General features: G+C 38.0%; 1 protein-coding gene across 1 annotated transcript; it reads left to right on the forward strand.

Annotated features, from left to right (window-relative positions):
* Window positions 1-3,294: 3,294 nt before the first annotated feature.
* Window positions 3,295-46,504, forward strand: LOC139716249 (uncharacterized). Its single transcript, XM_071627815.1, has 14 exons — window positions 3,295-4,018; window positions 6,648-6,859; window positions 8,692-8,863; window positions 13,701-13,810; window positions 29,209-29,325; window positions 31,013-31,194; window positions 36,399-36,495; window positions 37,456-37,642; window positions 38,393-38,532; window positions 39,207-39,356; window positions 40,071-40,883; window positions 42,669-42,741; window positions 43,683-43,748; window positions 46,251-46,504. The coding sequence occupies exons 1-14, from the start codon at window positions 3,295-3,297 to the stop codon at window positions 46,502-46,504; spliced, it is 3,297 nt and encodes a 1,098-aa protein (XP_071483916.1).
* The last annotated feature ends 25,585 nt before the right edge of the window (window positions 46,505-72,089 follow it).

The following is a 72,089-nucleotide window of genomic DNA, read 5'->3' on the forward strand; positions in this document are numbered from 1 at the left end:
AAGAAAAAAAAATCATATTCCTATTATATGGAGCCCTCGAGATTCCCCATTCTAAGTGCACGTTTGTTTGATGTTCAGTTTTGTATCGAATAAAATGCCAAACCGCTCAAGGACATTGCGCATCAAAGATATTACATGTATTATTTCATGCTGCTTGCTTGCAAGCATGGTTGAGGTCTGTGTTATCAATGACCCTAGTATACAAATTAACATTATGTTACCACTGGGATTGCAAATGAAACATGAAACCTAAAATGCATGCGCAGTAATGAACATAGCCTTAGACAATGATATAGGCCTATATCAACATCCTTATTTCATCAGCACAATCGCCTACGATGTTATCATCATGTATGCCGTGTACACAGAGTGTTTATCTTCTTTCTTTACAATGCAGTAATATAATATAAGATTGTTCATCGTATATAAGCGACAGTCTTGCCCTAACACAAAACAGCACCGAATTGAAACTCTTCTAAACTGTTACTGATTTTTTTTTTGTCAACCACACATGATACTGAATGGAGTTGACATTTGATTTGACAAACTGTGAATATTTGCGAAAATAATGTAATACACATGTGGCGTGAAGTGATTGCATTGGTGCTTTCAAACATGGTAAACATGACCTAATGTGATGAGTATGTAATAATACTAAAAAAAAAATAAAGTAACCACACGAGTCCCAATTATTCCACTTTGTTTGCTAAGTGACTGCAATAATGATGATGATGATGATAATGATAATAATGATAATAATGATAAGAATAATGATAATAATAATAATAATAATAATTACAATGATAACAACAATAATAATAATAATAATAATAATAATAATAATAATAATATTGATAACAATGATAAAAAAGCACATTTATAATGCGCCATATCTATCACAGTACTGATACTCTCGGCGCATGAGAGCCTGTAAAATTCAACACATAAAAGCAGAAAATTTAATTTGAGGCGCCATCCAAAGATTCGTTGAAGCCATGAGGTTAATACTCGTAGGCAGTACACAAACGTAGGGCAAATGGCGCCACCTTGAATTCCGTCCGTACGAGTAATTTTACTCTTAACAGGTGTTTTCACTCTATCTCCGAAAGGGTACCCTGTGTGTATCATATCTGTGTGTGTCTGTGTGTGTGTACGTAATGCATGGAGTGTACATGAGGCACAGTGACTTTTTATACTCCTAGAAGAGCTTTTTCTGATTGGCTGCGGTGCATACGGAGTGAATAGGGATGGATGGATGCCTCGTAAGAATAACGTGCCTCTCCGTGCGTGGCTTTGTTCACTGAGAGATTAGGATAGTAGATCGCTAGAGCTTATCAAAACGGATGCATGCGATGTAAGTAAGTCTGTGCACGCGATTAGCAAGTGTTTATGGCACCTAAAGTGAGCACCAAACAGCTTGATTTTAGCCCATTTTGGCAAATTGTGGACCAACACGAATCACATAGTGGATGCTAATACGCATCACCCTACACAGGTTGGCGAACCTTTCTACGCTGGGAATTAGTTGAGTGAAGACACGCAAGTCCTCCGGGATCTACGGATTGCAGCTTGGTGAGTACAACGAACGAGATTCCAAGGATCAGCTCTGCATATCGAGAGGTTTTGTGTTCTTATATCACCGGATCTTTTCCGCAGATAAATCTGACATTACCTTTTGTTCAAAACATGCGGCAGCCAAACGTTAATGCTTCAAGGGATCGCCCAATATAGAATAGATATGCCTACGTCTGAGTATTCTAGGTTTACTCCAATAATGTGCACTTTATACGCGGTCTCCGATTATTCAGAAGTGATGCCCGAGTATCGGCATCCACAATGTAGAAATGAATCTAACGGTTAAGTGATAGCCACTTCGCAGGGACATGCATGTCTGTTTCTAGTGTTTGTGTTACCGGTATATTCCTTGTGTTGTTGCAACAGGCATATGCCTACTAGTGGGTTTCTATACTATTTTACAAAATGTTGATGATATCTCAGCATCTATTCAAAGCAAATTAAATTCATATTGTTGCTGGTGCAGTTAGGTTAAAGTTCACATGCCTTATTATAAATTAAATGGGGTTTGATAAACAGCGATATATATTTTATGCCAAGTGTGAAAGTGTGAAGCCCAGAACTTTTTATTACTCTGGTTCTACTTTCAACTCCCTCACAGGCAAACATTTGCAGGAAATGTCTTTTTTTTTAATCAAAAAGAGATTTATTATCATAAGTTTGTTTTCCTTTCATGATACTTACAAATGAAAGGCTATGTGTATAATGCTTCAAAGTTTTGGTCATGTCAACAACTTAAAAAAAAAAATCTTGTAGCGCAAAAGAAAAATTCATATGTCTGAAATACTACTTAATCTAAATTTGCATATAAGTGCTGCCCCATAACAATTATAGAAAAATATAAAAGAGTTGCCAGATAATGGATTTTGAATTGATCACCCTTGAACTTTCTTGATGTGATCAATGGAATTTATTATTTTTTTTTAGCAAATAAACAAAAGTGTATGCTGAGTTGATTTTCTTTTGAATGACTTGCAGACAGTAATGATAAGACATTGATTTTGCGTTTACAACAGCCTTAAAAATTAAAGGAATGTGGGGTGTATAGATTTTATTACAAAGATATTTGTCCAAATCCCATTTTTTCATCACTTCCCGTCAGGAAAGCACCCATGAATAACTGTTTAACGATGGGAAGTTCAGAGTGGAACAAATGCAAGAAAGAATTATTTGTCAGGGCGAGTGTAACATTGTGTCATTGACTTTTTTCCTATCTACTCTGAAATTCATTCTCAGGAATTTTTAGTCATATGAATACATTTTTATATTTTGTCATATGAATGAAAAGGGCCTACATGTTACACTTGTCCATCTGGTCTCTAAAAGTAACCATCGAGATACAAAATTTCTGCTTTCATGTTAGCAACAAATAACTTATCTGTGTTGTCATAGATACTTTACACTGAAAAAAAATGCTAAATAGTATATCATTTGTGTAGGAGTTGACGTAATTATTAACATTGATTTGGAAAGAAAGCAAAAATAGCAATATTGAAGTCTAAGTTTATAACTTCTCTGCATGAGCTATTGATCTTGATTATCAAAATAAGGCTGATTGAAGACATTGTGCAAACAACCAGCTTTTCACTTCCATAACTAAATACGTACCATCACATTAATAACTCTCTTTCCAGATTTTAAGCACGGAAGATTTTGGAGCACCGGGTCAGAATTCACCTGCCCAAAATGACAAAGTGACAAGCCAGCAACTGACATATTATGACATCACCTATGACTGCAGTGAGCATGGGGAACCAACGATACTTTGACGTCTACCTTGACGATCCCAGCTCAACGGATGAGGATGAGTACATTGAGAATGCCCTGAGCAGACCGTTGATGTCGCCCAGGAGATATGGTCGCAGACATCTGCATCTGCCCACCCCCATGAGCACAGCCACACCCGACACAAAACTTCCAAAGCGGAGATCAGTGTGGTACTACAAACGGAAGAAGGACTGCCTGCAAGCTTTCTACATCATTATGGTGATAATGGTGATCATCATTTTTGGCTTGGTCCTGGTGCGCATCCTCAAAGACGCTGCACAGCATCGTCAGGAGAACAATGACAGCAGTGACGATTCTAGCCAACTTAGTACTTTCTCTTTTGGAGGTCTAGTCTTAGGCCAGACTTTCCCTGTGGTCAAACTATATCCGACAACAGTTCCACCTTTATATCCTGTGCCCACAGAAAGCAGACCCAGACCCCCGGTGCACGAGTCCGCCAATAAACCCGACTCTTTTGGGGAAGCGGATGGTGCAGTGCCCAATCAACAGCCTGTCGACATTGGGGACTCCCAAAGAACAGTACTACCATGCTCCAGGTACACCGTCCAGGAGGTGTGGGTGGAGAACCTGCCCCAGCTGATGACGGAGGCCGGTCTTCGTCTCTTGGATGTTAATGGAGATGACATCCAGGATGTAATCATTGGCTTTGCCACAGGTGTGCCACCTTTTTAATCAATGATTGTGATTAATGTCACCCTTACATGATTAATTACCCAACTTGATGAAGACTACACAACAGAACAAAACAATTCCAACAACACAAAATCAAATTGTTCATTAAATTATCATCCAAATGCATATCACTTTTCTTTAATATTGAAGATTTTATACAACTATTTCACAGACATAAAAAGGGAAGGGACATTTCTAGCATTGCAATATCATTCTATGTGTTTAAAAAAAAATCATAATTAAAGCAATTATTCATGACTGATTTAAGAATAAAAGTCCTGAGTTACAAAGCTGGTTCAAACAGTATCCTCACTGTAGGTGATGTGTGTAATGCATAAAATCAGTTGCTATAATCATAACACTTGAAGGTATATTGGTCAAACTTTCATGCCAATATTTTTTTTGCTTGAGGATAAATGCAGACAAGTAATGTTTTTGTTGACAGAAGTTGTGATCGTCTCAGTCAAATGAATAACTGTGTTGCAGTTTTTGTCGGAAGTCCAAAGTAGTTTTATGGTCAGTGTTTGTAAGTTCAAAAATGTAGGGGTTCCATCTCTTTTTTGTTAAAAACTCTTTATGTGCCATGGTGCAAACCCCATGTGTGTGCCACATTAACCCACTGAGGACAAGACCCGAGTATACTCGGGCAAGTGTCTATGGGAAATGCATGTTGTAGCGAAATCAGTCTGTCCTCAATGGGTTACTCTGAGACACCAATGTAGGCATGCTTTAGGAATTTTTTTTTTTTCAAATCTATATTCATAAGATGTTAACATTTGTAGAGTTGGGTTATCCTGGACGCGTAATGAGCAAAATTGTAAAGAAATGCCATGCTTTGCTTTGATGTGAATTGTAAGACAAATCTGTGATTTGTTTCTTTCCGTTAACCAAGTAGCTACATTATCGTATAGGCATGACTTTTGCACACAAAACAGCGACAGAGATTTAGAATTTACTCACAAATCAAGTAGGAATTGCACTGCTTGAAAATCAATTTCTACCTAAAATGCAAGCTACAAGTGTACATGTGACAGGAATAGAATCACGAGAAAACACTTTCATTGCAGTGTGGCATTTGGGGATTCATTGATAGATTTTCGGTGGGTTTGTGCATTTGAGCAGAATATGCGAACTTGGCACGCTGTCGACTGAGTAGGGCATGTGAATGTGGCACATAAAAAGTTAATAATGGATGTGATTTGGGTGAGTTTGACTCTAATTACTGCAGTCCTCAGGATAATTATAGAAGAGGAGGCCTTTAAGAACACTTCTCTTGCAGTTCAAGTTAAGTTTGTTTTCTCCATCTCAAACACAGTCAATAGCACATACATACCATTATATTGATGCTAATAAAATTACGATTTATATTGCACTATTTCCATTAATGAAATGCTCATGGGGCATAATTTATGTAAGACCACAAAGATGTAGATAAAGAAATGAGAAAATGCAAATACTGTGAAAAAATAAGTCTTCAACTTTTATAGCCTCAAATATAAACAGGGTAATGAAGAGAAAGAGATGTTCAAAATAAGTAATCAAAAAGCAAGGGACACTACATTTTTGATTAGAATTAAAGAAGTAGAACATTTAAGTTTAAAATCATTCAGGCATGGAAGTGAAGAAGTCTACACAAGAGAAGTTGTTTATTTTAAAATCAATCTAATTTTTATGCAGTGTACATTATGCTAATTTTTCGACTCTGTTTGTAGATGAATAATTACATGTATGGTGTTGGCTAGTTGTTGGTAGTGGTATCTCAGTGTGTTGTAAATAATCAGAGTATCTAAGAACTTGCAGAACGAAGAGTTGTATGAAATAATCATATGAGACCATTTATCTCAGCATTTAGTTCTTGTTTGAAAATATTGCTGCAAATGATAAAGTATATTATTTAATATTTAAGGGACAGAGATTTGTAGAAATTATTGGTTGATAATCAGCTTGGCAATATTCTAATTAGTAAATGTCCATCTCATCAAATTCAGTTCTCACTTATAAATGTCGTGATTTCACTCATGTATTCTAAGAGGATTGCAGCACTCTGCATTATGTGTTTTCATGTTACTGTAGTGAGTCCTTGGTAACTGACTGGAGTTGGTGGATTGATGCTAGAAGCTTGGATATGTAGGAAGCGTATGGAGGAGGAGGGGAGGGGTAAGAATTGCACCTGTGATGGGCTGGTATCACCCTCCAATGGGACAGGTGTCCTCCCCCTGTCCCACACTGATGTAGAATCTCTGGCCTGATGGGATGGCGTGGGACTCGTGTGGAATGAATCTTCTACCACTGATGATAATCTCTTGATCACCATTATCAACAGGGCCGGATCCAGGAATTCCGTAAAGGGGAGGTGCCTTTACAAAATTAAAGGGGGGGGGGGGGGTGCACGTCCCCCATTTCTTTCTTTTTATTTCTTTTGTTTTAACAAAAAATAAAGAGGGGGCGCGCACCCGGTGCGCCCCCCTCTAGATCTGCCACTGATCAATGTCTATCTTTTAACATGATTGATCTCTATCTCTTTAACTGATTGAACTAGATTTCGATGCTGAGATGTCTTTGCTTGTGTAGAACTAATGACGTCTTTCTCCTTTCTTACATTGTACCTGAAGATGTCAATGCTTACTTTGCTGATGAGTACCTCCTCTGCGCCATCTACTTTGGGGATCAGAGGCCGTGCTTTGGGGGCGCCCTTGCCCTGGATGGCATCACTGGGCAGGAGCTCTGGAGGCACTACACTAGCTCCGAGGTCTTCGCTCTCAACTGCAATGCCGACGTTACGGGAGATAAAGTCAACGACTGTGCCATATCCGGCAGAGCTGGGGTGGGTAATGAAGCTGCATGCATGAATTTGCAAGTACAGTTAACCTTGTTTAACCCATCAAAGACTAGTCCCGAGTATACTCGGGCAGGTGTCTATTGGAAATGCGTGTTTTAACATTATCAGCCTCATCCTCAACAGGTTAATTAAAGTCGACATTGGATAAATCGAATGTATTTGCAAGTCCTGTTCTCTCAATGTTCTAATTTTTATCCCTCATAAAGTGAATTTTATCTAAGTCAAAGCTACTTCCTACAGTCTAAATAGATTTGACTTAGGCAAGGCTGACTGTAGAAACAAATCAAATGACACATCTTCACTCTTTGAGGGTTTATGGTGTGGATGAGATTTTGCATTTACTTTGTTAGGTGTTAAAAACGTTTTTTTTTTCATTTCTAAAGCATTGCTAAATATTATTGGGATGATTCGATATCATGATTAATCCATTAGTTATAGTGTGTTTGCAGCAATAAGTTTCAAGAAATTTAAATCAACTGGATAGACTGAATGTTTATTTAATACCAGTGATGATATGTGCTAAGAATGAAAACTTTTTAAAGGAAGTTCCTTGTCTGCAGATCGCAGAATGCAAGTTAAAAGAAAAATTGAAAAGAGTAGCTTTGATCACCAAACACGGCCACCTTTGAAAGAAATGGGCTCTCAGTCTGCAAACATACAACAAAGAATTATAATCTTGGTGTACATTGTGTGAACTGTAATGCTTATTCTTTGTGCATGCACATGTTTAGATTCGTGCCTTTGGGTACATCACTGCACAGAACTGTTCAGTGTAGTCACTAAAAGCCATGGTAGTCATACACTTGTATACTCTCCCACTGCTAGAGCTGTTACACATCAGATTCAGTAGGTTTAGTCCTCCTCAGACCAGTTATGTCTGCTTTTCTTTCCTTTTTATCTCTCTTTTTTGTTAACCCAGCAAGCGTGCAATCTTATTACACACAGAGAAAAGACTCTCTTTATATATACTGCACGAACAAATTAAAAAGATAAGATTTTTACAACAACAGTGACCAAAAAAAAGATATGTATACCTCCCCCTTTAATACGATACAAGCTCCTGAAGAGGTGAAAAAGATTATATATGTCTTGGGGTCATTGGAGTGCAGAACAAAGAAGTGAAGCTGTGAAAAGCTCTTTTCATTCGCAGGGCGTGCATGGATGCCTTCACCTAATGGCATTATGTCCATGAAGCAGAGTTTTGAATAGAAAAGAACTGAATTGCCTCAGGTATTATGCCTGTATAAATGTGTGCACAAGTCATCAGCTCAGCACTACACAAATGAGTTACAATAATTTGTGTGTCATAACAGGCGTAATGGATCACAGCTCCATCACACTCTGATATTGAGTGAAAAATTACATAGAAACCACAATTTGTGTAGTTTTGTGCTGTATCTTTTTAATGCAAGTTTCCATCATTTATTGTTTCTTTTGTTGATTATACATTTCGTTGCAGAATTTAAAAAAAGCTTTTTAATTGCTAAAAGAGATGTACTGTAAGGTTATGCTGGAAATCCTTATGATATGCTTCGACAAAATCTGACACATGATCTTGAAACATGGTTGTCATTTCCATCTTCAGTTTCAGTTTCTGTATTTGATTTTGAAGGTTTTGGAAATGATCAATGGGACAAACAAATGAGGGTTGTTGAAGTACACACCAAATGGACTGGAGACAAGAAAGACTCCAAGAAAAAAAAAAGAGACAAAAGCTTATGCCAGAAGCAAATATGATACCATAAACTTGACATTTTATCTTGAAATATGGTTGTCATTTCCAGCCTCGATTTGATTTTCTATGTTTGATCTTGCAGGTTATGGAAATGATCAATGGGGCAACTGGAGAGGGTTTGTGGAAATACACGCCATCGGGCCCTAACGAGGCGGTGAGCAATTTCTACACAGCCCAGGTCATCCATGACATCGATGGCGATGGTGTAAGGGATCTTCTCAACATGCAGGGAGGGGATCCAGTCAGAAAACCAGGTGTGTGTTCATCTCCCCATCATTATCAACTTATCAACACCATCATTACCACCACCACCATAATCACTTATTGTCATCAGTCACCACCACCACCACCATCATCATCATCATCATCATCATCACTGTCTTCATCTTCATCATCATCATCAACAACAACCATAGTAGTGGGGTGGCTTAGTGACAAATATACTGATAATCGTGACACACCGGACAAAAGTGTAATTTTTTCCTCATACATTTGTATATATATGAGGATCAAAATTAGGGGGTGCTCCAAGAAATCCGCTAACAGAAAAAATGAGAAAATGCCCTTAATTTGTACATAACAATAATGTCTGAATTCAAAGACTATACACAGGGCATTCGCCAGGTTTCTGTACAATGCAATGCAATGTACATGGTTGCTAGTCTTAAAATTCAGACCCATAATACGACATATTATGTGCATGTTTACAGTAATACACCATTTTTACTGGTTTTCCTATGGTAACAGGTGGTTAGTCTGTGTTGAAGACCTGAGGGAGGTGTGTTGGAATAGTCCAGTTTTCTTAAGCACCTTTTCATTAAATAATTTGATATAATTTCTAGTAAAGGATTTTTTTAGTACTGTCTACCTCCTGTAGAGAAATGGCAAAGAGTGACATGTGACTCTGGCTCAGATACTTTAAATCTTGGGCAATGACTTAGCCAGGTGTAGGACTATGTCACAGCTCATTTTTTCTCCCAGAACTACTAGTTTACCAGTAGAAGAGCTGCATATTCCATTGAGAACTTAAGGTTTTGGGTATTGCCCTACATATTTCCTAACAAATTTAACCCGTTTCCTCCAAGATTGTGTGAATTCCATAGGTTTAGCGCAGGGATTACCTGGTTCCCGTAAGCAACTTTTATAGTCCGCACTTCCCCTCTTTATATGTTTCTTATTTCTTATGGGGGTTATTCAAATGTTTAAAAAGGTTAAAAGTTTGTTTTCATAGATGAAGTTGAATTTAGACAATTTGAATATTTTTGAAAATATATTGATATTTGTAATTTCACTCATAAAGACTTAAAGCGGTTTGAATATTTTTGGTCTGATAGCTATGTATAGACATGTTATTAAAAAGTAAAAGCAATGTTTGATTGGTTCACATTATCCAAAGAGGGTGGGATGTAGTTGGCTGGTGAACAAAGTCTATGGGGAGTTTAAAAAGTTGATAGAAATAAAACAAAATTGGCATAGAGCAGAATCTAAATCACAATATGATATGACAAAATTCCCGACCCCAAAGGCGGTTGATTCTATATATGATGCTTTATGTGAAAATACATTCCGCCCAAAATACATGTGATTGATAGGAGGGATAAGTATAGGACATTAAAAACAATATAGTTCAACTATTAACCCCATTAGTCCAGCAGCATAATGAAATGATTGTTAAGTTTTATCGCCTTGTCAATTGAAGATGATGTTACATAATGACAATTATCAAAGTCAGCTAGATCTACTAGTATATCAAGAAACCAAAAAGAAGGGGTGGGATGGGGTGGGGAGAGAAGAATGAAGTAAGTTATTAGTATAATCTGTAGTTTCGGTTTTCAGTATATTCATTTTAATTTCCTTAATTTCTGTTAGGTCATCATGGATTGGAGCATTTGTGTACTAGTAATCTGCCAGGAACAAACACAAGAAAAACTCAAAGGTCCTATATATACACTTTTGGGAGAGTGACTTGAAAAAAATGTTCAGGATATCACATTTTATGCATAATATGTGTAGGTCTGGGGGCATTTCATGAAGCATTTTGTCCGACAAGTTGTCGGACAAATTTGCTCTCTGCCAATCAGATGCAAGGATTTCTGTAGTTTGTAACAGTTTGTCAGAAAAATATCTGACGTGTCAGAAAAATATCTGACCAAACTGCTTCATGAAATGCCCCCCCCCCCCTGTTGTATCACAAGACATCCTACCATATACAGTTTTTGCAATCAAAGCAAACATATAAAGAGATATCAGTATTTTTCTCATTAAAGCATAAATGCGGACGGTTTAGTCTGGAAACATGTTATCATAGAAATATTGTTCACATTTTGTGTTATTAACAATACTTAACATTGATTATACAGATTCAATTTTACAGAGGTTCTTTCTATCCGTAACTCACACTTAAGAATAATTTTCAAGCACTAATTTTGGGTTTTTGCCTTTAACTTCACAAAAAGGAGGACTCAATGCATAAAAGGTGTATGCTTTATTTTTGGAAAATGTTGAGGAGATCAGGAAAATTATATATATTGATGTAGATTTTGGACCTGTAGGAGCAGTTGAAGCATTTTTAAGAAACAATGCCTTGTGGCATCGTTCTTATCATCAAAAATTAATAATGACAAACTCAAATGAAAATTGGAGGGGGGAAGAAAAGACGAACATATTAACATGAGACAGCTTGGTAAAGATTAAACGCTAAAATAGACAATGCAGCCTCTTTTCTCAGTTCATACTTATCCAGAGTGTGTGCTTTCTTTCCAGTACCGGTATTATCATTTAGATAGGTTAGGGGAATCCCTTTGAATTGTGTGATACATTATTTTAAAGCTTACAGTCTGCTCTTTCAGAATCTGTCCTTAAAGGACAAGTCCACCTTCATGCACACATGGATTCAGTGAATACAACAATATTAGTAGGACACATCACAGAAAGCTTGGAAAAAATCGTACAATCCGTTCAAAAGTTATGATTTTTTAAGGTATCTGCACAGTCGCGGCTGGATGAAAAGACTACCACAGTGTATGATGTCACATGCGCACATTCTAAGGAAAATAAAATGAGAATTTCACAAAACCATACTTTTTGAATAAAGTTCACATAGTTTCTTTGACTTGCTACGGACGTATGTCAAGGGTAATATTATTCCCCCTGCCTTCTGAAAGAGAAGTCGAGTGTCCTTTTGTAAGCGAAAATAATTTATGTTGAATTTTCTTTATTCATTCTTTATATCGTTGTACACATGTGACATTACAAGGTATAGTAGTCTTCTCATCCAGCCTCGACTGCATGAGCAGAAAGTTCAAAAATTCATAACTTTAGAACGGATTGTCCAATTTTCCTCAAACTCTCACTGATGTGTTCTACTATTGTTGCTGCATTCACTCAACCCACATGCTATAAAGGTGACAAATCTTTGTCTGGCGACTTTTTTGTTGATCAATTATACCAACCCTGATGGAAATCTCTTCAAATTCATAAGTTCTGAAGTCTCCTTTAAGTTTAACCAAAATCTATATATGTAGTTGCCATGGCAACATACCACTTAACACTAATGAAAAGTATTTCAAACCTCTATACATCCCGTCGATCAGTTGTACCTATTCAAATGGAATCTCTTCCAAACTGGAAAATAGCCTCCTGTAACTTACTTCAATTAAAAGCCCTAGTTTTGGGTTGCCATGGCAACGCACAAATTAACAATTATATTTGACCCCTGGTTTATACTCTTGGTACCTCCTATACAACGTTCATATCAAATTTTGTGAAAATTGAATCTTCCTACCTGGAGAAATAAACAAAAACATGATTTTTAGAAAAAGTTAATTGACCTTTGACCTTTGACCTTTGGAAAATTCACTCCAAATTCAATCAAAATATCAAAATATATCTTCAATCAAAATATATTTTCAATATTCTTCCTGCCAAGTTTCATCCAGATTGGATATTCCTGACCTGAGAAATAGCCAAAAAAACCTATTTCACAAATAAAGGTCATTGACCTTTGACCTCTGACCTCCTTCCCAGCATCAATTTTCTTGGAGCACCCTATTTTTTGAGAAGGTACATCATGAAGTACCTTTGGTGAAAAAATCATGCTTTTGTCCGCCGTGTCACGATAATTTCACTAAGCCACCCCACTATAGTTATTATCAAACTACAGTATCTAGCTTTCATCTTAATTCAAAATCTTTTTTTTTTTCTTGATCTTTATTTCAGGATTTTTTTCTTGATCTTTATTTCAGGATTTTTTCTTTCATAACCTTTCTCCAAGTTGTCTATTATTTATTTTGTGAAAGCTACCCTGGATGGGTTGACCAGTTATTCTAAGGTCCCCTGAGAATGTCTTGTTCCAGATCTAGTTGCGAGGTTTTCCCAGTAGTCTTTGACCAGACACTGATAACTTACGAGATTAGAAAGAATAAATCATGTTCATATTTTCTCTCTTTTTGATAAGGGTCAAAATATATATGCATTTTGACTGAAATCACATGGCTGCCAACATAGGAAAATAAAAATACATGTATGCCATGACGTCACTATTGTAACTAGCTTCAACAAAAAGAAGTTATGTGATTTAAGTGTAAAAAATGAAGCTGCCATCAAACTTGAATAATGTGATATTTGTTCACTTACGTACATTTGAAAAGCACAGTCAAAGGTCTATCTAACTCTAATACACTGATTTACCAATAGGCCTATAGTCAAATTGTCACATGTTAATTCATTCCTGGGGTCTTAGTAATAAACTTTTCTATTAATCTGTTCCTGATGAACAAACTCCAATACTTAATTGGAATCTGCCCTGCATGCATTAGTTGTTGCTATGTCAGGCAAGCCTTAGGTATAGCTTTCTGGTTGTGTAAACCAACCTTTATGTCAAAAATATATAAAATTTGAATGTGTTTTTAAAAATGGTCTATTGTCACAGTCTATTATTTCAGGTCATGTAGTGAAATGTGTGTCACGTAATGTCAAGGCACAAACACTAATTAATTGAAGTAGTTAAGTGGAACTTTAGCTTTATAAGAATTTCCAAGATTGAAGAGTTTGGTGAAGAAACTCAATAAATCATAATATTTTGTTCGACAGGAGGAAAAGTCAGGTACAGCGGCAAGCTGATGTTACTCAGCGGAGTGGATGGTCATGTGATCACATTGTCTCCTGTTCCAGACGGGATGGAGTCCTACTACTCACCCCAGGTATGAACTTTGACCCTGACTTCATGTTGCCATGACAACATTTGCCAGCAACCATCCAGTGTACTAATACAGCAGACATGGTTGGAACAACATTTTGGTTGTTACAGCGAAGTTCAAATTGACGTCCCAAACCTGTATCACATAAGTCTATGGTGCAAATTCCTGTTAGTTATAACAACATCCAGAGGTCTTGGGTTCAAATCCAGATGGAATCCCATTTTCTTTGCTCAATTTTCCGCTAATAAACATTTTGATATGATGCAACACTGAACACTGGCACTGGTCTGATGGTCCATGCAGGAGCAGTAAAATCACTGTCGGACCAGTAACTTCTTCACGAATTTACCTGTAAAACATTCAAAAACTGGGTGCCTACTGGTCCAACTGACAGGTTGGACCAGTGGAAAAAATGGGTTAGTATGCAGCCCTGTATAACAGAAAAAATTGCAGGTTCTGAGGATGTCTTTATATTGGGAGTATAGCATAATGTATGCACATTCATATAACCATATGGATATTTCGCTGAATACCTCACAACAAGATATTCTAAACATTTATATGCCTTCTGAGTTCATTTTGATATTGGATTCCAGTTTGCCGTTATGCCAGGCAAGCCTTGGTCAAGCTTTCTCTTCATCAACAAAAGCACTTGTTGAATTAAATGAGTGCACAAAGTAAAATATGTTACCAAACATATTCTATCCACTCAATTTGGTTTAGATCATCTGATATTTAAGCTTGGGTAGATAGTTTTAAGTTGAATTAGTAAGGGTTACCACGTCTGCCAGTGCACCAACTGCATGCCTACATCAATTAAACCCTCGGGTTCTGGACAACCACCCCTATCACAAGAACCTTCAAGCAACACAATACAATCATCATCATTCAACAACAAGTATAACAGTGAGTGCAGTTTTGATACCTAAGGCCCTGTTTTCCTCTAATTCAGCGTTTGATTGCTAGATCAGAATCAAGTGTGTCACATATTGGGTGTGAATGACTGCATCATAGTAGTATAAAAGTTATATTTATACAATCATAACATTGTTCTGGTATGCCTCGAAAATGAGAGATAACATTTTGATATGATGCAAGTTACTGTATTTGTATTTAATGATACTATTCTACTAGTATATGCCTCTAAAATGAGAGACATTATTTGATATGCATGTTCTGTGTCTCTAATTGCAAAATTTTACAGGTGTACCTTTAAAACAAGAGATATCATTTGATATTGTATGCAAGTTATATATGCTTTAATTATACCATTCTATAGGTATGCCTCTAAAGTGAGAGATATTATTTATTATATCCCTCATGTAAAGCTTCTTGCCATAGGATTGTACAGAGCACGAACATGGTGTAGTTTTACTAGCTAGCTACGAGCAGCTGGATGCGGTGCAATTGGTTACTAGCCAGCGGGATATAGTACTTTTGAGAATCCACGATCTGCACCCAATCGTGATCGTGTGATCGATATCTACATTTCTCACTTAAGAATGTACGCAGTGCGCGTAGTAGCGATACTTTTGAGCGACAGTCCTGTGCGTGGCTTGTAGCTAGCGCTAGCAGCGCTTATTACAGAAATCTGTGGTGCGATGGCGGCGTGTGTGTGTGTGTATTCGTTAGTGTGATCAATGCAGTTCAGCTCATTATTGACAAAGTGACTGCGCTTCAAGTAACGGAGGAATGATTGCAGCATAAGGACACCATATCAGATCAGGAACGAATTAGGAATAAACTAAAAGCAATTTTGAAGCTGATGTGGGTAACCAAGCCGCTTTAGACCTACTTCTAACGTAGTCCTGGACCTCCTCGATCTTTCGGAGTTCTGCACGCTGTAGTGTAGCTCGTGTGTAGAACCAACCGTGTCGTTCGCTACGTGCTGCACGCACTGCTGCTGCTGTACTGCTACGGCCTTACGTTAGATTTAACGTCAGGAAACCTGCACATTTTTCCAAAAGGGAACCATCATCACTCTAGTAAAATGCTCGAGAGGGATATAAAACAAATATCGACTGCTTTCTTTCGGGCCATGGTAAAACTATTTGACCTCGGTGATTTCTCAACAGTGCCATGTCCCTCGACTTCGTCTCGGGACATAGCACTGTTGAGAAATCACCTCGGTGCAAATAGTTTTACCATCTCCCTCTGCAGCAGTCGCTATTTGTATAATATGCATTTCTCATGGTCCAGAAAACTATTTTTAGATTTACGAACCAAATCTAATGATTAAGATTCCTATAATCTCTCATAGACATAACCATGACATTGGCATATAGACACATATTAACCCATTGAGGATGAGTCCCGAGTATACTCGGGCAAGTGTCTATAGGAAATGCTGTATACGCCATATATTTTGCGAGTCTAAATTTTCGCGAATTGAGACTTCCCGACGATTTCGCAAGTGGTCAAATTCGCGATCGTGGAGTCCTGTACTGAACGAAGAAATGTGTACGCGTAGGTCACATTCATATGGGGATCAGAGTCAATATTTTTGTTTTAAATTTTGCGAATAGCAGCTGACTCGCGAAATTCGTGAAAATAAAAACCTTGCGAAATATTCGGCGTATACAGTACGTGTTGTAGCAAATCAGTCCGTCCTAAACAGGTTAACTGAGTCATGAGGTTTTAGGGCCTATCTCTCCGCAATGACAGTGTGGTCAATACACCTGTAAACACAGTGGGCCTATAATACTGCCCTACTTTGGCAGAAGGAGGCAAGTGATGTTTTTACGGATATTGACTTTTTTTTATTGATTTGGCATATTTGAAGCATGCTCTATTTAACTGAAAAATCCAAAAGTCACTTGCTTCCTTTTGCCAAAGTGTAGGGCAGTAATACTGCATTGGGATTATGCCAACGAACCATAGGCCATCACACTTTTGTGTCCAATATGCAGAGGGTATCAGATCATTTCAAAATTCTTGCATTTTTTTAATTTTTTTTTTCTGAGATTGTGGGAAAAATCAGCTAGCCTATATATATGATAGGTGTTTCACATGATTGATTATGGGTAGAGGGGATTTGACCAAGTGTATGAAGTATTCAGCTGAAAAGAATTGTATGAAGAAATCTGTGTGTAGGCGATACAAAAGCCCTGACCTATACAATCTACAGATTATATTACTCAGCAAAGCCTCTTGCCACGCTCACTGTACCACAGACAGATCACAGAATTCAACTCTGCAACCCTTTTGTGACAAGCTATGGAAGAAAAGGGGCTGCTGAATCCATCCCCAGTGTGTGCATATTGTATGCCTGAACCTAGCTCCAAGCTCCAATAGAGCTTGGCTTCTCTGAAATCTCGGCCCAATAATACACCATGGGTGAACTTTGTATTATACTCATTCAAATACACGACAAAAGACCCACAGTAAGGGGCCTAAAGGAGGCATTAAAGTCACTCGCTTGTTGGAAATATAAAGGGAAAGAAAAAAAGAAATCACTCATGTAAATCAGGGGGCCACTATGGCAGTATTTGCAGTATATATAGTATGTGACCGTTCATCACAAAACCAACAAAAAGTTGTGCCACTTGATTTTAGGTGAGGACTCAAAAAAGGTGAAATGGGTCAGCCTAGTCAATCTTGAATTTTTCATATTTTCTGAGAGATCTATTCTTCTTCTATGTACATTATTTGTAAGTTTGAGGTTATAAAACAAACAGGAAAAGTGTGTTTTTTAGCAGTTTTTTCTAGATTTTTTTTTTTTCTGGAGCACTTTCCGTACAATAGTGTGATTATGTATGTCTTGGAGGCCCCTTTTCATTTCTAAAAATCCTTTATACACTCTTCACTTTGAACTCTAATAACTTTTGAAAGGATGGTGCTATTGCTTTGAAAGTTAGTATTAATTATCAAAAGTATGTGTTAATAGAGTGCAATAAATTTCAGATTAATATGATAATCCCTTCACCGTTGTTGCTATGGTGGTTAACATCCTGTTTTCTTTCTCAATCATTGCACAGCTAGCATGGCTTGGTAAGGATAAAAGCGCTTGAAATGAAATGGCCTGTACAGTGTACATACTTCCAAGCCTCTTTTCTCAGTTCACACTTTGCCGGAGTGTGTGCTTTCTTTCCAATATTTAGATAGGCTAGGAGAGTCCATTTGAACTGAGTTACACATTTAAAAGCTGACAGTCTTCTCTTTCAGAATCTGCCCTTAACTAAAAATCCATGTTTGGCGACTTTTTCTTGGTTTTGAGATGCAGGGTCACATATTGACTCAGCGTGACTTTAAGTGTCTTTTCCCTGACAGAATCAAATTCTCCTACTGGTCAGCTCTCATCGGTGTTCTGGGGATAGTATTACAAAAATGAATCTTTTTGGAAGTATCTGATAGCCTGCTGCTAACAAAGTCCCTTTTCCCTCAGAATAGAAAAGAAAAATAGACAAATGAAAACCAAACCTCGTGATCACATCGATAGAAGAATGTGACGCATAGCGGGAGAAGTAGCTCATCAACAGCTTAACCCACTGAGAACGGACTGATTTTGCTACTGATTTTACACGCATTTCCCATAGACACCTGCCCGAGTATACTCGGGACTCGTCTTCAACGGATTAAGATGTAGCCAAGTCTTGCTTTAGACCATTTAGTACAAGGCAACCGTGATCCCTGACAACTCCATGCATCATATTATATTGAATGATTAATAAGTCTGTGGAGGACACTTTTCCTATCAGTTTTGGATCTTAATTTTGACCTCTAGAGTTATTGAGTGGAAATCAGCAGGTAATGAGAATAGCAATCAGAGTAGAATTTTGCACATATCACATGCAAAAAATGATGATAATACAATCAGGGGCAAAGTTAATTCAGGTATGTGCATACTAAGGAAAGGATTGGCTACAGAAATTCTGTTCTTGAATTGCCAGAAGGACTGTGGTTCATTCACTGTGGTCAAATGTTCAGAAAAAGAGCTTGCAAACCATCCAAAAGAACATACAATATGTCCCCCCCCAAAAAAAAAAAGAAGAACTACAATCAGATTTTCGCATTGATAACTTCTGATATGAATGAACTGTCTATAAAATGCTACTTCAGAGTCTTAAAACATAACATCTGAGCTCGATTTTTCAGAAGACCCCATTAAATTTGGTTGAGTGGTCATAGAGAAATATGGATTGTTGTAAAGCATGTCATGGGTCTGATTCTTTCAAGTTTAGTACTTGGATGTTCTTGGAACTGCATATTGATGTGTGAACCCAATGGACAGAACTTGGAGGGAAGGGATTTCTGCCATACGCACTACAAAACTCTTCATTTCTCTTTGACCACTGAAGCAAATCGAATGGGGTTTTCTGCAAGATATAGGTAATAAGTTATAGTTGTGTACCCTGGAATTGTGTTTGGATTGATTCACTATTTTTAAAGTTATAAGATGGCAGAGGGTCCTGTTGTATTTTTTTTTGACATACAGTACATATTAATAGCCCATGATGTGGTCCTTGCCCACAGACAGTCATGCACAGTATCAAGATTTTTTTTTCACTCCATGCAGTTTGCTATTAAAAAGTCTCAAGTTCTGTACAAGAGTGGTCCAACACGTTTTGCGAGCTGAAGGCTACTATCGTTAGGCACACAATGACCAGTGGGAGAAGTTGACCATTGGGAAGACAACAAACTGTTACTCTGCAATTTAATACTTTGGACTGCGACTACGTGACTCAAAGGCTTTACAGGGGATATCTCGTGGTTCTCTTTTCTGCTTGATGGATTCTTTGATTCTAATGCCACCTGTGACCTCGATGATACTGCTCTTTAAGTGGAACAATTGTTGCACCAAAACAAGCTTACTGCTAGCTGTCTGCAGAGTTCTTTTGATCTGGTATTTTTGAAATCCTCTGACCACACCACTCTGCTGTTCGTTGAGCCTTCAGACTGTATTCCTTGCGACAAGCAAGTAAAGTGATTGTGATCTTTTTACACACATGTGTAGCAAGGGTTGCACCCGTTTTTTATGTTAACCTTGCATAAAACTCACTTTTTTACAGGTGGAGATAATTTCCTTTCTGGAAGAATAATAGAAACTTGCTGTTGTGCATATCAAGGGCAAACTACAGAACAGAGTGATTAAATCAGCATAGGGATATGAGCCATTGATGTCAGTTGATATTCATTGCTTTGAAGTTTGGTGATGTTCTTTACCACCACTTGACACCCTCTCTCCCTCCCTTTCTCTCCCCCTGTAGTATCGCAAGTGTTATTTGTTTAATTTGTTTTGTTGTTTTTAACGATACCATACCATGTATGCACACGACCCAGTCATGTATGCACACGACTCCGTAATGTATCGCTATGTTCAGTAGAAGCTAACAACATGGAGACCGTGTTTGGTCAGTCACAGTAAACGTGAACCACAAATTCAGCTGATGTGTGATCAGTGTTGTTTATTGTGAACATTCAAACATTATATTGGCGACGAGCAGAGTGAGGATGAATCTTCCACAGTTTGAGCGATTTTCTGTGCACGATGAGCCGGCAACTGTTGGAAAACGATGGGCAAAGTACGTCAAAAGACTGGATAATTTGTTCACGGCATTTGCTGTTACAGATGCCAAGCAGCAACGAGCGCTTCTCCTCCACTACGCTGGGCCGGAGGTTTCAGATATTTTTGACACGTTACCTAATACAGGTGAGAACTATGAATCAGCCAAAGCAGCACTTGGAAAGCATTTCTGTCCATCAGTAAACGTTGAATACGAACGTTTTGTGTTCAGGCAGTGTAGACAAACTGAAGATGAGACTGTTGATCAGTATTGCCACAGATTACAAAAACTCGCAGTTTCATGTGAATTTGCCGACAACAATGCTGAAATTAAGTCGCAGATTATTCTTGGATGTCGGTCACAAAAGCTACGCCGACATGCATTGCGTGATACAATCTCGCTGGACAAACTCCTTAGTACAGCACGGGCATATGAGCAAGCAGATCGCCATGCTGCAGTAATGGAAGGTGCAGAAGCTACCGCTACAACCGTCCAAGCAGTCGGGACTCGTAGTCGTACTCGCCCAGTGCACCACCAGAGACAGTCACAACAACAACATGCAGCAAAGACTGAACACTGTACATGCCGCAACTGTGGAGGTGTGTTTCCACACCGGAACAAACCTTGTCCAGCCAAGGGCCAGACATGTCATGCGTGTGGTAAGCAAAATCATTTTGCTAAGTACTGTTTGACTAGTAAGAAGAACAAAGGTAACGTTGCTAAGCATGTCCAAGCTACTACCACCATCAGCAGTGATACAAACCCCCCATCCATGACTACAGACCCAGAACCTCCCAGTCATGCCAGTACAGGCCAGTATGAACACTACCAGTTTCATATCGAGGCAAAGCCACTGCCTAAACCGATTGTAACTGTACACGTCAACGACACCCCCATCAGTGCTGTCATCGATACAGGGGCATCGGTCATGATGATGTCTCAGCGGACATTCACACAGCTCAGGCCGCAGCCACCTTTGGTTGCGCATTCTATTCCTGTGTATGGATATGGCAATTCAACTCCCCTTCATGTTAAAGGTACCTTCACAGCAACGATCAGCTACAAGTCGTCATCTGCTACCACTGAAGTTTATGTTACCTCCCACGATGGTGACACGCTATTGAACTTTGCAACGGCCACTGCACTCGGTCTTGTAGAACTCGCATATGCCACATCATCTGCTTCGCCTAAGTCGGTCTATCCAGATCGTTTTACTGGCATAGGCAAACTGAACAACTATCGCTATCACATACAGGCGGACACATCAGTAACTCCTACAGCCATTCCTCATCGTCGAATCCCGTTCCACATGCGCGATAAAGTGGTACAGGAGCTTGATCGATTGTTGGAGAACGATATCATCGAGAAGGTCGAGAACTCGCCAACGCCGTGGGTCTCGCCCATCACAGTCGTACCCAAGCGTAATAGCGAGGCCATTCGCATCTGCGTTGATATGAGAAATGTCAACACCGCCATCAAACGCGAACGTCACATCATTCCAACTGTTGATGATCTTATCGCAGCCCTCAATGGAGCAACAACATTCAGCACGTTAGACTTAAATTCAGGTTATCACCAAATAGAGCTTGATGAAGAGTCGCGTCAGTACACAGTCTTTTCTACACATGTTGGGCTGTTCCGGTACAAACGTCTCAATTTCGGTCTTTGTTCGGCGGCCGAGGTTTTTCAGCACGCAATACAGTCTACTTTTCAGGACCTACCAGGTGTGCTGAATATCAGTGATGATCTCCTTGTTTTCGGTCGCAGTCAAGCAGAACATGACGCCCGACTTGATGCTGTCATGCAACGTCTTCGCAAGGTGAACTTGACTCTCAACCCCGCAAAGTGTGTCTTTAGCACAGATCGCGTAGTGTACTTTGGGCATGTCTTCACGGCCAATGGTATCAGCCCTGATCCGCGAAAGGTTGACGCAATCAACGCTGTCACAGAGCCACAGAACGTCTCAGAGGTGCGCAGTTTTCTAGGCATGGTGACATACTGTGCTCGTTTCATTCCAGACCTTGCGTCCATCTCTGCTCCTCTACGACAACTAACAAAGGCTGACGTGCCATGGTCTTGGGGACCATCTCAAACATCAGCCTTCAATCGCATCAAGGAACTTGTCTCCAAACATTGTACTATGGGCTATTTCAACCCAGCAAATCCCACAGAGGTTATCGTGGATGCAGGCCCCCTTGGCCTTGGGGCCATTCTTGTCCAGCATGACTCGCGAACACAGTCGGTCATCCCTATCGCACTGGCTAGTCGGTCATTGACGCCAACAGAGCAACGCTATTCGCAAACAGAAAGGGAGGCACTTGCCATAACATGGGCTGTCAGACACTTCCACATTTATCTGTACGGTGGATCATTTGTTGTTACCACAGATCACAAGCCACTGTTGGCAATGTTCAACAACGCCAATTCACAGCCACCCATACGCATAGAACGCTGGTTATTGCGGCTCCAAGCGTACAACTTCCAGGTCCAATACCATCCTGGAAAACTGAACCCAGCTGACTATATGTCGCGTCACCCACGTATCGCCCAGAGCACAGGATCATCAGCAGAAGAAGAAATCGCTGAACAACAAGTCTCGTTCATTGCAGCACACGCGATTCCCAAGACGGTCACGTATGAGGACTTAGTATCTGCAACAAGCACAGATGATGTCCTTCAAAACTGTATTCGTGCCATCCAGAAGGACAGCTGGAGTGACCTAGCGTCTGCGGATGCGTCATTACAGTCTGAATATAGAAGCCTGCATGAAGTACGAGATCAACTCACAGTATCGGATGGCGGTAGCATGCTTCTTCGTGATCATCGTATCGTCATCCCACGCTCTCTTCGACAGCGTATCATTGACATAGCACACGAGGGCCATCAAGGCATAACCAAGACAAAGGCTCTGTTGCGTGAGAAGGTGTGGTTCCCTTCCATAGATCGTATGACTGAACACACAGTTCGCGATTGTTTGTCTTGTCAGATGAATACAGTTGAGCATGCCAAGGAACCCCTTAGAATGACTGAGCTTCCGCAACAACCTTGGACAGAAGTCAGCGTAGACTTCGCCGACCTTCCTAGCGGTGACCACATGTTAGTCGTCATTGATGATTACTCGCGTTTCGTTGAGGTAGAGATTGTTTCCTCTACTGCAGCAAGTCTGGTCATTCCGAAACTTGACCGGATCTTCTCAAGCTTTGGAGTTCCCACTGTGGTCCGTACTGATAACGGCCCACCGTTCAACGGAGCGGAATTCAGCCAGTTTGCCCACTATTTGGGGTTCAGACACAGGAAAGTTACACCGCGTTGGCCTCAAGCAAATGGTGAGGTCGAACGATTCATGAAGACACTCAAGAAAGTCTATCGCTGTGCTATCGCGGAACACAAATGTTGGAAGCAAGAAATATACAAGTTCTTGCGTAACTATCGTGCAACACCACACTCTACTACAGGGGTCCCCCCAGCGACCCTTCTCTTCGGACGACCGCTACGCACGCGTCTTCCAGAAGCACCATCCCAACAGCATCGCATTGACCTCGATGCTTCTGTTCGCGATCGCGATGGAGACAAGAAACAACGCATGAAGAACTATGCAGACAGCCGCGGCAAGACTCAAACATCTCAAATCGCAGTTGGCGATACGGTGCTTGTTCGTAGAGATGGAATAGTTCCAAAGCACCAGTCGCCATATCTTCCGCAGCCATACAAAGTTGTGAGAAAGCGTGGATCTCGCATTACAGTTCGTTGTGCCAATCATTACATCACACGCAACTGTTCGCGTTTCAAGCTGTATAGCGGTTCAGTCCCTTCCAATCGTCATGATGATGATGATGACATCGAAACTGATATTGCTCCAAACGCACGTGATGTTCCATTGCCAGCAGGTCATTCACCACCTGCTGTACCACGGCGCAATCCCCGTCGCGAGCGCCGTCCTCCATTACGCTTTCGTGATTTTGTGTATTGACTTTTTGTCAAAAAGTGAAATAACGCTTACCTGATGATACAAAATTGACACTAAGAAGACAAAAGTGTATTCTACTGCTTATTCAAATTGTTTTTTTTTTTTCGATGATTTTGAAAGTGTCTAAGAGTGGCAGACACATAACGAGATGATTTTTAACTTTGTTTGATTTTTATGTTACTCCACAATCATATTTTGTATAAATTGTGTATATGTCACGAAAATCACAATTCGGATGACATTGTGTGACCAACCATTTTTATTTTTTTGAAGTATGTTTACCAGAACATATAGTCACATTTTTTTTATTGACAGACCACATTATTGCAAAAGTTATCATTGACAGTATAATATTGAAAAAGAGTAATGTGTTTCACTGAATGGATATTAAGATGTGCATAAAGCAACTATGCAAGTTTATTTTTCTTCACACAGTTATAAAGCAACTCGGTGTTAGTCCACTCATAGTGATGATAATAACCTAACCACCTTTCACATTGCGTTTTGTTATTTTTTCAGAAGGTGTACCCATACTGTGATTTTTTTTTGCGTACTGTTATACATGTAGATGAAAAGTTTATTGGCAGTACAGCCATATATTATTTCTGTCAGTCACTCATATCAGAGACCAGATGTATTGTACATGCATGGATTTTCATATCTTGTGGGTTTCCATCATTATACTAGTGAATGATATATGGATTGTTATGTGCCAAACGGTTTTAAATAGTTTTCCAGTGTTCATGGTTCTTACGTTACATTTGTCAACTTGACAAAGAAATTTCATCTGTGTTTTGTAAGGTCAGTAGATTAGATGACAAATACCTGTTTTGTATGATTAAAAAAAAAAAAAAAAAAAAAGGAAGGAGAAGTAGCAGAGAACTATACTATGAGTGAAAGGATAAAGGTCCCACTGTAAAATTAGCTGGTGATATGTTTTATTAGAAAACATAAGCGAAAGTTAGCTGGTGATATGTTTTATTTGGAGTTTTGAAAGAAACCTGTTCATGCAGCCTTGAGTTTGCATGAGGTTGACTTTTGTATTGTGCATTGTTACTAAGATTTAAAGGAAGAAAACACAGTTCAGTGAGACTCAAGTTAAAAAAAAAATTATTTATGGTGTATGTGTATTCAAAATACATATTTGGTAATGAACACATATAAAAAGAAAAATAATGACAGGTTGGATGTTTTGATCAGCAGTTTTGGTTTATTTTTGAAAGTGTGTTGCCATTAATTACAAAGAAAAAATTATTTGGGTTTTGGTAACTAAATCTGTTGAGTACACTCTGGCAATTAAGGAGTCACAAATAATAGTCAGTTGCTCCTTAGCTAAATTCCTTTTTATAATAAGGTTTAACATTTTATCCAAGGTGAGGAGGAATGTAGTATCGCAAGTGTTATTTGTTTAATTTGTTTTGTTGTTTTTAACGATACCATACCATGTATGCACACGACCCAGTCATGTATGCACACGACTCCGTAATGTATCGCTATGTTCAGTAGAAGCTAACAACATGGAGACCGTGTTTGGTCAGTCACAGTAAACGTGAACCACAAATTCAGCTGATGTGTGATCAGTGTTGTTTATTGTGAACATTCAAACATTATACCCCCCCTCTCTCTCTCTCTCTCTCTCTGTATCTACCTACCTATCTATCTATCTATCTATCTATCTATCTATCTATCTATCTATCTGTCTGTTGCTAGTCTATATCTGTCTTTCTTTTCTGTTAGTTTATCTCTATCTATCTATCTATCTATCTATCTATCTATCTATCTGTCTGTCTGTCTGTCTGTCTGTCTGTCTGTCTGTCACTAGTCTATATCTTTCTTTTCTGTTAGTTTATCTATCTATCTATCTATCTATCTATCTATCTATGTCTGTCTGTTGCTAGTCTATACATATCTTTCTTTTCTGTTAGTTTATCTATCTACTGTAAAATGAGAAATGTTCGCGTGCATTTTAATTTCGCGAATTTAGCGAGCGTGAAGATTTGTGAAATTAAAATGCATGCGAAAGTTCTTTTGTACACTATATGCACTGAATGTCAGTGGCAGTTCGCGAAAATTTCATGCCGTGAATATATCATGTTTTACAGTATATATCTGTCTATCTATCTAGCTATCTATCTATCTATCTATCTATCTATCTATCTGTCTGTTGCTAGTCTATATCTGTCTTTCTTTTCTGTTAGTTTATCTATCTCTATCTATCTATCTATCTATCTATCTGTCTGTCTGTCTGTCTGTCTGTCACTAGTCTATATCTTTCTTTTCTGTTAGTTTATCTATCTAGATCTATCTATCTATCTATCTATCTATCTATCTATCTATCTATCTATCTATCTATCAATCTGTGTATCTATCAATATCTATCTATCTATCTATATGAGTATTTATCAAGATCTCTCTGTCTATCTATCAGTCTATCTATATCCATCCATTTTCTATCTATCTATATCTACTCATCCATCTTTCTATCCATCTATCAGCATTAAGATATCTATCTTTCCATTGAAATTGATCTGTAATATATCTATCTGTCTATTCATCTACAGAATCTACAAACTATAACTGCATGTGTATATATGCTTATAGTTCACAGGACCAGACTTCAGTTATTAGTATAATATCATTCATGGTAGAGTGAGATGAAAAGAATAGAGTATGATTAATAACCACTATGCATGTGACATGAATATACAGTGGTTGTAAAGAGTTTGTTGCACTGTTAACATGACTCAGATTGTTTTCAGAAGCTACAGAACAAAATAGGAATGACATATTTAATATTTATGCCAATACAGAAAGAAAGAATGAGAGAAGGGTATGAAGAAATACATCACATATAATGCCAGTACTAAAACAATGACATCAACAACAACAATATTACAATCATTTTTTATGTTGACTAAAAGCATTTTCGGCTTTTGTTGTGCAGGATAGCTATTTAGGTTGTTAGAAGCCTGTATGCGTCAACTTTTATCATGCTTATTAGTTGCATGGTGTGCAATGAGCTTTTTCACAGTATTCACAATGGCGTAAACACCAGGGGAAATTGTATTGTAGGGCAGTGACGTGCAACGGTACTGTTGAGCTGAAATGGTGATGTATGGTGCGTGAAAAATGACAATACCCATTAAATTTTTGCTATAATGAACAATTACACTTCTCCATTGATGCATTATGGCACTCTTTAATAGCCAGTGGGGGCCCACAGGGGACTGTATCAATGGCATACAAAGTTTCTCCTGAGAAAAGTGATCTTAAAAAGAACAAATTTGTTCTTTGATTCTTTTGCCATATTAAGGACAAGAGTTTTTCATCCACAGATGCACGTCAAGGGTGACATTAATTGTTCTCTGTCATGCATACTGCTGCTGTATGCTTTTCACATTTTAGAAACTCAATTTTATTACTTGACTGACTTGCTGCAGATGTAATCTTGGAGATATATCAAATAGTACTGTACAAACATACTGTCGTCCATAAAATTGCAGGCATGTATAGTTCTATTCTTTTGGCCCAAAGAGAAAAATTAATGGCGTGAAATTTTATATGTGAAGAGTTTTATTGCAAAACGAGGTAATTCCATTCTTGTTAAGTGGAGATATTTGTGATTAAAACTGCTGAAAAACAAAGGATAAGAAAATACATGATATTTTTCACCATAACTTATAGAATATTCCTTGCTATGTCGCAAGTGAGGTATTACTGGAAAGGTTAAATTTTGCTCTATCTGATGATGGACTTACTTTGAAATGTTTGAAGATAGTGCTTAGCCCATTTTGCAATAAAACTCTTCATGTGTGAAATACCTTGCAAAGAGGGGAGGGGTTAGCCACCTTAAAAAAAATCACTTAAAGCACTGAACAAGGTGAGGATTTTTGTTTTAAATATTGATAGTGTTTGCTCTTTAAAGTGAAGGTGTTTCCTTCTTTTGCAATATAATACAAAAAACTGGATATTGTAACAAAATCTTCAGAGATTTAAACCATGCGAGTTACGTCTTCATTTTATTCATATTGCAAGCCTACAACTGGAAAAGTGCGTTTATATATGTATGCAGGGCTTGATGACATAAGCGGTATAGTCTGATGGACCAGGGCCACCAAAATTTGATGTCTGCAGAGCTATCAAGTCTCACGCATTGTGAGTGAGACTCAAGCATTTAGGGTCTGTCTCACGATCTCACGCATGGCACCCATTTTTCTCACGCATTGGGAGCATAGCTAAAAGGATTAAAGTGAGAGTTGCAATTGAAGGCCTATTTTCCTTTTGTCTTTTAAAATAAGTAAAAACAGTCTCTTAGGTATGCACCAGCTTGCACCATTAAGAGCTAAAAATGGAAAAAGCTCCCTACCGTGGGAGGGCGGACTCCTCCCTGCCACACCCTCCCCGCCCTCGCTCAGTCGCTTTGCTCCCTCGCTCACGCACATAATATATGCGCGCGCGCAGAGACGCTGAGTCATGAAAATCTCACTCATAAAAATTTTTTGAACTTGGCATCTATGTGTCTGGCCACCAAATTCCAATGAGGGTATCTCTATGTGACCCATTTGCGCACTCAACCCATTGAGGATGGACTGGTTTTGCGACAACACGCATTTCCCGTAGACACTTGCCCGAGTATACTTGTGACTCGTCCTCAACGGGCTAGGATTCAAAATGGGTTGTTACTTTTCCATTCTTTCAGTCACTACATTTTTGGTTTCAAGCTGCCAATTGTCAAATTAAAAAATGTAAGTGGCCCGAATGGGCTACCAGAGTAAAAAAAATGGTGTCAAGAACTGAAAATGATATGTACATGTATGTAGCAATATGTATTAAATCATAGAATGGTGATGCATTGAAATTCTGTCCAGTTGTTTGGATTGTATTGGTCACTGTTCAAACATTGCTGTTACATTTTGCGTATTACTCTCTAGATTTACTACCAGCAAGGAGGTAACGGTATGGTTCTCTTCGGGACTGGTGGTGAAACGATAGGGGGCGCCCTCTGGGTTCTTCCTCTAGAAGATCTGATCGACAACAACATGGAGAAGGTAGGAATATCCCTAATGTGCTTTCTTAGAGAGTAACGGCTAGAGGATTGAATCTTAGTGCCCTTTCATCTGAATAGTAGACAAATTGAACATGTCACTCTATACCAGAGCTGCCAGCTAGTACTGATTTTCATTAATTACTACTGAAATTGGAGAAGAATACTGAGGGTTACAAGCAAATGACTGATTGTAGAAATCATTGCCTGAGCTGTGATATCATCTTTTTACACTGCTAAGGATTACCTGATTTGCACTCAAAAAAGGTGCAAATTAATTACTGATTTTCAGCCGTCAAAGTACTGAAAGGAGTTTACAAAAGTTGGCAATTCTGCTATACTGGTTATTAGTGATCATGATGCACTGTCAAACTGGCAACCAACCTGTCCACAGAGGCCACCTACCTAGGAAGGCCACATTATTTCCCCTTCAGTGATCACTGGAGAGAAAGGTTTGACTGCATATACTTTCATTTGTCCGCTCTGTAACAATGGGTGAATACAAAGTGTGTGACCTCTTATCATATGACATCAATTAATTGTTAATTCCTTCTGAAGGACAAAAGTATGTCGATGTGGAGTTCACATGATTGAGTTTAAGACTTTACTGGGTCACAGACTGCATAGTCACTCATGTCCTGTTTCACTATTTAGTTAATGAATATAATCATTGCACAACTGTAAACCAAGATATTTCTCTCTCTGGCATGATTTTTTTTTTTTTTTTGCGAATTGGACCTCACGGCCTTTTTCATGGCATGAAATTTTCACGAAAATTGCCACTGGCATGCAATGCATGTGTGGCTAGACAAAAATATCTGTTCTTTTCAATTTTATATATGAATCTTGGCTCTTGCAATATCAAAATGCACACAAACATTTCTGGTTTTGTGGTAGACACTTGACATCTTACTAATGAGTATATTGATATGTCTGTCCAACTGAACAAATATCTTTACATTAGCTGCCACAGACAGCAACTTTTTTTTTGTGATTGGCAAGCAGGCATAACTATTTGCTGCATGTGGTAATTTGCATTGTATGGTGTCCTTGAAAACAAAATAGATGTGCCACCTTGACTTCTTTACCTTGTTATGATCCTTCACAGCTATTGTTTGGATTCATCCTTTAATGAACCACCTACTAACCAAGCCCTCTGTTGAACTCTGTGTGTCACAGTGTAAACCCCTTTTGTGCTATCTTGTCGAGACAGCAATTAATGCATGATCACTTTTGGAAAATGCATAGTGTTAAACATCAAAGCCAAAAGCCACTGAATGATGAATTTCATTTTAAACTTAGTTTGCAGATAGATGTATGATACTCTAGCTGTGAGAAATGAGTTTTATACAGAGAAATTTACTCCAAGGTTAATTACATCTTGGAATCACAAAATACATGCTTTCTAATTTTAGTTTGATGCTGCCTGGAGATTCATACAATATTGTAAAAGTGGATATTTTCGTGCAAGAAATTTTTTGTGCTCGGCTGGGTTAGACAGACTGGCATTACAGGAATGTATTGCATGCAAAAATATGTGCGTATTTCTTATTTTCCTCCCCCCTTTACAGAATTCCCGGATCTGCCCCTGCTGTAGATCGTTTGTTCTTATGATGTTCAGGATTTAAAAAAAAGGATGTAAGTCATTTCTAAATTAAAGTCCTCCTTTTATTCCATCTGATAATGGACAGGCGCAGGTCATCTACAGTGACCCAATGAAGGGAGTCATGTTGCCTCCCATTCTCATTGACCTCACGGGAGACGGGGTCATGGACATCGTCATGGCAATGTTCAATTCGGTCATCGTGGCCATCAATGGTCAAACCTTTGACCAGCTGTGGAATCACACCATTCCCTCGTCAGAATCTTACAGGTCAGTCATTTGATGGGTCCTTGTCCCCCCCCCCCCCCTCCCAAAAAAAGGGGAAAATTTACAAATCAGAAGTGGCATCAGTAATTCAATCATCTGTTTGTGCTTTGTTAGTTCATCACTTAACCTGTTGAGGACAGATTGATTTTGCTACAACATGCAATTCCCATACACACCTGCCGGAGTATACTCAGGACTGGCATCCTCAATGGGTAAAGTGTTGTTTTGTTTTTATGACATGTGTATTCTTACAGGCATACCTATAAGTTGAAAAGTGTAGAATTAGTACTTGAGGAGTTTTCCATTATTCTAAAAGGATAATGAAACCGAATATGTATCCATGAATTGAGAGACAAAAAAAACAAGAAGTTTAGCATATCAAAATATTTATAAGTTTTGTCATTTTGTATGGATGTTATGTAAATATCAAACCTTCCATATTTGAACAAGTGTTGAATTGGGTATTCATTCAGGCAAATCGCCTTATTCTGAAGCTGTATCAGCTTATTGCATGTGGGTTTTTCAGCTTTGTAAAGTGTCAGTCGCGACTATGTCTGACTTTGCTATAAACCCATTCCCTGCCAGGTTATGCAATTCCACATGACTTCTTGGATGTCCCACCAAGTTCCTATGGGGTACCAGTTAAATACTGACAATGTTCCTTTGTTCATTCCTCACTGGTACAACTATATAGCATTGTGGTTTTTTATTTGTCTTCAGTGGTATAATGAACAATGTACGCTTCGTGAAAATATTTTTTCTTTTATTTTTCAGTGGCACCCAAACCGTTTAATCAGCAATAAAAATATGAACTTTTGTCTTTAGTTTCTCAGGCATACACTTGGTGTTTTATGCATGGTGGGAATACTGGAATACAGAAATATGAATCTTCTGCGTCCATTGTTATTTGATTTACATTCTGTTGATGGTTGAATTCACTTCTTTTGAGGAGAAAAATTAACAGTGTGTGACACTGTGGGATGACTATAGTTGACGGAAATATCAAGAGGTAATAAAACTGTTTTTCTGTTGAATTCTGGTTTTGTGGTTATTCTAGATTGTTTATTTTAATGGACATGTTTGTGCCATGATGCTTGTATTACTCCCCTACTTATCAAAAAATTACATCTAAGTTGAACAGAATGTGGGCACATTAATCATCAAATATTTGTTGTAGAGGGTGATCAATAAGCACTGTTATTTGAGAGTAAATTGAATATGATTATGCAGTACCCATTGTTATAAAGGGTAAGAACCAGCACTGGCAAAAATTTGTTACAAAATCGTAGTTTAACAAGTCAATATGATGCCGGTCTAGTATTCACAAGATTAAGTAACCTGTTGAGGACGAGTCCTGAGAATACTTGGCTAGGTGTCTATGGAAAATGTGTACCAGTATTATAACAGAATCAGTCCGTCCTCATTGGGTTAATGATTTGAGTCAGACTCGAGTATGCATGCCCAAGATTTTTCTTTTTATCATCGCTGGTACTGAAGCACTTGATAATTTATGTTCATGAAGGGCAAATTGTCAATCAGTTTGAACAGAAAAAAATCTTGAAGCAAGGATCATCAATTTGCCTAAACGTGCAGGGCCAGTTGCTATGAGGAATAAGAACAGTCCGTGGTAGTCAAACAGAAGCTTGGTATATAGTCTAGTGGATATGATGCCTGTCTAGGAATCACAAGCTCATAAGTTTGAGTCCTATAGCACTCAAGTATGTGTGTCTGTGATTTTTATGCCTCCGCCACGAAGTGGTGCCGGAGGCATTATGTTTTCGGGTTGTCCGTACGTCCGTACGTCCGTACGTCCGCTTTCGTTTGCGCGATAACTTGAGTAATATTTTCTGGAATTTTACCAAACTTGGTCCAAGTATGAGGTATGATGAGGCAATTATTTGATTAGATTTTGGGTGAAATCGGCTAAAGGTCAAAGGTCAAAGGTCAAGGTCAAATCATGAAATTGTATCCGTTTACGCGATAACTCAAGACTGGATTGAGCAAATTTCACCAAACTTTGTTGGAGGATGATGTATGATAGGACAATTACTTGATTAGTTTTTCAGTGAAATCGGACAGAGGTCAAAGGTCAAAGATCAAGGTCAAATCCTAAAATTTATCTGTTTATGTGATAACTCAAAACTGGATGAAGCAGCTTTCACCAAACTTGGTCCAAGGATGATGTATGATGGGACAATTGGTTGAGTAGATTTTAGTGACATTGGCAAGAGGTCAAAGGTCAAAAGGTCAAGGTCAAATGCTAAAAATGTTGCTATTTCCCCCATATCTATGCAATGCCCAAAGGTATTTTCTTGAAACTTAGTGTAGACATGTACTACTGCGTAAAGATTCTCCAGAGAGAGTTTCATGTCATAAGGTCAAAGGTCAAAAGGTCAAAGGTTAGGTGAAAATGTTGCAATATCACTTTTCTCGCAAATGGTTCAATGTATCTTCTTGGAACTTGGTACATATGCATGTACTGACTGGCAGGGATTATCTAGGGAATTTAGGGGTCGTGGGTCAATAGTCAGGGGGTCAAAGGTCAAGGTCAACCCCTCAAAATTTTACTATTTCCCTCATATACTTGTATATGCAATGCTTGCATTATTAGTTTTAAAACTTGATATGTATATATTTGTACATGCATTACCTAATGGAGATTTTCTGGGAAATTTCCAGCCAGAAGGTCAAAGGTCAAAGGTTAAGGGTCAAAGGCCAGGTTTCAATGCCCCCCCCCCAAAAAAAAAACAAAAAAAAAACATCAAATCTTTTTTGTACTGTAATTACACTCTTTCTTCATACCTTGGAAATGACTCAATGCATAAACTTATAAAAGGGTCCGTCAGAAGTCAAGTAAAAATTCTCAATTCCCTAAATATGTGTACCTGCACTCTTGGACAATTATAGCAAACCCAGTTCAAGGAAAGTGAACATTCAAGATATTTCTGACAAACCTGTCATTTCAATATTTTGCCAGTTATGTGAAACTGTCATCACACATTGTGAAGACATTGTACTATACACCTATTGGGAGAATCATGCATTATGACGGAGGCATCAGTTGCCATAGCGACATTTCTAGTTTTTTAATTATTTTTTTAGCATGGTTACTTCTCAGACACTAAATAATCCATGTCTATTAACATCAATGAAGGGCAATTTGTCAGATGTATTCCAAAATAAACATTTTGACACAATAATCATGTATTTGCAATTAAATGTATGCATACAGCTTTAATATCATGAACATCATGTGAGTCAGAAAAAAACAACACCCCTCAAACTTTTGTTTTTAGATACTCAGTCAAACTTTGTTACACTTGATGGTGGGAAAATGCCTCGCAGAATTATGACTCTAATTCTATAACCATTGTTATTTTGATATACATTTCAGCATTATTGATACAGTTGATTGCTCTTCATGTGAGGTGAAACGTTCACCATTGCATGCCACTGTGGGATAATTTTAGTTCAAGGAAATAACAAGAGTCTATAGAGCTGTTCTTCTGTCAATGCCTGGTTTTATGGTTGTTCTACATTGTTTATTTTCAGTGATTTTGTTTTACTGTTAAGAGGCTTGTGTAAGTTCCCAGCCTGATTATGAGATATATTCAAGCTTCACTACATATAAACACATGAATCATCAAACACTTTTTTTTCTTTCTATAGATGATTTGATAAGCATTGCTATGTATAAAGAAGTTATTTGATTTACCAGTAAATGACAAAATATTAAGTGACTGTAAAATGTTAGATGAGAACATAATCCCGTGTAAAAGATTAATATTTGTAATAGGACATGTAGTCATCACATACTGACTGGAAAACATTCAATATAATGTTAGCTTTCTTTTCTGAAATTTCCACTCTCTCTCTTTTGGTTTTCTAAATGATGAAAAAAAAATAATATGTTCAAAATTGCATATGAATACAAAAAATGCTTTAATTTTGGACATTTTTGATTTGTCTGTTCTTTCCATTCGATAGTGATGTTTTTAGTGCCACCAAGACTGTAAATCAGCACAAAAGAAAAAGAAAAAGAAAAAAAAAACTGTTATAGATTCTCAGGCATACTTAAAAAGTACAGAATGAATGGAGGGAGTACTGCTATACAGAATTTTGAATATTCTGAAGCCATTTATAGACATTGTATGTTTTATTTTGTATCTTGGGCAATGGTGTTATTTTCAATGCTATAAGTATAAGGCCTACTGCTTATTACAAAACCTCATTGTTGCTAAAATAAACTTGACATTTTACCATTCTGTAAGGATGTGATTGGATTGTGTAAAGATTAAATGCCATTTTCAAAAACTTCCAATTTCCTCTGTTTGATTAACTGTTCACTTAAATATTGAATTATGATGATTTTGGTATTTGACTGATATTTAGTGAATTTTAATGTAAGACAAATGCATTTTAGAAAGTCAGGTTCATGTCATAGACCTTGAGCAGTTCCAATGAAGTTTGTTAGGGCACTCTGTATCTGTCTGTGTACATATTGTTCCATATTTGATCTCTTTCTTTGCATAAATATATATTTCTGTTTATTGGTCTCTCTGACCAAGTAATGTAGCTTTCTATGATTTTTTTAATCTCTTTCTTTCTATAAGGTTATCTTTCTGTTTATTGGTCTGCTTATATATATATATATATATATATATATATATTTGTGTATATGTATAGATTAGGTTGTCCACGTGTTGACAGGAAAAGATAAGAAACAAAATTGGAACAAAGTTCATGCTGTATTCACCAACGGTTTATTTCTGCTCTTAAGTTTTCGAGCGTCTTGCCGCCCTTTCTCAAGACATTGAGAAAAGGCGGCGAGACGCTCGAAAATTTGTGAGCAGAAAAAAAATGTTGGTGAATACAGCATGAACTTTGTTCCAGTTTTGTTTCTAATATATATATATATATATACATATATATATATGTGTATATATATATATATATATATATGTATATATATATATATATATATATATATATATATATATATATATATATATGTATTAGCAGTGTTAATCCATCTATTGATATTCGAGTATTTTTTTTTCTCTCTCTCTCTGTCCATATATCAATACTGCTTGTCCTCTCACCTAACCTAAATGTATGTACATGTAAATGTCTATTTTTTGTGAATGAAGATGTAAGATATTTCCTCATTTTGTATCTTTTCATTGTTTTATTTCTGTATCATGCAGCACTCCTGCACCAGCCTACTACAATGATGATGACGTACCAGATTTCATGGTAGTCTACAACTATGGCCCAGGCTACCCACTGTATTACTATGCTCAGGTAAGAACATATTCTTCAAACTCGAGCCACATCATAATATGCTAGCTTTGTTTATACAGGATATGGCTAATTGGGAGCAGTGCTGTGCTTGGGACAATCATCGCTGCAAAATTTTCCAGGGCAAGTATGCATGTGGTCGATCTGTTGTTGTTAAGTTGTTGCCCAACTAACTCTCTTAACCACAATTCAAAATGATATTTATTTTGTGCACAAACAGTTTGTTAGTGCAATGATGGAGTAAAAATTCTGAAGAAGTTGGTCTACACAAAAGAGAAAGAAAGTATATTTGTGTGTAGAATGCTTTATAAAATAACGAAGGAAATTCTCATAAAAGGGTTGGATATAAGAGCATGCATGCAACCAGATTTTGCTGCTGACCTGTCATAGATAAAATATAATGACCAGTCATTAATAGTCATGTCATGATGGTGACCAGAGAGATTTCATCATCTCATTTACTTGATAAAATGTCTGCTGCAGAATTTGAAATGCCTAAATTTGAAATTCTAGTAAGAATAAAAGTAATTTTGCTGTCATGGCTGTTTAAGATTCAATGATAGATCTAAGTTAGATGTTGATGTAGTAATATATGGTTTTGGAGATGGATGATTTAAGAAACATCAAGGATTTATTCAATCATTTTATAAAACAACAACAAAAAAACTTTATAAAACAAATAACTTCACTTTGTGTATTAGTAAAGCACACACTCTCAATACTGTTGAAACAATCCAAACGCCCTTGGCTATCACCTCGAGCATGTTAAGATTCTTCTAAAAGTACCTTGCAAGAGGAACTCGTTCTAATGCCCTGATCATTGTGCATGATTGTGTAACACACAAGAAGATAATAAATGTACTGGTACAGCAGTATATGTTTTATCAAATTATTACTTTTCCTAGCATATTTATCCTCCAATGAAATGGATAAGTGTGATTGATACCATCAAACTGTTTGCAGGTCACCATTTTGGATGGCAGGAATGGGCAACCTCTTCTCCAGAAGTCCATTATTAGCTCGGGGTCTGTGACGACGTCGCCGATCACGCTGAGCATGGAAGGTCACGGTAACGATGCCTTCCTATACTGGAGGCTGGACTGCCGTGGACATGAGGGCGAAACGGCTGCCTTCCAGTTCGCTGACGATGGTGAGATTTGAAGCGTCAAAAAAATCCTCTAAAAGAAAGAACAGAACAGAGTAGGGGGTATCCTACCCCATAACTTGTAACATGCTAATAGGTTCACACCAAATTCCCTTTGTGTGCAAATTACAGATTTCTAGTGTATTTACCTCTAAAAACCACAGCCATGCTTCTATGGTGTATACCACACCTGATATCACCTAAGTCCCAATGCTTAATGCTACTAGGTTAACATTACATTTCTTGTGGTCACTGCAGCCCTGTTTTCCTGAAATGTAGAGCACTGTGGGATTTGGATTTAATGTGTAAATGAGTGTACTGGAGTTATTTAGACATATATGATATTATAAGTACGTATTATGCTTGTATGTGTGTAATTGTCCATGAAGTTCTGTTTTCATCTATTAGTACATTTTTTCATAATTTCAAGTGGACTTTGAGATCTATGACAGATCTGAAAACATTGGCAGTATTTGAATATTTGTGTTAAGTGAATTTACTATGAATATTTGATATTGTCAATTTCACACACTGTCTCTCTCATAAACACTCCAACATAAGATTATATTGACTCCTGTCTCTCTAATGAACAGTCCAACATAAAATCATATTGACTCCTGTCTCATTCCTGATTGTGTTGTGCTGCACAATCATCTCAGGCCCAGAGGGCAATATGATTTTTTTACTCATGATAAAATTGACAAAGACATAGGGTTGAATTGTGTAACATGAATTTGTGATCCTTTTGGTCTTCAGATGATGGTATTGGTGCACTTAGCAGGACTGACTTTTGCAGGCAGAGGTTCAACGCCGAGACGTTTTCAGTTGCAAATGTCCTCAACCAACACATGGATGTACCTGGACAGGAGATATATAACTCAAGTGAGAATTTTGAAGCAAAGTCAGTCATGACTGTGAAATCTACAATCCTTTCTATAGTCACAGTAGGCCCCTTTGGGGTTATAGTTAGTCATAAATTCTTCAGCAGTGTGTGATGATAACATTGTTCCAGGTCTGAATGTACGCCGATAGTCTTATTATTAGGCCTATTTACACAATTGTAACATACCGTGTATGATGAAAGTATTGATTGCTGGAACTCTTTGATATGAACCACCACTGAATCATGATATATTTCACGCAGTCATTTTGTAAACTTTCTTGTACCTTTATGCATCATATAAACATAATAATGGAGGTACATTCGAAGTCTTTGTATCATGATATATTTCACACAATTATTCTCCAAACTTTTTTGTACCTTCATGCATTATACAAACATAATGAAAGTACATTAGATGCCTTTGTTGTACACAAAGAAATCACAAATGTTGCATTTCTGCAGGAATGCAAAACATTTTCCTCTCATGTACAGAATGAGATCTTGATTCTTGACATTTCCACAGAAGATTCTTCCACCATTATATTGTGCAAAGAAATAACCACTATTATTTGTGTGTCTGTTTGTTTAACATGTATGTATGTTTTTCTTTAAGTCACTGTCAGAATGTGATGAGAAGAAATAAATCTAAAGCTTAAAATGTTTCCTTCAACAGTTGCCCACTTCAAGGACTCCCATCGCTACACCGTCAATGCCACTGCACTGGCCATGAAGTACCTGGCCAAGTATCCCAGCGTTGTAGACTTGGTTCTCCAAGCCCAGAGTGCAGGGGAAGATAGCAGCCCAGAGCAGAGGTTGGAGGAGGCAGAGGATGACTTGGTAGGCATTATATCTCCCTGATCTCTTACTCCTTTTCAGAGCTGTAGTCTGGAGAATATGTAAAGCAATGAAGCATGGTGTGGTGTAGAGTGGTGTGTAGTGTAATGTATAGTGTAGTGTAGTATAGTGTAGTGTAGTGTAATGAAGTGTTGTGTAGTGTACATATGTAGTTTAGTGTAGTGTTTTGTAGTCTAGTGTAGTGTAGTGTAGTTTAGTGTTGTGAAGTGTAGTGTAGTGTAGTGTGGTGTGTGGTGTGGTGTGGTGTAATGTAATGTACAGTGTACTGTAATGTAGTCAAGTGTAGTGTAGTGATGTATGATGTTATGTAAAGTGGTGTAGAGCAGTAGGTTAGTGTGATGTAATGCAATAATATAAAAAGTAAAATGTAGTTCTAGTGTCATAAAGTTTATAGAGAAGTTTAATGTTGTACAATGTATAGTGAAGTGTAGTGTATTTTAGCATAGTGTTGTGTAGTGTAATGTAATGAATTGTTTGATGAAAATAAAAGAAGTTGTATATACAATTGATAGAAATCAATTCAATTCAATTTAATTGGGTTGAACTGAATTGAATTTTAACTTTTTTTAACAGAACTGAACTGAATTTGAATTGAAGATAACAAACAGCAGCAATTGTAAATTAACTGACTGATGGCCTTTGCTTTTAATGTGCTTGAATGATAAATGTGATGTTCACCATGTATTCCTACTGCAGGATTCATCCCCCACCATGGCCGCCCCCAGGACCATCCCAACTACGAGGAGCTATCCAACGGAGTACGACAAAGTGATGCACAAGTTATCCCAGTTGATCAGCGACTTCAATGATGAGTCAAATGTCGATGGAACGGATGCTGAAGACGTCCCGACAGATAAGAACACCAAGTGGTCTTCCAGCCAAAAACCTGATCTTCCAGGGGATACTCCCACCATCTCGTCTCCTGGTGGATCAGGGACTGATGCCAGTAAAGGTGGTAACCATGGTAACGATGAGGTCGTCCCCACCACCCATCCCCTCACCATGACAGGAGATAAGTCTAAAGTCGTCACATCCGCGTCTGAAGTGGATCCCATCCTAAACGGAGACCTGACGGACCGACTGAAGAACCTGGGCTTCCCGGATTCCTGGCTGTACCCGGCAGAAGAAGAAGACACTGAGGATGATGGGGTGAAAGGTCAGCACGGTCGGCGTCAAAATAATGAAAATTTTGACAAACTATCGGATGAAGACATCAATGCCCTCTTGGGTTTATTGCTGACTGGCAAGCAGGCAGAAAAAGGCAGTGATACTAAGCGCCACACCAAGCGTAGTGTAGCCACACTCAGGGAGGCGATGTCAAAGGTCAGACTGACAGGTCAAAGGTCACGGCGCCACGCTGGCCTGCATGATGCAGGAGGTATCCAGAGGGTCATCTCGACTGGAACTCTGGCTCCTACGCTTCCTGAAATCTTGGACGGTCTTCCAAGCACCCCAAACAGCATTGATGTCATCTTTGCAACCTACTGGTTCTATCCGAAGCCACACAAGGTAAGAAGCAATACTCACATTATGCCATTTATTTGATAAGTTTGAATTTCCTTAAAGAAGAAATCCACACCCTAAAATGAATGGACTTCAAAAGAATGAGAAAAATATTCAATATAGCATGATACAAGAATGACAAAAAATGGATAAGAATTAAGGAAGATATGACATTTTGAAATTTCACAATCTTTTGGAAAACATTTTTTGATATGTCCTTTGATGGATATACAAATGAGCAAGTTAATAATGTCATATGCCCACAATTTTTCATGCATGTTATATATGAAAGTCAGAAAAAATGTTATTTTTAGCTAATACAAGTAAAAGTATATTGTTCACATCAAAAGATATATCAGAGTTAACACTTGTTCTTTTCTCTTTTTTGGTGGTTTTAAAGACAAGTTTTATATTTATACAGATGAAATAAAAGATTTTTGTCATTTCTGCATATGGAATGAATAAGAAATTGTGAGAGCATGACATCATCAACTTGCTGATTTGAATATTCATAAGGACTGGTCAAGAAATGTTTTCTGAAAAAATGTGAAATTTCAAAAAGTCATATCTTCCTTATTTCTTATCTGATTTTTGTCATTTTTGTATTGTTCTGTAGGGAATATTTTTCTCTTTGTGTTGATGTTATATTATTTTGGGGATGGATTTCCTCTTTAAGAACGTCTAATGTTGAAATTCTAGCTTTAAAAGAATTAATGGCAGTGAACTAAGTTTTTATTTTTTTGTTCCTGGCAACTCTCATAGCTTTGTTTTGTATTTGATGTGTGGTTTTCAGTCTTTTGTCAGTGAAACCATATATTTACATTTATGTTTACAAGTTGTTTCTAGTTATAGATGGTGCTGTTTGCTGAAACAAAGTAAATAATTGCATACCAAAGGGATTTGCATATAATTATAGTTCAAAAGCAGTCTTTGACTGATCTTGATTTAGTATGAAGAAAATGTTGGCTTAGATTTTCTACATGATCTTAAATTCAATATGTGACCCTGCACCTCAAAACAAACAAAAAGTCGCCAGACATGAATTTTTAGTTAAGACCATATTCTGAAAAAGCAGACTTTAAGCTTTAAAATGATGTATAACTCAAATCAAATGGACTCTCCTAACCTATCTAAATATTGGAAAGAAAGCACAAACTCAGGAAAAGCGTGAACTGAGAAAAGAGGCTCTGAAGTACAGTGTCTATTCAAGCGCTTAATCTTTACCAAACCGTGCTGGCTGTGGCATGAATAGGACAAAAAACAGGAAGTGAACCACCAGAGTAACAACAATGAAGGGATTATCAAATTAAACTGAAATTAAGCATGCCTCATTAACACATTCTGTCCTTAATTAATGCCAACTTTCAAAGCAGTAGCACCACCCTGTCAAAAGTTATTAGAGTTGAAAGTGAAGAGTGTGGACAAGGTTTTTCAGAAATGAAAAAGGGATTCTAAAGACACACCTAATCACACTTTTCTACCAAAAAAATGTTCGAGATAAACTGCTAAAAAAACACACTTTCCTGCCCGTTTTATGATACCAAATTTGAGCATAATGCAAAAGAAGACCCGCTCTTTCAGAAAATATAAAAAAGTCAAGTTCGGCTAGGTTGACCCATTTCACTTATTTTTAGACCTCACGCAAAATCAGTGTGTGCGACTTTATGTTCGTTTTGAGGTGCACGGTCACATATAAATTTCTTTGATAGGGAAACAAAGTCAGCATGCTTTGACTATGTTAAACCTTTGGATATATGATTTTATTATCTGTTTTATACATTTTTTTTTCAGCTTATCACAGAAGAAGAACAAAAATGCCTGGATTCCTGGATGGAAAATGAAGAACAGAGAATGGATCCAAGCAGTAAGTAATGAAAAACAAGATTGTGTACAGACCTGATACTGCAACTGAATCATTTGGAGAATCTAGTGTACTAAGAACACGAACAACCAATTTCTGCACAATCACTGCTCCAACAAAAAACTTTCATTATGTAATCAAAGATAGTGTGAGAGAGAATGATGAAAAAGGCTATTTTTTATAATAATAATAATAATAATAATAATAGTGGCTACTTGTATAGCGCACAGGTCCACTTTTCAGTGCTCATGGCGCTTCAAAAAATGAAAAGATATCATGTATTTACATGCATATACATATTCAAACATTTCATCAAAGAAGAAAATGGTAAACAAAAACAAATATAGACCAAATAAAGAATACAACATATATATATATATATATATATATATATATATACCAATTAAAAATACAATATTGATCCAATATTAATGGCATACTGATTTTATGAATGAAGAAACTACATTATGTATGCCGCAAACTATATTTTTGTTGTAGTTTTTCTTTGTCAAGAAGCACAATATTTCCTTGATATCCTTTGTTTTATAATATACATATCACAAAAATATATGTTGATGATGCTTAGAGTATGAAATGCTTTCTTCATTTTGTGTACCTACTATGTATCTTTGAAAGGCAAATGCAAGAGAAATAGATTTATATAATGAATATATTCTTTGTGGAATGATAAGAAGTAAAAGGAAGATATGACTTTGATATATATTAATCCTTCAAACCGCTTAAATTATGATTTTCATTCTAGCTTCGTTTTGCCCACTCTGTACGTTGCAACTTTGAAGCTGATGCACTTTCCCAAACTTGGCCTAAATGCAGTATTTTGGTTTTATTTTTTTCTTCAAATGAGGAAAGTGTAAAAGAAAACACGCAAAGGAGGTTGGGGAATTCCCGATTACAATGGCATCTATTTCACTTTCACTTTCCAGATGAGTTCTATGGTCTGGACCACGACGCCTATGAAAATGTTGCATCCCAGTACTGCAGCAAACAAGGTATTAATTGTCTTAGATCTCTTTCTATAGTGCCGCGGTCTTCTTTTAACCCGTTGAGGACGGACTGATTTTGCTACAGCACACATTTCCCATAGACACTTGCCCGAGTATGTTCGGGACTCGATCATCGTCGACAGGCTAACCCTTCTCATGCTCAGTTTGCAGATGAACAACTATAACATGAGAAGAACTGAAGATTATGATTATAGCATGGCTGATATACAGTGTCCCCCATACCCCCCCTCAAAAAAAAAAGGCCACCCCATAACAACAACAATACTAAAACTAGAGAAGCACTCTGAGAGCGCAGACCTCCGCCAAGCATGCAGCTCATTTTCACCATGTACTGATCTTGTTCTACCACAGAGATATCAGTGATTTCCACCCATACGTACTTAGGCACTATAGCATGCTGAAAGTGTTTATAGTGTGTTGAAAGTCGCCCGATTTTGCAATATAGAAGCCTTTGTTACGTCATAAACCCTCAGCTGCACGGCGCGCCTCGCCCTAGCAGAAACTAGAGTACGCACTCTAGTGCGCGCATGCAAACCTCAAATACGCGCAGCCTGATCTCCCAAGTTCATTGACCCTACCTGGCAAAATACTGAAAATCCTTCATAAATTCCCCCAAAATTCTTGGATCACTACCAAAAGTTAATCGTTTGTTACTTGTGTCATTCTCAACCTTTCCTGCAAGTTTCCTCCCAATCTGTTAACTGCTTTTTGAGTTATTTTGCACATGGACAAACTAACTAACAAACTAACAAACAAACCAACGGTAACAAAAACATAACCTACCCCCTTGGCAGAGGTAACAAAACAGAAACCCCAAACACAGGTTTATAGTTTAGAAGAAATGGGGCGTATGATTGAAAACAAATGTTTAGGATAACTTTTGATTTATGCTCTTTCAGTGATACTCAAAGAAAGCTTGTACAGTTGAACCTCTCGTATCCGGACAAGTCGGGACCAGGGCTCATCCGGATAAGGGATTTGGCCGGATACGGGAGACTCGATGCTTTATACATGTACATATACATACACATGTACTGATGTAGCCCATTGTAGTACCACATGTAGTAATGTGTATACTGCAGCCTTTTCATTGTTACACTCAGTAACAGACCCCAAAATAGAGGTTCGTGTTTGCAAGAATGAAATCATTTTCTTTTATAAATTCTTGGGATGATTTACCTAAATAATTATTAAGAGATGTATCAAGTATATGTAATTCATGTGTGTTTGTGTAGGAGTTCTCAAGGAGTTGGGAATCCCCCTTTCCTCCCGTAATTATTTTAAAAAAATCACGGCGAGATTGCGTCCGTATAATAGAGAGATCCGGATAAAGGGAGGCCGGATAAGAGAGGTTCAACTGTAGTTATTTATTAATGTATCACTGAGTGACATGACCTTGAAATTAAATGTCAAAAACTATTTGCTACACTTGTTGGCTTTAACACTGAGCCAATCAGGAAAAGAAAGATAGACATGTGTTATACTCTTAGAATAAACAGAAATCTAAAATAAGACCTTATTGTATGGAATCACTGGGGCGTATGATTAAAAACGAATGTTCAAAGTTAATTTTAAACATGTGTTTTCAATCTTACGCCCCATTGCCTCCACACAAGAAGCCTTTGTTTTAGGGTTCTGTTTTATTTCCAGGAGAACTGCATTTGCTTAATTTTGTGTGAAGCATTAATACATAGAGTAATATCAATGAATACATGCTTGAAAGCATTATCAAAACAGCATTCTTTAACTATCAGTACCTTTCCAAATAAGTCATTTTTTGATCAGCTGCTTTTATATCCAGTGGTTCTCTTGGATGCAAGTTTATATGTGTTAACTCATTCACATGAAACTCGGTAGCAGTGCAGTGTTGGTGTTGTATATTGTTAAAGTGAAGGGTTTGTTTGCAAAAACCGATAAGTCCATTTTTGAAGATTTTGAAGTACGATCTCTGTCATAAAGTACGAAATAATACCTTTTAAATGACATATTGGTCACTACATATAAAGGTATATTTTTGAAGTTATGGTCAAAAGAAGCAAAAATTTTCTTATTATTCTCTTTATTTTTCTTGGCCTTTAATCGCAAATATCTCCATTTGGCAAATATGGACTTATCGGTTTTTGCAAACAAACTCTTCAAGTCTTTCCTTGTCTGGAGTGCAAATTGAGATAATATATACTCTATGCATTGTGGACTATACTGGGGTGGATCCAGGAATTCCGCAAAAAGGGGGGGGGGGGGGGTGGGGCACACGCCCCCTCCATTTTTTCTTTTTATTTCTTTTGTTTTAACAAAAATAAAGGGGGGAGGGTGCACGCCCGATTCACCCCCACCTGGATCCGCCACTGCTATATAAGCGTTGAAAATTGTCGTTCTTGCATATATAAAAAGGAAAAACAGTGTGCACCTTGAAGTTAAAGGTAGATATACAATTGTGTACACTTCCATAATGTCTGTGATAAAACTGCTTCTCTATAATTCTTGCAGCCAAAGATGCTCCGACCCCATCACCCAAAGAGATAAACCCCCTCAATCTGTACCCCTTTAACCTGGACGCCGGTGAGATGACCGTCTACCGCCTCCGGCTCTCCTGTGACTGCGGCCTGGAGGAGGCACGACAGACCAATCCCGCTGCCCGCTGCAGCCGCATTCTACCCTACGAGCAGCAACAGTGGGGTGCCTACATGGGCACCTACGGTAACAGCTACTTTGGGCCCAGGGACGCGAGAAGACACCGGTAGTAGAGTTGTGGGGAAAGGCTTGGCATGAATATCGCTCTATACTGTAATAAGGAAGAATGAAATTCTAAGGATTAATGTATTTAATGTTCACTCAAGTGCCACTCTTGTAGAAAACATCATCATGTCAAGCGTGCTGGGATGCTTACAGTTAAGAGTGCTAATTTAGTTCAGTCTTTCAATGGATAAATATCTGAAATGATACGCCATTCCTTATTTGCATATTGAACAGGTACATGCTTTGTTTGCTTTTCCCCTCATGGAATATCTGATTTATTGAAGTAAATACATCTTCAACCCATGTACTGCAAGGGTGATATATTTTTTGCCAACAATCGTTTTTTTGCTTGCCTATTGCACTATGTAAATTGATTTTCCATGCACAATTCCAAGTAACCCTGGTTAATCCTTACAGTGCTCAGAAAAGATGATAATATCTTTAATGTTAAAATTAATATCTTTAACATTTTCTTTTTCTTTCCCCTTTTTGAGAGAGAAAGATGAAATCAGAGAAGCTTTACTGCATGTTAACACACAATATCAATCAAAAAGAGGAAAGAAAGAGAAAATATTAAGGAAAGAAAGAGAAAATATTAAGGAAAGAAATAAAGAAAGATCGAAGAATGAAAAACAGATTTGAGTGGGGGGGGGGGGGGGAAGGGAGAGAAGGCAGAAAAAACAATGACAAAAGAAATAGATAAAGGAATGAAGGAAGAAGGAAAGAAAGATGGAAGAAAGATGAATAATGTCTGGAGTAAATATATGGTGACATTAGTTTATGCAATGTGCTTCAAATACAGTATCATAAACATGGAAACACTGGCATTGATTTCAAAGCATACCAGAATATGGCATCTTAGAGGTTGGCAAACGTGGGGCCTGCATATTATTTAGGTGCCAGATGAAAGTTAAGGGGATAGACAATTATATATGTGGACTGAGTGAATTAATGCAGCAATATTAGTAGAACACATCAGTGAAGTTTGAGGGAAATTGGACAATCCTTTCAAAAGTCATGAATTTTTGAAATTTGGTGCTGCCATTAGGCTACAACTGTTTTTGACTTTACTGCTGGACAACAATATAGAGATATTAAACTAGAATGCAACATATTTTCATTTTCCGGCTTAATGTAAAAGCACTTGACTTTCCTCTTTCACAAAGCAGGGAGAATGATATTGCCCTGGTGATATGTGAGTAACAAGTAGAGAGCATTGGTACTCTTCATAAAAAAAAGAGCTCATATCACCCATACACCTGTATGTGAAAGAAGAAATATATCTACATGTATAAAAAAAAGAGAAACAGTACATCAATTTTAGGAACAGATCTTCAGTATGGTTTTTAGAACCACAGGACTTTTGTTCTTCATTTGATGAAGGCATACCATGGCCATAAGAAGAGTATAACTTTGTATGTTTGTATAGTATGTCTGTAAACAGAGCCGATTTTACAATGGATAGGTAGGCCTGTATTTTGGAGGTGCCTCTTCACATGATGACAGCATCAGTATATTTTGGTAAAGAATGATATATGAATGTGCATAAAATTTGTATAGATGATAAATGTAATAATATTGCAGGAAATGTTAGCTTGAGGTATAATAACATGGGTTGAGTCATAATATTGGCAGATCTGCATCAGGTATGAAATTGTGTCTGAATGATGATGTAATATGATGTGGAGTCTATGGCCTTATATTAGTATCTATTCTAGGCTGAACAGCTCAAAAAATGTCTTTGACTTGTACTGATATATCTTGTCAGTACTGTTGACAAGTTTAATAGTCTAAAACCAGCATCAGCCAAGCTGTTTTCTTCTTAGTCATGGTTGTAAGTGTGATCAGAATGGACAGTACTATAGTTTTGATGTGTGTACCACTTTAACAGTCCGAGACCTCTTTGTATGAAGTTCATGAGCAATGCGCGAGTATTGTCTACCGAGATTGCCTGTGTATTTAAAAATTTAGATAAATTGTCATAATTAAGATTTAGTGCTTTGGGAATTGGCTCAAATATGTAAGTGTAGCCAGGATAAGTACTTTAAATGCTGAATAGTTTGCAATATGGATTTCTTTTTGAGCTGTGCTTGCAGAGTGCAAAACTAAAACAAACAAACTAACAAAAATACCCACCATTTTTTTAGATATCAAAAATGTATAGAAAGAATATCAGCTGAGAATTTATGAAGTACCAGTTGTGAAATTCACTGATATTGGTCCGGCTTGAAAAATTACTTAACCCATTGAGGACGGACTGATTTTGTTATAACACACATTTCCCATAGACACATGCCCCCATACTCAGGACTCGTCCTCAACGGGTTAATATGTAAATTTTTCGCTTTTGTGGTATATTGTATTATGCAGCAGTGTGCTTAAATTGTCACACACACACACATTACACCTTGTAGTTTGAAGCTCTGAGTGACATTTTGTCATTGTTCATGTTAAGGCACACTGAGATAAAACAAAAATAATATGATGTCCTGCCTTGTACCGCTGTACAGAGACTAATGCATAGTTACTGTACATCCTACTGCAGTGTACTTTAATGATTTTACACCTTTGCTTCAGAGTGTGATGTGGAAATTTGAACTGAAACTTTTCTGTCCCATCTCAGACACTTTGGTGCTCTTGTATCTCAAAATATGTCGCTCAGTTTTTTCCTCTTTCTATACCTTATTTTGTCCTGATCTACCAAAAGGAGGTGCTTATAAATATCCATTGTAATGTATACATTGTAAATATTCAGACACAATATACAGTACCTGTATACCGAATGGAATTCAAGGAACAGTACTAGACTACAGGTGTGTGTCAAGCCTGTTTCAAATAGGAGAGTGGCTATGATGTACAACCTCCTCTAGAAACCTGCCAAAGAACTATTCCACATCCACCTGTATAGGTCTACAGTTGCGCATACTAGGTGCATTTCAGTACATGGAATGCACTTTGTATCAACTATTGCTATGTTAGGCAAGCCTGGGCAAGCTTTATGGTTGTCAGGCATAATTTGCTATAAAGGTACATACATATAGAATTTGAGTGTCGTAGTAAACTTGTCTAATGAGTTGCTAGCTTGGTGTGCTTTTTGAAAATGGGAAGGATGAAGGACAGCTGTTAGTGCTATGTCTTCAGGTGGGATGATTATTTCTATGGGGCTTTCTTTACCCTTATTTGCACAGCGTTTCAAGGTGATTGTTTACACTTGTCAAAACTCTATTCAGAAATCACCTGCTGGAATGCTTCTATGCAAGGTTTCTCAATTTTGTGCAAACATGTGGGCTGCAAGGAGACACAAAATCAAAGAAAAAAACATGAGGGGGATTTTTTAGATAAAATGTCAGTGTACAAGTGAAGGGTTTGTTTGCAAAAACCGATAAGTCCATTTTTGAAGATTTTGAAGTACGATCTCTGTCATAAAGTACAAAATAATACCTTTTAATTGATATATTGGTCGCTACATATGCAGGTATATTTTTGAAGTTATGGTCAAAAGAAGCAAAAATTTTCTTATTATTCTCTTTATTTTTCTTGACCATTAATCGCAAATATCTCCATTTGGCAAATATGGACTTATCGGTTTTTGCAAACAAACTCTTCAAGTGTTGGAGAGTACTGCCAGCATGATATGACTAGATACAAGGGGTGCATACACTCACAGATCATTTTGTGAGACTTTGTCCTGATGTGAAACGAGGTGTCGGAGTCTCCGATCTTTCAGCATTAATTATTTCCCTCCAAATTGAAGACTGTAGTAATACTGGAAAGGAAGCTTTTAAGAAGGTGCGTGGGATGGCAAGCCTTGAGTAAGAATGTCTGTGTTTTTGCTTGTATCATTTGTAAGCTATGCAAACATTGATTTTTGCAAGTTGACTTTGTGGGCTGAAAAGTAAGTGTGTGTTTTTTTCTTTGTTGTAAACATCAGACACATCAACTTCGTGTTGTAGGCTCACTATGAAATATTACTGATTTCTTGACCCTCTCATGCTTTGGGAAAGTGCTTGTTTTTCAAATCTTATGAAACTTTTACAGATTTTTGTCACCCTGGCCATGCATGTAATGAGCAAAGCTGTAGAGAAAATATTGAGCTTTGCTTTGATGTAAATTGAATGACAACTCTATGACTGCTTTTGTTTCAAACGACCAGAAAAGTGGACCACATCCCGATGTGCTCCAAAAGCACACCAAAAGCGAACCAAAAGTTCACATGTGAAGAATACGTGTAACATGTATGCATACATCATAATGCAACAAGTTATTCTCTTTGTTCTGGACATTTGTAAGTAGTTCAAGTGCACCGGGTGAATGACCCTCTTGCTACAAAATGTGTTCCCTCCCTTTAAAAATTACTCATGAGGTATGCTTTCTTAATAGAGCGCTTGAATGCTCCAAATCTGGTGCAGTACAGTTCAGTTACCTACGCTTTGGTTCGGTTTGCTTTGGTTCGCTTTTGCGTGCTCGAACGCACTCAGTACAGTACTCTACTGAGATTTGGGATGCAATTCTTACACAATTAACACCTACCAAAACAGTACTATCCAACGAAAAAAATGCGTCAGGAGAAATATGTTTATTTTTTTCCTACAGTATAATGCAAACTGTGTATGTGAAAACACTTGTGCAATTTCTGTGACGGCATGTACACACTTTGTACCACATACATCATTATATCTCACACAGCTACATGTGTAGCAACCCTCTTTGTGTGTATCCATCAATCCAAAAAAAGGGCTCCCCTGGACAGCCAAAAAATTACAGCATGGCATGTTCAAAAACAATTCTTTTTGTTTGTTTGTTTGTGTGTTAAATATAGCTAGAAAAGCTCTGATTACATATGCAAATTTACAAGAGAAAATTGCCAATGACAAGTTACTATGCCTAGTTTATACTTTGTCAAAGTACCACTCCATATATAGGGTAACTGATGAATTGTTCCGTATTTCTGGTTTGTCTTTTTTTTTTTGTTAATGTATGTATATCACATTCTGATTTGAAACAGAAAAACAAAATATCCTTGATGATATCAGACTTTTATGACACAATTTCTATCGTAAGTTGATTTGTGTTTGGTGGATGGTGAAAAGGTCCATGTCATATAATGCAAAGCATTAAAGGTCTTTCTTCAAATGACTTTAATAGAGTGTCATCTAACAAACTTTTTGTTCTCAACTAGTACATGTATGCACATCTTACTGAGCATGTGTCATAGAAAAAAAAAAGACAAAATAAGTAAATGAATTAAAACAAGGAATTAAAATGTTTACAACTCACACATCTGGGCATTTCAAGATTTTTAGCTGCTTCTTCCAATCAAGAAACTTGACTTGTTGAAAAGAGAGTTCATTTTGTGCCTGCATGTAAAATCTTGTCGCTGTATTCTCTCTGAACCTTGTGACCCCTGGAATTCTGGTACATAGATTTTGTTTGTACAGATGCAAAGTTTTGTTTGTCTGTTTGTGTGAAGCTGAGGTTTAGATATCAATCATGCCATTATGGGTGGTGGATTAAGGAAAACAGGTACTGTGGTGGACTAATCTATTTTTGAAAAAAAATAAAAGGACAAAAAATGACATGTGAAGCGTGGTATTGTGTCTGTGTAAAGTCCATTCTGAGAGCTGCTACATAAGCACAGTCAAACTTGCAAAAGATCAAGAAATTTAAGATTGTGATCTTTAAGATCTCAAAGTTTTGCCAGTGTGACCAAAAACTTCTTGCAAAACTTCTTGCAAAACTCTCCACTCAAATGAGGGATATTTCCCCCATGCCATCCCTACCAAACTTCCTGATCTTTTGCCAGTGTGACCGCACGGCAAAAGATCGCGAAGACTCTGCGATCTTAAACTTCTCGCTCTTTTACCAGTCTGACCACACCTCATAAGATTCTTTGGCACATGCGTCTCGATTTAGCTTAAAACAAAAATACAGAAAGTTACACATGTCATCAAAATACTCTGAAGATTTCATCCTTTGAGAAATATTCCCCTACCCTGACCACATATTCAACTACTCACATGGAAATACAAGTATTCACATCACAAGAGTCACATAAAATCTTTCTTCTCTCAAAATGACAAAATAATCACGTTATTTTCACATGATTTCATTACACAATTCTTGTAGACATTACATCGTAAAATGTGTCTTTGTTAGTGACACAGACATATTAAAAAGAAGAGAAAGAAACAACAAAAATACTATATATATAATACAATACACCTGTACATAACATCACAATTATCTTTCTTGCCAGTCACATTATACATATATTCCTCAAATACTGTTTATGCCTCAAAAGATGGTTCAGCACCCTTTGGCATATCCAATTAAAAGCACAGAAATATGAGTGAAGCACCTCTTGTGTAGCACCAATGTCGTTCCATGCAACAATGAAGGTACAGGTTGCCACTGTTGCAGCATTATACCGAAATTGCCAGAAACTTTTATAAATATGCTCATAAAATATATATAAACCCTCCAATTTCAGCAAACAGCAAGTTCACTTTGACAGACATTGAAATGAAGGAACAGAGGGAAAATTTCAGTGGAAATCAAACGCTACAAAAATAAATAAAACTATTGACAACAAGGGATTTCAGTTATTGAACACAAATTTTAAGGTGCAGATACATAACAAACATAACATGATATTGGGGTAAAGTAATAAAAAACAAGAGACCCGCGGGTCTAGCGCTCACCTGAGTATCGCAAGTTCACCTTTCACGCAGTCACTAATCTAAATTATTCACAGCTCTACCAAAATTTGACCAGGCATTCTGAAGTAGAAGATGAAAATGTACAATAAAGGCCCAAATTTTTAAAGATTCCTTAATTTGGGGAATTGGGGGCCCCCTGGGGCCCTCTGGGTGGGGCATGGTGCCCATTTTGATAAATTGAGATCCTGACCCCCTAAGGATGCTACCTGCCAAGTTTGACGAAAATCTATCATGAGGTTTTCAGGAAGAAGATGACAATGTACGATTCAGTCCCCCATTTGGACCTTCCTAACCAACCCCCCCCCCCCCCCCCCCACCCCTGCCCCCAAGAGGGGCACCCCTGGATCTCCTATGAACAAACTCGAAACTACAGTCATTAATGTACTCACTCATAGTATTATCTTAGCTGTATAACTTCTGATTCTAGAGAAAATTTTTAACGATTCCTTCATTTGGGGGGTTTGGGCCCCCCTGGGGGCCCCCTGGGTGGGACATGGTGCCCATTTTAACAAATTGAGATCCTAACCCCTTAGGGATGCTACCTGCCAAGTTTGGTGAAAATGGGTCATGGGGTTCTAAAAAAGAAGATAAAAATGTACAATTTAGGCCCCATTAGGACCCCTCCTCACCTCCCTCCCCTGGGTCCCAAGGGGGGCACCCCTGATTCTGCCATGAACAAACTTGAAACTGCAGTCATCAATGTACTAACTCATAGTATTAACTTAGCTCCATCACTTCTGGTTCTAGAGAAGAAGATTTTTAAAGATTCCTTAATTTTGGGGGATTTGGGCCCCCTGGGGGTCCCCTGGGGCCCCCTGGGTGGGGCATGGTGCCCATTTTAACAAATTGAGTTCCTAACCCCCTAGGGATGCTACCTGCCAAGTTTGGTGAAAATGGGTCATGGGGTTCTCAAGAAGAAGATGAAAATGTACAATTTAGGCCCCATTAGAACCCCTCCCCACCCCCCTCCCCTGGGTCCCAAGGGGGGCATCCCTGATTCTGCCATGAACAAACTTGAAACTACAGTCATCAATGAACTAACTCATAGTATTAACTTAGCTCTATCACTTCTGGTTCTAGAGAAGAAGATTTTTAAAGATTCCTTAATTTTGGGGGGTTTGGGCCCCCCTGGGGGCCCCCTGGGTGGGTCATGGTGCCCATTTTAACAAATTGAGTTCCTAACCCCCTAGGGATGCTACCTGCCAAGTTTGATGAAAATCGGTCTTGGGGTTTTCAAGAAGAAGATGAAAATGTAAAAAGTTTACGCACGACGCACGACGGACGACGGACGACGGACGACGCACGACGCACGACGCACGACGCACGACGCACGACGGACGCCGGACGCCAGACGAAGGGCGATCGCAATAGCTCACTTGAGCCTTTGGCTCAGGTGAGCTAAAAAGGAAAATGAAAATCAAAATCCATCAAACTTTACAATCAAAGCTCTAAAATTTTAATTGATCAAATAAAAACTGGCAAGTAAACATCATCTTCTGGAACATGCTAAGAGTAGGCAGTGTTGAAGCTTACGTTAACTTCATTCATTGTTGCTCATCAACACTTCTACTGAAATTATCTTACTATATATTTTCTACCGGCTCATTCTTGTTCATAATAGAATATCCCAAAACTACTTTCTATAATCCATGTAAGACTACTGTACGAAGAAAACACCAAACAAAACCTGTATCTCTATACTCCACTTTAACACCAAGACGTGAATGCACAGAAATATTTGTAAAAATGATAACAAAAATTTAGTCATATACACTTGCTCTTAATAATAAATACATGAAGAGGACATCATTGAGCAGATAAAACTTGCAAAATGTCTTGGCCCTGGCTCTTGCCAAATTTCAATATCTATACAGAGATTTGATGACTCAATTTCATATCATGGCAAGCAATGGGCTTTACTGTCACAAACACTGTTCAGTTATAATTAGAACTGCTTGTGTTGCAAAATCGACAAAACTATTTTGTTGCTGACATGGGCAAGTCAGTGCATAGAATCATTACGATGGCAAGAGTGATTACATGTGTTTGTCTATCTAAAGTTTGTATTCTTTTTTTTTTGTGCAGTCACATAGCGACAATCCACTATTTCTCTACTTCAAACTATGTCATGTACGAAAGTCAGTATGCAAAGTAAAGACATTATGTGTTGTGCAACATTCAATTTGCTTTTCATATCTTATTACCTAAGTTTGATCAAAATCACTGCACTCTTGCCTTAATATGTCACAAAATTATTCTGCTCATGACGGCTTCTCTGCCTACGCGTGTCTGCTGCTTCAAAGAAGAAAATCTACCGAAGAGGTTTGTAGATATTACAAGAGGTAGCACCATTTCTTTAATCATGAATATATTCCTTGGACATACAACTTCTTACTGTATACACCAAATATTTCGTAAGGTCTTTATGTTCGCGAATTTCGCGAGTCAGTTACTATTCATGAATTTAAAGAAATGCAAAAATAATGACTCTGATCCTGATATGAATGTGAGGTGCACGTATACATTTCTCCGTTCAGTGCAGTACTCCACAATCGTGAATTTAACCACTCGTGAAATCATTGGGAAGTCCTGATCTGCGAAAATTTAGACTCTCGAAATATATGGCATATACAGTATTTCACATGGGGGTGTGTGAACCCTACATTTCTAGCACCAGCACCAAAGTGAATCAGAGATGATGCAAAAATGACAATTTAAAATTCTCTGACACCAGATTTACTACAACATGCAAGTGTGAAACCAGACACACCCATACAGACTGCCTTGGTTTAACCCTTTGTATGTTTTGAGTACCAATTGACACAGAAAACCCCATAGCATTGTACACACTGTCCATAGTCCCTGGCACTGAACGGGGTAAGCTTCAAAGAAGAACAAATAGGTACGAGAATGGAACAAACTTGATGAACAACATCAAATAACAATCAATTTGTTCCCTAAATATCAGCTTAATTAGCTTCTCTACTTTTTTTTTTCTTCCATTGCCTATAAAGTTGGTAGCAGAGAGATTAAAAAAACAAAACAAAACCTAAAGCAGTCTGAAGTTTGTCAACTTTTTGAGTACATCATACTCACATCTTAAAAAGTACACCTGTGTACAAAGGAGAAAGTTCTCTGTGGATTAGAGAAAACCTGCTAATATCACATTTGACTTCATGGGAAAGGTACATCCCAAATCGTTCAGATCTGTTAGTTCTCAAATACATGCAAACTTATAAAGAAAAGTGCCTAATATGGAATATGACATAAATTCTTATTGCATGTCTGGGCAAATCAGGTATTGCATTCTTGGCCTCTAATTGATATCAAAATTATTATTGTTTTATCGTCCTGAGCAACGGCTAGTCCTAAATCTATGACCTACCTTTACTCTAGTCCGACAACAATGGAATAAAATCAAAACAAAATCTAATTTCAAAAATACACTTGAAAGTCTTCCCTGGAATCCTCATTATTACAGAAAAAAATAATAATTCATTCAACAAGTTTTCACTGCATACCGATCATCCTGGCATACAATATTCAAGGAGGTTTACAGTATTCATAAATTAAGTCGTCAGCCGTATACATGTACAAGACATTAACTTTATCCAGAGAGACTTCTTGTAACTCTGTGGCATACTGCACACTGCAAGAATGCCTCTTTAGTCAGGGCAACAATTCCACCACTCTGACTTTTTCATGTCATTACATTGTCCAGGTGGAATATCTATGTGAGAGGAAAGAAACATGTCCCATTGTGGCCTATAGGGGGCAGTCTTCAATAGCTATACATCTGAATTCATGTAGTACCATTCCAGCGGGGCACTTGCAGCCCGGCAAGCAGTCGTCGCTTGGCGAGCATTCCGCACCGTCTATCGTGTTTAGCGAGGAGCACGTCTGAATACAGGCTGGGGAGCATTCACTGTAAACGGCGCCCTCTGGGCACGAAATGGCTGCAGGTACAAAGAAGGAAACGAACAACAAATACATTGGTGTGCTGATCCTACATTATACACAGACAAACATATTTCTTAGCTAATATTGCATGCTTTCCTCACCCTCAAAATCTATATAACTTTTATTGACAAACAAATAAAAAACAACAACAAACAATTAACATATTGGAAATGCATGATTATCTCATTCCTACATTATACACAGACAAACATATTTCTTAGCTAATAATGAATGCTTCCCTTTCCCTCAAAATCTATATATCTTTTATTGACACACACGTAAAAAATAAAACAAAACAATTAACATATTATTGGCAATACATGATTACCTCATTCCCTAAGGCCTATATTTTATGAAACAGCGAATCCTAAAAATGAAGAAGGATTAGAGTAATTCTCTGTAGATTGCATAAGTCACATCCAGTTTCATTTTATAGTTCAGCCAATCCCATTTAACTCTGAAAAGTAGTGGAGATTGTAGAAAAGGAAATCCATCCATGTTTTGTTTTTCTTAGCAATGTTTACATACACCACTCATAAATACAGACACCAACTGTCACTTATTATTTGTTACTTCGCAGTATCTCAAATTGTTTTTCCAAAATGTTATTACTATACCCATGTCTATTGCCGGAAAGGTAAGAATACTGTTTTCCATCAAAAATATGTCTTTGTTTGCAAGGTTGGCATCACTGCACATAGTAATAATACTATTCATAATTAACACAGCCCTCCAACTTTCTTCAACTGGGGATATTTCATAAAGAAAGAAAATGCATTTGTTCTCCAGCACTGGATGAGAACATCAACCAAATCCAGCCTACAAGAGTCTACTGAAGAGAACAAAAATTATTTCTTTCTTTGGGCAAAGATTTTAAGATAAGAAGGCATACTGAGATGATATACAACAGAGAGGCAAAAAGTATAAAGTATTCTCAAGATTGTGTCTAAACTAAGAGCAGAGGAGACATTCTACTTACAGCAATAGTTAGCTCTTTGCCAGTCGATGATCACGCCTTTCTTGCGCGCCTCGTGCGAGTATGCTGTCAGGACGTCGCACAAGCATCGTTCTTGGGACGGACACGCGCACAGGTCGTACATACAGGCATCAAAGAATGGCATTACTGGGACTACAGTATGGGCAGATACGAACGGCTCTCGCTGCAAAGAAGAAAAAATTAAACCTCAGATTTCATCATCTCCAATCTTCGTAGAAGTGTGATAAAAGACAAACATGATAAAATCTACATCAACTTATAAGAAATTCATTCACTTACAAACTGTCCAAATTCATACGTGTGCGAGTAGCTAATAATAATTTACATGCTCAATAACTTGAAGACAGTCTGGCTTTGTTTTGATGCATTATCCAACGACCAAGCCAATCTTTATCATGCTCTTAGTGCTATATATACACACAGATAAATCATATTTCCATATCATTCCCCTACTCTGAATTTTCAGTAGTGAAAGTTATACAAGTCGCAGACAGGGCAGGTAATAATTATGGTCATGTGCATAAATACATAAAGGATTGAAACACACTGCAGTAATAATACTATGGTCTCATTTAGCCAGGGTAGCCACTTCAGTGTTTGAACACTGCTCTACCAGAGGGCCCTGTCTTTATTATTGCCCTAGCACCATCAGGTTCCCATTTTTACATCAAGGTGAAGATGCATATAGTATGTATAAAAACACTTGTATCTTGTCCAAGAATATCTAAATCCTCATACATTGGCACACTTTGAACCCCAGTTGAGACCTTCTGTCTACGAATTAATGCAGAGCTCTCTCCGCTATATACCATGTAGTGATCCCATTAATGCATACCGCATATACTTTGTGAGATTTTCATATTCACGAATTTTGCAAGTTGGGTTCTATTCTCGAATTTTTCAGCATGCGAAAATATCAACTCTGATCCAAACATGAATGTGACATGCAAGCATATGATACAGTATTTCACCATTCATTAGTGTACTCCATGATTAAATGATCACAAATTTAACCACTCCAAACTTGGTGGGAAGTCCTGATTCACGAAAAATTATATACGCTTAAAAGGATCGTATAGTTTTGGTTGAGACCTAACTTTAGATTTCTAACATTTTTTTTTTTTGTGAGATAGTGAGAAACCTTTCAGGAAATATTAAAGAGCACATCAAATTCCAAGAGGAATTCAATGTTTATGTGATGAATATTGGTATTAAAATAGGTGAGATATCCAATACAGAGCAATCTTAATAAAACGTGGGACCCACTTTTTATTAGGATCGCTTTCTTTTACTTTGTTTTTGGATGTCTCAGCCATGTCAAAGCTGATTTTCTCCTAATAAACCTTGAATTCCTCTTTTATACTCAGTATTATTTCATAAGTGGTTTGTTGGTATCTTACAAAAAGTTAAAAGCCTATACTCCTCATCTCCACCAATATCACAACATCCCTTTAACATTGCATATAGGCCTACTGTAATTGCACATCATACCTTTAAGATGCTGCATTCTTCTCTAGCGATGAACTCTAGATCAGCGTTCTCCTCCCTCATACACGGAGTCTGCTCCACACTCTCCTGGCACGAACACTCGGCATAGTCGCCAACGAGGAAGGTGTTTCCGAACTCGGAGGCCGTCCCACACAGGGTGCCATTAGAGGCTCTGCACGAATGATAGTGACAACATACGTGCAAGCAAGATATCATTCAGAGGGGTGAAGGTTCAGGTGTGAGTTTCTTCAATTTGTCTCCCTCTACAAATGAAAGTTGTTAAGATCACAATGACATGTTTGTTAATTTCTAGATCAGCAGTTGTGTTCATAACAAATTTCACTTGTAGAGGGAGACAAATTGAAGAAACTCACTCCCGAACAACAGACACATTGATCACGATAAGACTGATTCAAAGATGGGGTAAGGAATATGAGAGCCTCAGGCCAAAAAGGCAGACAGAATTACCCATCTGGACTCTGAAGCTCCAACAATCCAGAATAGTTAATGGGGTATGCAGTCTGGCATTACATGCTGAGAAGGGTGGTTAGCACTATTTTCTCTCCATTGAAAACAAATTCAGACTGCAAGTCTTCAGCTAATTCAAGGAGACAGACCATTAAGGAGATATTACTTCCAACAAGTGGGTGTTGGAGCCAACAAGCAATCGTCACAGATGGGCAAAATGTGATGGTGATGTTTGCTTACAGCAATATTAATGACAATGACCACAATGATGATGGTGAAGATAACGATGATAGAGATGATGACAGTGATGATGATGATGGTGATGGTGATGAAGATGATGAAGATGATGATGACAGTTATGAAGATGTGATGATGGTGACAATGATGATAGTGGTAATGATGATGGTGGTGATGAAGATGTGATGATGAAGGTGATGGTGGTGGTGATGATGGTAATGAGGATAATGATAATAATGATGATGGTAATGATGGGGATGATGATGAAGACAATGATTATGATGATGGTGATAGTGGTGATGGTGATCATATGGTTATAGATGATGATGGCAATGAAAATAAGAAGTTCAACATGACATGAAATGATAATACTAGCTGTAAATATGTGTAGCAAACTGTTGATTAGTAGGGAATTTTTCATAACAACTTCTGGGGATAAAGATGATGATGTCCCCAGGACAAAAAACGACAACAACAACAACAAAAACAAACAAGCGAACTTACAGTCAGACCATTATGTTATGTTACTCCCGCACGCAGTGCGCACGGGGCTGCTTCGTGCGGCTGCGTGCAGGTTCGTGCGATCTCGCACGGGAGCGTATGGCTCCGTGCGCCCCTGTACGCGCCCGTGCGTAGTCGTGCACCTCCGTGCGGATCTGCACGCCCCCGTGCAGATCCGCACGCCTGCGTGCGAATCTGTACGCCCGCGTGCGGATCCATACTCCCTCGCACGGGCCCGTGCGAGTGTGGCGCACGGACCCGTGCAGCTCTGCCGCACGGACCCGTGCGGCTTTGGGGTGCGATTTCGCACGGCCCCGTGCCGCCAGTGCTTGGTTCCCGCATGATCCCATCCCAACCTCCCTGGTTCCCGCGCAGTGCTTACATGGTACATGTACAGTACGTGTGTGTTATCAGGCGTGTACCGCGTGCGAGTCCATGCGCCATTCCCCTCGGTCGGCATAATTATGAAATGAGACGATTCCCGACAATATGTGCGTACAAGGGTTGTTATTTGCGCATTGCCAGTCAGTTGGCAAGCCGAAAACCCCGTCTAGAATATCCAAGTTCTCGCACGCGTGACCACGAGTTGACCCCGCAGAAGATGATCAGTGAATTACGTTTTCACATGATTTTTTTTTTTTTTTTTTGATTTGACAGGTTACGGTTAGAACCTGAATGCAATACTGTTCAAATTTTCCACGAACGACATGAAAGACCATCAACTTCGAGCATGGCAATTACATTGTATTCATTACCGATGTACGGCACCGGAAATTATGGGTTCTCGTACTCGTCTAAAATTCTCCCACAAGTCTTCTTTTTCATCGTAGGGCACCAACGAACGTATATAGTAACATGTAAACGGAAGATTATGTAAGATGATACCTACAAGGTGTGACGTGCGTGATGATTAGATGGGTCAACAGCCAGCTGAAATCATAGGGATATCGGGATATCATGCCTTTACTCTGCACGAAATCGCGAAAATATCGTACTGTCCCACATATAGAAATTGACGTTTTCTGGATGCCCTTGTTTGTGTGTTATGAGCGACCCCAGCGTAACTGACATGGTCAGTTATAAGCGTCTACTAGCTGTGATATACCGTACTTGTGTCTGTGGTTGGGCATTATGTACAAGTAGCCTACTGCCTCTTTCTTGGCCTCTCTCTCTCTCTTTCTCTCTCTCTCTCTTTCTTCGATTGTTTGTCTTCCCTTGATCTTGTAATTCATAATACATTGTATGTTTATTTGGTTTGTTTTTGTCAATCCTGATGATTTCTTCGACTGGAAGTGCTGTCTGATTCTCAGTTTCTTTCTCCACGGTGAAAATCCAATTGAATTCCCACTGAAAATAATGCCACCAATCATTCAGTCCACCCTCTCTCAATTCAAAGCATCCTAGGCATACACTCAATTACCAGTATACTATAACTACTAGTTATACCGTTCACTTCCGTGAACACAGTTACATTACCCGTATATCGAAATTCCGCTTACATTATCCACTCTGTTATTGTTTTTTGTTTTGTTTGTTTTTTCTCGGTGAAAACAACATTTTGACGTAGCAAAAGAAAACTGCTGATCCCAAGGACTGGTACTATGGGAGGCCATTGTATCTATTCTCACTACATTAGTAGGCCTACATATGAAACTAGGCAAAGAACCTTTGATACATCATTACACATACCTTTATCATTATTTAGTAAAATACCAGTACATTCTTTTTCATTATTATTATTAATAACAGAGAAAGGAGCACAATCGACGAGTTGTTTTCCTTTATAAATGTATATACATACACGTGTATCCATATATTTATTACATGTAGGTGTTGAAAGAACTACATTGTAGTAAAGTTTCAAGGTATCCATCAATCTTCATGGCAATGTATCATACCAGTACACATAACAAAAATATGTATAGTATGTTACCAAAAGTAAGAGCTGTATAAGCAGTTTTTCTTACTCTTTAGCAGCATAGTCAAATGTGGTTTATACTATTTTATTCATTAATTGATTTACTCATCTATGTATTTATTCATTCATTTATTTTTGTTGATTAATTTTTTGGTGGTGGCCTTGGTCTCAGTCTCCAGCTAAGTCACATGTAAGACCCTTATGCAATTAAGGTACAACTGTCGGCGATCTTGTGAGTAGGAATGCGAGTAGGAACAGTCTGTCTCGACTACGACAGTGATGTACAGTGAACATAAAAAAAAAAAAAAAAAAAATATATATATATATATATATATATATATATATATATATATACACCGTGTATATATTCGTCTGGTGCAGCTCATGTAAAAGGCAAAGGCATGTACCAGCTAGTTTGAACAATTGCAGAGCTACACTGTGTCAAGCAGATCTATGCAAATAATTTGCCATCAAGTTTTCACACTGGCAATAAACTACACTATATCATGTTACACAAACAGGATTCTGAATATTGCTTGAATATTTGTAAGTGAAAAATAAAGCTAGAATATCACAAATGCTTTTGAGGCAATACCATGTAAATTACAACATTGTACATGCCATCTGCACTTTTGGCAAGGTTTTACTTAATTGAGACAGAGATAACTTCAATAACAGTCCAAACTGCATAAAGGTTTGAGGGGGTAAAAATGCCCTTGAGTACTCTGAAGGCAGGTATGTGTATCTACTAGTACAGTGTATTCACACCCCCAAGGTTACACATATACATCAAATAGAGGGTCACATAAACCAACAGCTGCAAAAGAAATTTGAAGATGTGCATGACTACATATGAAGTGTATTTACTGTAAAAAAAATAAAACATGTTCAAAAAATATGAACTTCATCAACAGTCCAAACAGCAAAGAATTTTTGAAGGTGTTGTCTGTAATATGAAGCATGCTTATTGGAAACAAAACGGATATAACTTTGAATACACTTCAAAACATCGATAATTACTAGAAATCAAAGGAGAAAAATTTCAGTACAAGTGACCCTTATACGTGTAGCACCTGGCAAAATATTTATGTGAAGAGATCTTTCATCCCAACTTTACCATTATACTGTACACAATCTTATCTGAAATGTCCATAGGCAATCTAATCGTCCAAACATCTGTATTAACTGAATACACATGTACTGTTAAAGTGAAAATTTTGTGGTTCGAAATGTACACGCTTTCCGCGCAACCAGAAACTAGCGCGAAAATAAAAGCATGCAAATATTTTTGCTTGCCATATGTTTCTGTGCCTGATGTCCTGATTCCACAGATTTAAAAACACGTGAAGCTCTTCTTATCCGGCCAAATGCGAACAATATGTCGCTAAAAAATATATATCCACTTTTACAGTATCAGTACATGTGGACAAGCAGTATCAGACACATTTAAAATACATGTATACATGTACACAATGAATGTGTGTCATTTTTTCATGGACCTTATGAATAAGTGAATGATATTTGACCCCGTTACCAGTAACAACACTCGACTTGTGGAGTATTAATTGGCCTACATAACTGATAAGAACAAGTTCGTTCATGCGAACATACAGGCAGATTTGGTGGAAACTTTTTGTACACATTTGCACATGTAATGTATTATCATCTGTCTAACTGCTGTGTCAGAATCTTCATTTTCCTTATCCCTTCTTGACCGTTCAATTCCTTTTGGTGACAGACCTTGTGTATTTACCTGTTAAAAAACAGAATTCTTACATCTTTGAAACCTCTTCTGAAATGGGTCAGAACCCAGATATCAACAATACAAGATGAATACTCACTAAACCTCTTATAGTGCTTCATTGGTGATGTACAAACATACCTTCAGCGGCAATTAAGACATGCCCCCTGTTGAGTATTGGCTGGAAGTGCAGCTACTACTTCATATACAGTAATGTACTCGCTTTCATAACGTTTATCAAGGATATCATAGTTCCATGCATTGAATATCTGTAATGGTCGAACTTCACATTTACTACAACACCCTTTTGCTTTTCAAAGGACATAAATGTACCATCGTCTTTACTAAAAATTTGAAAAAAAAAGTAAAATAAATGTTCTTGTAAAGATGAATGAAGAATTAAGTTGATAGAACATATATGTTTTATCAATTTCATTCTTCTTGTTGTATCATACCACATATTTAGCACCTTTGTGAGGTAGATTATCGTGATCACATACTGTTCATGGCCGGTGCAGCCATGGGGGCCGTGGGGGCTCAGTTTTTGTGCACCATACAGAAGGTGTCAGCACTTTGGGCCCCACACTTTTTTCAACCCGGAAATAGGTACCGGTAAGTGGCACTAAGAAAAATATAGATACACCTTGAAGTATGGTGGTGGTAAGGTTATGTTCTTTCTCTGAATAGCTTTTTCTTGCTTGTCAGGCGAAAACACCTGGAAGTGGACTGGTAGAGGTGAGCCGAGGACCTTTTTTTTTTTTTTCGCTTGTCAGCCGAAAAAACCGGAAGTGGATGGTAAGAAAAGATATTGTGTGTTTTTTTTGTCATCTTGTTGTTGGTTGTTTTTTTTTTTTTTCCTGCTTGCTAGCTCATGAAACCCGGAAGTGGGCCCCCACACTTTTTTGAAAATGCTGTGCCGGCCATGCTGTTCTAGGTTTTTCAATGAACTGACAAAGTCTCTTAATCAATGTTTCTGTTCTTGTTAGAAAGTCATTAAGCGCTTGCAACAACAGTGCTCTACGGTACTTGATAAAATCTGTCAGAGATTGAATGGTGTTCATCCAGGGAAACAAAATATAGCAGTGTGCAATATGATAAGTAGATCTTCTCGTTTATGTCCTGCAGGTTATCCTGGAGGCCATAAAGAGGAGAATCATCATAAATATGCACGGTCAGGTACCGGTACTGTACTGTGGTAACCGCAGCAGCGACCCCAACGCTACTGGTTACGACGCCCCGCGCCGGGGTTAGTACTGGGGATACCTACATGCAAGTGTACAATGCGACACAAATAGAGAAAGGATTAGAAAATGCATAACAATTTTTCCAACCATTACTCAAAATTAATCATAATTAGATGATATTCTAAACCATTATTCATAATAACATGTCCCTAACATTATGTTGGAGTAAACCCCAATTCAAGCAGAGGCAACTACAGACAGACATTGTACAATGTACATGTACTAAACATGTACACGTACTATACACACATTTACCTACAAGGAGTGTGATCTGAGAATTATCAATCATAACATATTTTTTTTTTTTTATCTCAGTGTCATTGACAGCAAAAAAACAATCAAACAAACAAAAGTAATAATTGATAACTCAGCTCACACGCCTTGTAATTGAAACCTCTACCAGAATAATTCAGACTACACTCTCTTAAACCTAATTGTCACAAGTGTGGAAGACTCTACATCTCTATGATTTACTGCAAATATACCGGGTACTTAAAAATTAAAATATGAAAAATTAAAAAAGCCCACCCAGTTCTCAGTCACTATACGTCCATTGCAACAGGGACAGCACTCGATGATTTCCTGAAAATTATCTATACCGTTAGTCAGGGCACCAGCTTGCCACATCTACAGGTAGGACCCAGGTTTCGACGCCCAGCAGATAATTCTTATTAAATTTTATACTCAATACAAACGTCTGACTTCAACAATCAACAAAGTTATCAATCACATTTCTAGTTTTTATAAACCCTGTTTGTCACTTGTCATCCTAATCTGATGGTGGAATATTTAGGGGAAAAGCAACACAGTGTCAGCAGAAATGCTGATATCAGCCATTTTTAGGGGTTCAAAACAATATGATGCATTTTGTATGACAACGCCGTAAAATGAAATTCACTCATGACCATTATTTTACTTTAGTATCAATTTGTTTGCCATATCCTGATGTTTGATTTCTGTAATCGCCTTAAGCAATTGCATGACTGAAATTCGTAATTAATGAGCAAACTTGTAGAAGGCGTTGGCTTTGAGAATGTGGCACCAGATTTCGACAATGAAACAACAAGTTCTTGCGCTGGTGTGATTGCTGGTTTGCGTTTACAATGTAGTGTATGCGTACTGTATGCACCATGTGTTTTATGTGTGATGCGTGCTGCATGATTGTGCGAAAAATCGCTTAAAATTGAACAGGAGCGCATTCAAATGGGAATTTGTTTAAGGCATATCATTATTGGCCTTTTAAATAGCTCAATTTCATATCGAAATTCTCAGGTAAAACGGTGCAGTTTTGATGGTAAACAAGGAAATGTGCTAAAGTGTCGAAAACTAACTACGACAAGCAGCCCCATACGCATCTACGCTGTGCATGATAGAATGGGCTGCCGGTTGCAGTTACGAAAACTGGCACCCTAGCTGTATACTAGTATACAGCGGCAGCGTAATTCTGATCATTCTTTCTTAGTATAGGTGATCCCGATGAGCCGTAAAATCCAATCCATAATCTCAGGGCCGCCAACATTGGAAACTAGTAGTAGATCTAGTTGTAGTTCAGTGTTAGACTCCCATGCTATAATTTGGGTGTCAAAATGAGTGAGATCAATAGAAATGCATGCAAATGAAATGAAGCTTTAGACGTGTAAACTGAGCAGTCAGTCTGAGGATGATGAGGTGAGTGAGCTGTGAGAAAGGACCAAAATGAGCAGAGTTGAGCGAGTCTCACTCTCAATGTGAGTGAGAGTTGCAGTTGGCATGAAATCTAACCTACTACTACTAGTACTAGATTCTAGTACATCTTTGCACACTGTACGGCTAATGAGCAGCGCTAAAGTAATTGTAAATTAGATGTTCGGTCATGCCATCGCCACATAGATTACACATGTATGCAAATATCACACATGATGTCCCCTGTCCCCCTATTCCCACATCCTCTCCCCCTATTCCCAATACTGGCAATAGTCAATTCTGATGTCTGGATGTGGGATGAGCAGTAATTAGGCGTACCAGCCTGTCTGCCTTGCCTTTTTTTTTTTTTTTTTTTGAACTGACGATACAGTGTAGATGAGGATAGACCTGGAAGCTCGACTGCTGCTATACAGCAATCTTCCAGTATCTTCGGTAAAGGTTTAGTAGGTAAATGATCACGGGCATGGCACCACGGGCCACGGCCATCGCCGGCCACGGAGTTTCATTTGACGAATTAGCAACGCTAATTTCAATGTATGGGACTACCTCCGCACAAATCGTCATCATCAGCAGCAGCACGGATAACTACAATACACAGCAACAGAACGAAAGTTCCATTACGCTGTGGTCAGGTGGAGATTTGACTTACAACTTATTTTAAGCGGCTTTGAATTTATCTGTGGATGGCATTGATGTATCATAGCAAAGGGCAGATCTGATCCAGAGTCCCGTATGGTTTGCTAACGGTGCATTTGCGGTCAGTCCTAAAGTCGACCCGCCTTTTGTTTTAGACGGTACAGATTGGGGACCCTAACTCTAAACCTAACCCTAACCATCAAACCCTAACCCTAACCCTTATCCTAACCCTGGCCATAACCCTAACCCTAACACTCAGACTCTTAGGCCCTAACCCTTAACCCTAAACGCTAACCATAACCCAACGTATTTCCCATAGGTCTAATATGCGCCATGCCCCAATCTGTGCCGTCTAGGGGAAAAAAAAAAAAAAAAAAAAAGCAGGCGGGACACAGAAAAAATGCCTTCGTTCGATCCAACCCGGTACCCGCAGAAATGGTTTGACTGCATGGGGTGGTCGGTTGGACCCTCTGGAACACCCGTAGGCAGTATGTGATTCCAAATTATGGTGTTCATGAAATTTTACAGTCCACTTAGAAGCGACAAGATCAAGATCTTATTGTTCGAAAAAAAGGTCTGCGCATTATAAGACTACTACTGTACACACAACAGTGGTACCCAGTGAACCGTTTTTTTCTTTTTTTTTTCTCTTTTTTTTTTTTGTCCTTGTCGCAATCACTGGCTAGCTATGCGCCCTCACTCGGCTTAGAGCAGTTGATGTAAGAACAGAAAACTGTTGATCCCAACATGGACCTACAGGTCCATGATCCGAAGGACTCCTTTACAAGGTTACAGCTTGTTATTCCAAAGGCTCTTTATTCCTAAAATTCGTTATTCCAAAGGTTCATTGTTCCGAATTTCATTTTCGGATTAACCAATCTTCAGAATAACGAACCTTCGGAATAACGAACAGCACCCCTTTACAATGGGAGGCCATTGTACACTTTCTCTTTTCTACTACAGGCAAGAACTCTAGATACATTACTACACATGCCATATTCTCATAAATTAGTAACTTCCATACCGTTACCTTCTTTTTTCATTAATAACAACAATTATCTAATACATGTAGGTGTTGACAGAAATACAGTGCAGTTTAGTTTCAAGGTACCCGGTACTAGAGTCTATCCATCAATCTTCATGGCAATGTATCACACACATAACAAGAATAATACGTACACTACTGAAAGTAAGAGCTGTATAAGCATTCCACAGTTTTATCTATTTTTTTTTTTAGCAGTATAACCAAGTGTGGTTTAAACTGTTTTTATTGATTGATTGATTGATTGATAGATGATTGATTGATTGGTGATTGATTCATTGATTCATTGATTGATTGATTGATTCATTCATTCATTCATTCATTCATTCTCATTTACTCATTTATGTTTGGTGGTGGTTTGGGGCTCAGTCTCTGGTCAAGGGACATGTAAAAGACCTATGAAAGGTACAACTGTCAGCGGTCTGGTGAATAGGACAGTGTGTCTCAACTACAATAGTACTGAGTAATGTATAGTAAACATTTCAAAAGATAGTTCTTCTAGTGCAGCCCAGTATCAAGACAAAAGTAAATGCTTGTACCAGGTAGTTTGAACAATACCATTGCAGATCTACAATATGTTGAGTAAATACATGTATGTACCAATAATTGATGGACTGCTGTTTATGTGGATCCCCGATCACATGTTTTAGGTCCACCACATACACACACACACACACACACACACACACACACACACACACACATACACACACACACATGCGAAAAAATCCATGCTGAAACACATACACACATGCGAAAAATCCATGCTGAAACACATACACACACGCATAGAGACAACACACAAAACAAAATGTACATAGCAGGTGTTACAATCTCAATCAAAATTACAACATTACTCCAAATTGGTTGGCTGCAATGTCTCAAATTTATTGTTAGGGCAGAGACTTAAGCGATGAAAAGTGTTACAAAAGTTCACACATTATTGAAATCTGTAAAATAATCTTCTTCATGACAATATCATTTGACAGATCAATGCTCTCCTCGCTGCTGCAAGACAGGAACACCATGTCAATTTTTCATACAAATTGAAACTGAACAGTCATTATCCCACATATTCTCAAGAACACACAAATATTTCATAAAAATAGTAAATGGTAACTCTTTTTGTTTAAGGATTAAGGAATGTTGAGGCTTTTCCATTACAGACACTTATTAATGCATTAACTGTGAGCCACAAACACGATAACTTGTACCATAATATCAATGCCTGTCTTCTCCAACACAAAATACAATCAATCTGATGCTAATTTGAAAAAAGAAAAACAACAAAAAACATATAAACATAAAGATGAAAAATGCTTGTGCCCCCCAAAATGATACCAATAGAACCATTCCCTATGCAGCTGTATACTGAAAAATTTGGACAAAATTAATCAGACATTTTGAGTTATGAACAATCAATAGTATTTTAAGGTCTCCTTAGCTTCATACACAGGGATGTATATATACAACTAGTATATATCGGCAGTCACATCATTAATGCGCACTACATGCACATGAATACAAGGAAGCATATAAGTAACATATGTACCTGGATTTTGCAACTGTGCATAATTCTTAACTTTGCTTAGATAAGATGGGCTCAACGCTAACTTCGTAAATGCTCAGCAGACCCGATTTCTACATGTATTTCCAGGGTGGTCCACGAGGGGTTTTAGCATGTCGCTGCAACATGCTAAAATTCTTGTGCAACATCCTAAAAAGCCAGCAACATGCTATGCAACATCCTCAAGAATTTGCAACAAGCTCAAAGTAAAAGTATTCAAATATGTGCAAAACATGTGCATAACATAAGAAACATCAAACTACCTGGTACTTAGATATTTGTGTGCAAAACATGAGAGAGAACATTGAATGTAAGCAGCACAAAGAGAGATAAGCAGCAAAATATTGCGTACTACGTACTCATCGTGTGTGCTCCGCGCTTATTCAATTTCTGCAATATTCTCAGATTCTGAGCTTGCAACATGCTAAAATTTAAAGTTGTGGACCACCCTGTATTTCATATCTAATCGCATTCGGACTAAGGCAAATCACTTGAAAACAAACCTGAGCATGATGCAAGAGATGAGTATACAGTCACTATGTGCACCGAATTTGACTTCAATAGCTTCAAAATTGTGGAAGCAGTGCAATCCACAAGGCTTAAAAAAAATATGCCATTTGAACTGCAATGCCTCTTCGGCTACTTACACAAAGTATATATTGCATGACTACTATGTATTGATGCATTGTTCAGGTCAATCCACATTATGAAGGTGAACTTGTCCTTTAACTTACTATGTATTCATCTTGATGAATTTCACTAATCGTCCCCGATGCTATAACACAAAAGAAGAAAACGTTTTGTTCTTGTCTATGCGTGCCACGCGTACATTGAACAGAGCAGAAAAGGACCCTTGAACTATGCCGCCAGTGAGGTGGTACCACACGCACAATGTATATTCCCCAGCTGTGTGTTCGTGTGTTGTTGTCGTCAGTGTTCGTCTCCTAAGTTCGAAGAATAACTGAAGTCATTTAGACATGTAATCGATCAGGGTAACATAATATTATGGCATTAGTATAGAGAGTTGAAGATTGTAGGCCTAGTTATTTCGCTAGAGGCTAAGTATCAGAATAAGGCCATAGGCAGTAGTTCACTCCACAAAGTTATGGGGGAAATTGTAGTTACCGTGGCAACCCTTTCTCTGACACTTAAAAAACAAACAAGAAACATGTCTCGCATATCTTCTACTCAATGTTTCAATGTACATCGTCCAAATTTGAGTTCAATGGCTTCATAAAATGTAAATCTCGAGTAGTTCACTCTGCAGGGTTTTCATGAAAATATGCCCTTACTATTAACGCATTGTCCTTTAGGTACAAACACAAAGTTTATATTACATTATTATGCCTGTAGATCATTCAATATACCATAATTGCACAATAAAGTGCT

This window comes from Diadema antillarum, unplaced genomic scaffold (genome assembly GCF_040938485.1).
Source record: "Diadema antillarum isolate AM-2024a unplaced genomic scaffold, OU_Dant_1.0 scf00000063, whole genome shotgun sequence".
Classification (NCBI taxonomy): domain Eukaryota; kingdom Metazoa; phylum Echinodermata; class Echinoidea; order Diadematoida; family Diadematidae; genus Diadema; species Diadema antillarum.

Bases quoted from the DNA above. Each gene is read 5' to 3' on its own strand.
- LOC139716249 (XM_071627815.1), top strand. From the start codon at position 3,295: ATGACATCACCTATGACTGCAGTGAGCATGGGGAACCAACGATACTTT. The intron at 13,811-29,208 runs GTATGAACTTTG...ATTACTCTCTAG, and splicing joins AGTCCTACTACTCACCCCAG to ATTTACTACCAGCAAGGAGG. The intron at 36,496-37,455 runs GTAAGAACATAT...AACTGTTTGCAG, and splicing joins CACTGTATTACTATGCTCAG to GTCACCATTTTGGATGGCAG.